Source organism: Hippopotamus amphibius, chromosome 3, assembly GCF_030028045.1.
Source record: "Hippopotamus amphibius kiboko isolate mHipAmp2 chromosome 3, mHipAmp2.hap2, whole genome shotgun sequence".
In the NCBI taxonomy this organism is placed as follows: domain Eukaryota; kingdom Metazoa; phylum Chordata; class Mammalia; order Artiodactyla; family Hippopotamidae; genus Hippopotamus; species Hippopotamus amphibius.
The window spans coordinates 7111997-7183610 of NC_080188.1; the positions used below are offsets into that span (position 1 = coordinate 7111997).

The 71614-nt window shown below is 45.0% G+C and overlaps 1 protein-coding gene across 3 annotated transcripts; it reads left to right on the forward strand.

Annotated features, from left to right (window-relative positions):
- Window positions 1-17603: 17603 nt before the first annotated feature.
- On the forward strand, window positions 17604-54154 carry SLC34A2 (solute carrier family 34 member 2). Of its 3 annotated transcripts, none has more exons than XM_057729478.1 (13): window positions 17604-17644; window positions 35444-35552; window positions 35656-35784; window positions 36812-36940; window positions 38377-38520; window positions 39647-39758; window positions 43906-44101; window positions 44887-44982; window positions 45393-45513; window positions 46654-46821; window positions 48346-48462; window positions 48572-48696; window positions 50206-54154. In XM_057729478.1, exons 1-13 carry the CDS (start codon window positions 17618-17620, stop codon window positions 50818-50820), a joined length of 2088 nt encoding a protein of 695 aa, XP_057585461.1. In that variant the 5' UTR covers window positions 17604-17617; the 3' UTR covers window positions 50821-54154. The 3 variants fall into 3 exon arrangements, with proteins under 3 accessions (XP_057585461.1, XP_057585463.1, XP_057585462.1); XM_057729480.1 differs by lacking the exon at window positions 17604-17644 and adding an exon at window positions 24752-24776; XM_057729479.1 differs by lacking the exon at window positions 17604-17644 and adding an exon at window positions 31663-31718.
- Window positions 54155-71614: the final 17460 nt, after the last annotated feature.

Below are 71614 nucleotides of genomic sequence, written 5' to 3' on the forward strand. Positions count from 1 at the left end.
AGGAAGAGAGTCGTAAACTGCTGGGGTCAAGGACCCCTGTGGGTATGAAAAAGGATTGGACCCACTCCCTAGGAAAATGCACAGGTCCGCATACTCAGGAAAAACTTGCATTCAACTTCAATCCAGTTGTCAAATGAGTGTTTTCTGTTTGTTTGTTTATCTTTTGTGTGCCCTGGAGATTGGCTTTTGTGTGTGGAAAGGATTATTCTGAAACGATTTCAGTGTTTAAAATCTCATTTTAAATTTGTTCGAGTTTCAATTTTAAAAACTCTCCTTTTTGCTTCATCTTAAATTCAGTTTATAAATATCCTTTTACTATTTACAAATCTACCAAAGTTGAAACACCTAATTTTAAAATCACTTTATTTACATTTTAAACTTCATTTATGCTTTCAATATATGTGGTTTCTTTAAGTTATTGCAATCGTCGAATATAACAAACATTCCAAGATACTTACCTCAGTTTTAAAAATCTAACAAATTAAACCTTAAAATGATGGATTTTAAGTACTCAAGTGTTCCAATATGATTTACAAACTGAATAAAATTTCAACTTGAATTCACAGCTCTAAATCAATTATGAAATTACCTATTTTAAATTAAAATCTCTGGGTTAACCTATTATAAATACTAATACTCTAAAATTGTCCATAACACTTCAAGAAATTAAAATAACAGATAGGTACAGATTATATCTAAATATATCCCCAAAATGTTGCTATTCTAGATTTGATTTACTTTGCAGCTCTTCTTAATTCTAATTCTCCCCTGGGGTTAATTTTGTTTACCCATCAAGGGAAAAAAATCCACCTCACTCCAGTCTTGAGCTGTTTTTCTTAGTGATTATCTTAAGGGCGCTAACAATCTAGAAGGAGTAATCCCAGGAATCTGCACCTCCTCCCAGGCTGCTACATTTTAAGATTAGATTTTTAAAAAATCAGATTTGATTGCAGTGGACTTTAGTTTTTTTTTTTTTTTTTGTCTTAGGATACTTAAATGTCTTTTCTCTTTAACTGGGAAGAAGACCTTGAACTTGATGGAATTCTTTCTGCTTTTATGTGGTCCACTCTCGTGGCACCCCACAGGTCACAGGTAGTGCCAGAATGTTGGATGGGGTCCCTCAAGGCTCTGCTGAGTCCACATCAATCTTAGGCCATGCCTATGACGGCAGCAAGGCTGTAAGAGGCCCACAGACCCCAAGTTATGACCCCAAGTGGGGTTAACATTGAATTTAGAGAAAGAAGAGCTTGTTTAAAGGGGGTGAGAGAGTCATGGGTGGGGGGGAGCAGGGGTCAACCATCAAAGGCAGCCTGAACAGCCAGAACAATGCAATGTCACAGACGCCACAGGAGGAAAGAGTGTCAAGAAAGAAGCATTTATCAGAAACGTCAAAGCAACGAGAAAGGTTGAGATGGACAAGGATTTAAGACCAGAAATCGCTTGGATTATCCTGATAGCTGATAGCTGAAGCTTCCCTGGTCCCAGGCACGAAGGTCAGCAGCCTTGGAGGAGGATGTTAGGACGTACTAGAATGCCTAGGTCCCCTACACTGTATTACAGTCCAAGAGGTAGCTGCAGGTTTCCACATCCACTCCATATTGTTTTACCAGGCATTTCAAAGTTCTGTCAAACTGCCTTAGTCTGCTATCCTGGGTTCTGGAAGAAGAAGCTGATCATTTGACTTTTCTTCAGGTCACTTTCCTGTGTCTCTTGAAGAGAGGAATTAATTACTCTTTACACTGTGAGCCTCCTAAACAGGAGTAGACACCAGTGCCACATAGTAGATGGGAACAGAGAATTAGGGCATGAGTTGCAGAGTGGCAGTCTCTATTCCTTTTGAAGAAAACAAAAACACTCCAGCTTGGGATTTCTCAACCTTGGCGCTACTGACATTTGTGGCTGGATTGTTCTTCGTCCGGGGCTGTTCTGTGCCGTGCATGCTCTTTAGCAGCAGACCTAGACTCTACCCGCTCGATGCCAGTAGCATCCCCTCTTCCAGCTGTGTTTAGGGAGGGACTGGCATGGGTGAGGCTGTGACGGTATGGGCGGGGCTCGTCTACACCTTGGCTTACCCTGTGTAAAGCCTAGTATCTTCCTCTTTCCCAGGCGACAGCAGTTTCCAGCTCTTTCCAATTGCATCCTTCTCCTGTATGAAGACTGCTGTGGGGTCCCAGGGACCTAGAACCACAGTGTACTTGGCTTCCTCAAGTCCTGGGTGAACAGAGCTGGTCTCTGGGACAGTGGAGGGGAGTGGGGTGTCAGGTGACCCTATGCTTGACAGAAAGTGATGAAGGAAGTCAGAGCAATCCGTCAAGGAGGAGGTAGAGCGAGGGGGAGAGTCCCTGTGCCCAGAGTTACAGGGGTGTTCTCATCTGTCACTGCACTCCCCACGGGGGGACACCTGTTCAAGAACTTGTGTCCCACTGGAGCCGTAGTTAATCTGTATTTGAATTCTTTGGACTGGAAACTAACTTTGTAACTTTGGGCAAAATATGGAAGCCTCTCTGAGCCCGAGCTCTTCATCTGTAAGATGGAGATGACTAGATTGCTTAGGCTCGTTATGACAATTCAATGATGAGTCATGGTTTGTCACAAAGGTTAGGGATGAAAAGCAATGGGTTCTGGTATCCTGGGTTCCTGTGCTTTGCCACTTACTAGCTGTGTGATTTTAGGTACGCTGCAAAATGTGGATGGGATCAAGTTTATAAGGCGGTTATGAAGATTAAATGAGATAAATCCAAACCCATAAAGGTTTAACCCTGGGCTGTCATGTTAATCCACTTTGGAAATATGGTGATTTCCAAAGCCCTGGGGATATTCTATTTACTCAGGAGCTGCTCCTGCTCCACTTCCCCCAGGCAAAGTGTGGGAGTGGGGGAGGAGCGGGGGTCTTGGGGATGCCCCTGGCTTTGCCTCCAGAATTGCATGACCTCCTTCCCTCCTACCTCCACCCTGCTCGTTTTTTTTGGAGATTTAGGCATAGGAAGGGAGGACAGTCCCCCTTAGGGTGGTTGGGGCCACCTCCTCTTTAGGGAAGCACCCACAAGACCCTATTACCCAGGAGAGAATCACCTAGTTCCCCATACATGACTCTCTTTGCAAGATGCAGGGCAGTCTGGAGAGGGAGGAGGAGCTCTTAGCAAGATTGGGAGGAAGCATTGGCCAGCTGTGGTGTCAATAACTTCAAAGAAAATTTAGTGACAAAGAAAAACGCTCACAATGTAATAAAGGGAAAAATAAGAAAATCAAAGCTTCTGTAGAGGTGATAACTGTTCTACTAACATCTCTGTAGGCCATCTGATTTCCATGCCCATGGTGCCCAAGTAACCTTTGTTTACAAGGTCCCCTAATCCAGTGCCATGTTTAAGTTATATATCGGCTGATATTCTCCCAGAGCACAGAGGGCAGCTTGAGAATAGGAAACCTCATTGAATCTAGAGTTATGAAATTGACTTGCCTTCAAGCACATAAATCTTAGCAAAAGCCAGCTTTGGTTCAAAGTAGAGGATTTATACTAATATACGGTCTGGTGGGAGATGGAGTGGGTAAGCCAAGTGCCACAACCTTGCCTCTCCTTCCTGATTGAAGTTTCCTCCCGATCTGTTCTTCTCCACTGTTACCAGACTGGGCAGGTACTCCTCCAGAGGATGGATTGCCAAACACTTTCCTGTGTTTCAACAATTCAGTTAATCCACGTAGCCCCTACGAGGCCACATAAAGAATTCCCATTTCAGGGAGAAAGATGGCCCTTGTACTAGGTTCAGAAAATCCTTGGCCTTTCCTGGCTTTGCCCAAAATTGCAGCTATCTTGGACAAATCAGGTTGCCAATTTGTTTAATGAGGAAGGTCTCAAAGGTGTTAAAGACCCCAACTCTAATGTTCTCTGAGTTATAAAATTTAGCCCCTGTCCCCCCGCTTGGTAGCCTGTTGAAAGATTCTCGTTTGGTCATCACAGTGGTATTTTTTTGTTAGATTAGCTTTGTTTGCACATAAGCTTGAATATTTTAGGGCTGGGCAAGCTCTAGCCATGGCGCCTGAAGCCCCACTGCTCCTTATCATCCTCCAAAGGCACGCCACATTGACCTTCTTGGAATGGAACCATGTAAGTATCATTTGTTTCAATAAAATTCGTCAAATACCTATTGGATATCAGGAATTTACTAGGCTCAGTGAACAAGATAAACCTGCCCTCATGGAACTTACGGTCTATAGACAATGGAAAAAGTAAAAAATATACAACGTTATGCGGTGATGAGTGTGAAGAAAAGGAAAACAAGATAAAATAATGGGTTAAATAGCCCCCAAGTGGCCAGGGAAGATTTCTTAGAGGAGATAATATTTGAGCAGAGATTTGCGTGAAGCAAGGAAGCAAGTTGTACAATACCTGTGCCCTGTGGGAAGAGGGATCAGCAAGGCCAGTGGCCCTGGGATAGGAACATAGGCCAAGTTTACAGAACAGCAGGAGGGCTGTTGTGGCTGGAGTGAAGGAAACGAGGTTAGACCAGCCACATGTGGAGGGCCTGGGAAGACTTCAGATTGTGTTGTAAGTGGGATGGGGAGATACAGGAAGGCTTGAGTAGGAAGACATGATCTAGTTCATGTTGAAGATTCATTTTTCTGCTGTATTGGAGAGTAGACTAGAGGGATTGGAACAGACCCAGAAAGCCCATTAAGACACCAAAAATAATCCAGGTGAGAGAAGAAGATGGCCAGGCTAACATGGTAACAGAAACTGTGAGAGGTGATTGCCTTGCTGCTGCTGCTGCTCCTTCTTCTCCTTCTCCTTCTTCTTCTCCTTCTCCTTCTTTCTCCTTCTCCTTCTCCTTCTTCTCCTTCTTCTCTTTCTCCTTCTCCTTTTCCTCCTTCTCCTTCTCCTTCTCCTCCTTCTCTTCCCCCTCCTCCCCCTCCTCCTCCTCCTCCTTCTTCTTTAATATTGAGCTACATGACTTCTTTATATATTTTGGATATTATTCCCTTATTGGACATGTTATTTGCAAATATCTTCTCCCATTCAGTGGACTGCCTTTTCAATTTGTTGATAGTTTCCTTGCTGTGCAAAAATCTTTTTAGTTTGATGTAGTCCAATTTGTTTATTTTTGCTTTTGTTCCCCTTGCCTGAGGAGACAGATCCAAAAAGATAGAGCCAAGAACAATGTCAAAGAGCTTACTGCCTATGTTGTCTTCTAAAGGTTTTATGGTTTCAGGTCTTACATTTAAGTCTTTAATCCATTTTGAGTTTTTTTTTTGTATGGGGTAGGAAGCTGGTCTAATTTCATTCTTTACATGTGGCTGTCTAATTTTCCCAGCATCATTTGTTGAAGAGACTGTTTTTTCCCCATTGTATATTCTTGGCTCCTTTGTCATAGATTAATTGATCATATAAGTGTAGGTTTATTTCTGGGCTCTCTATTCTGTTCCATTGACCTTTGTGTCTGTTTTTGTGCCAGTACTATGCTGTTTTGATTTCAGTAGCTTTGTAGTATAGTTTGGAATCAGGGGAGTGTAAAGGTTCCCAGTTTGTTATTCTTTTTTAAGATTGCTTTGGCTATTTGGGGTCTTTTGTGATTCCATACAAATTTTAGAATTATTTAATCTAGTTCTCTGGAAAATGCCATGGGTATTGTTTATAGGGATTACTTTGAATCTGTAGATTATGTTGGGTAGTATAAACATTTAACATGAGTATGGAATGCCTTTTCATTTATTTGTGTTGTCTTTAATTTCTTTCATCAATGTCTTACACTTTTCAGAGTACAGGTCTTTTACCTCCGTGGTTAAATTTATTCCTAGATATTTTATTCATTTTGATGCAGTTGTAAATGCTACTGTTTTCTTAATTTCTCTTTCTGATAGTTTATTATCTGTATATAGAAATGCAACATATTTCTCTATATTAATTTTTATTTTATCTTATTTTTATTTTATATTGGAGTATAGTTAATTAACAATGTGTTAGTTTCAGGTATACAGCAAGGTGTGTAAATTAATTTTGTATCCTGCAACTTTACTCAATTCACTTATTAGGTCTAATAGTTTTTTGGTGGAGTCTTTAGGGTTTTCTATATATAGCATCGCATCATCTGCCAATAGTGATAGTTTTACTTCTTCCCTTCCAATTCAAATGTCTTTTATTTATTTTTCTTGTTCAATTGCTGTAGCTAGGACTTCCAGTACTATGTTGCATAGAAGTGGTGAGCTGGACATCCTTGTATTGTTCCTAATCTTAGAGGAAAAGCTTCCAGCTTTTCACCATTGAGTGTGATGTTACCTGTGGGTTTGTCATAAATAGCCTTTATTATGTTGAGGTGTGTTCCCTCTATATTCACTTTACTGAGAATTTTTATCATCAGCGGATGTTGAACTTTGTCAAATGCTTTTTCTGCATATATTGAGATGATCATATGATTTTTATCCTTCATTTTGTTGATGTGATGTATTATGTTAATTTGTGAATATGAAGCCATCCTTACACCCCTGGAATAAATCCCATGTGATCATGGTGCATAATCCTTTTAATGTGTTGTTGGATTCAGTTTGCTAACATTTTGTTGCGGATTTTTGCATCTATTTTTATCAGGGATATTGGCATGCAATTTTCTTTTTTTCATGGTGTCTTTGTCTGATTTTGGTATCAGGGTAATGCTGGCCTCATAGAATGAGTTTGGAAACATTCCTTCCTCTTCAATTTTTAAAAATAACTTGGGAAGGATAGGTATTATCTCTTTTTAAATGTTATGCTCTAAAGTTTTTGATCTGAGCAATTGAGTGATTCATTACTGAGATGAGGATGGCTAGGGGAGTCAGGAGTGAAATTTAGGTCATGTCAAGTTTGAAAGGCTGACAAGATATGCCTATAATGGGAACTGTTGAGAGGCAGTTGGAAATTCACGTCTGAAGCTCAGGTAGGTCCAGGCTGGAGATAATATATTTGGGAGTTAGCATGGAGATGATATTTAAAGGCATTTAATAACAAGGGTATAAGCCGTGATCCAATGGTGGTCCTGACCAACAGTTAGGAAAAAAAAAAAAAAAAAAAGAAGAAAGGGACTTCCCTGGTGGCGCAGTGGTTAAAAATCCACCTGCCAATGCAGGAGATCCAGGTTCGATCCCTGGTCCAGGAAGATCCCACATGCTGCGGAGCAGCTAAGCCCATGCGCCACAACTACTGAAGCCTGCGCGCCTAGAGCCTGTGCTCCGCAGCAAGAGAAGTCACCTCAATAAGAAGCCCGAGCACTGCAATGAAGAGTAGCTCCCGCTCTCCGCAACTACAGAAAGCCTGTGTGCAGCAATGAAGACCCAATGTAGCCAATAAAATTAAATAAATAAATAAATAAATAAATAAATACTAGCTATTCTAAAAACAATATGTTTTTTACTGTGAGTCGTGGTCAAAAGTTTGAAGGTCATTGATCTAAGGGCTGAGTGGAAGAAAACAGGACTGATTCCTGGGACGCTGTGACATGTAAAGGTCAGGAAAGGACTACAACAAGCAACTCATGAGAAGGAATGACTGGTCATGATGTAGGAAGAACATTAAGAAAGAAGCCGAGTGATAAAAGCGTTCGAGTCAGAGACAAGGATCATGTGCCTTAAAAATGCTATCACAGGGTTGAGTAAGATGACCAAGCACTGAACATGGGATTGTCGACAGGCAAGGTGATGGTGACCTTGATAAGGCTCTTTTAGTGGCATACTGGGGGCCAAAGCCTGGTTAGAATAGGTTCAAGAGAGAATGGGATGGAGGAAAGAAGTAAAGACAGAATATGGATGACTCAAGGAATTCTGCTAAAAGAGGAAAAAGAGAAATGGGACAGTAGCTAAGGGCGGGATGTGAGGTCAAGGAGGAGGGTGATTTCTAAAGTTGGCAGAAAACCCATCAAGTTGTACGCCAATGGGAAAGATTCCCACATGTGTGCCAGTGGGAAAACTCCCCACTGAGGAAAGAACTAAATGCTGCAGGTGGGGATGGGGGGGCACGTTCAGGAAAGTTGCCCTGGAGCAGGTGACAGCGGAAAGGATCTAGTAAAGCATTGTCTGGGATAGGAGCCCGGCCTGAACAAAGAGGGAGTGCAGAGCATTTGGGTACAAATTCAGGAAGATGAGTGACGTTGGTGGAGGCATGGGAAAGTCTCCTCCGAGCGCTTCCATTTTCTCAGCAAGAGTAAGAACAGTATCATCAGCTGAGGGTAAAGTAGGGGATTAGGGATGCCTGCTCACTCGCTCAACAAAAAATGATACAGCCCTCCAGTGGTCTGCAGCCAGCCACTGGAGCCTGCCTGCCTGCCTGCCTGCCTCCCCGCACCTGTGGCCGAATGCTTGGACGTCCACATGGTGGCTTCAGCTCTAGGGTCACTTGGGGCTAAGTGTAGTATCTGCTTTCCTATCAAATCTGTCCCAAGGGCCCCCAGTCTGCTGCTTATGCTCTCCCGTGGTAAATAGGGAGGTCACCAAAAAGGTGATTGTGGTTCCACACAGCATGAGGTCAGACCTGTGGAATGAGGCTGACATGCCGGAGGTTTGCGCAACTCCAACACGGGCCCCAGTCCTGCCTCACTTTTTCGTATGAATTGGGAGAATGTGCCCTCACTCTGGTGGCACACAGCCCCGGGCAAAAAACAAAAACAAACAAACAAAAAAACCTCCGTGTGTAGGAAAATAAAAAAACTGGAAGGAAATGCACCCAAACTGTCATAGAGACTATTCATCGACAGTAACTTCCTTCCTTTTCCGGAAATTTCACAATTTCCACAACTATAGATTCCCTTTATAATAGAAATCTTCAATAAATGTTTTTTTTTTTTTTTTTTTTTTTCTGAATATGAGGACTGATTCAGGTTTTCAAACTGCAACTCAGAAATCCCAGGGGTTTCACAGGGCTCCCTCCCAATCTGCACGGCCGGCGCTCTGCCCTCCCCCTCCCCCCACACGCCCAGGTTATTAGGGCTGGAAGGGAGACTGGAAGGAGGAAAGAGCATGGGAGGCTGGGGGATTAGATCACGCAATTCTGCTTTTATCTGTTTTATCTGTTTGCACAGAAGAAAAAAACCACTGGAATGGATGATTTCTAAGGTTTATTCCAACTTAAACATTCTGTGCTTCTGTGTTCCCTGTAAATTGCTGAGATGGTTGCAGCACTGCGATTTTATCTGAACAAAGGTTTCCACAGCGTCATACATAGGATGGTGCCTTAAATTCCTGGGATGGTGGAAAGTGCTTTGACAGATTCCCTGTGAGAGGGCTCCGTAGGTACCACCGTGTCTGCATCAGAAGGGGTTACTTTGGACGTTTCTGGAAAGAATTAAAATTTGGCCAGATTGCCGTGAAGGGCAGGAACTGTGTGACTTGTGCTGTGACCCCAAGTTGGAAGAGGCTCACCTCCTGAAATGAGATGAGACGAGGTTGTGTGTGCTCCACTGCGGCTACCCACGGCTTTTTTCTGAGCACGTTCAGGGCTCCCACCTCCTGCAGATCAGAAAGAGTGAAATAACAGCTAATGGTAGCAGTTAAAAATGGTAAACCTCCTTGCCCTTTCTCAGGGGTTATAAAGCCTCTAGCAAGGGAGGGAAAAGACCTCAATTTTATTGAGTTCCTGTAAGGACAAAGAGGCTTTATTATTCCTGGTAACTAGCAGCTGTTCCCAGGATAAAAATCCTCTGGGGAGCTGCCCAGTGCAAATATGGTCACATCACAGGGGCAAGGAGCCCATCCTCACCTTCCGCATTCTGTGATGGGAGAGAGCCAGGAGGGCACCCACATTGCCATTAGCAGTGGGAAGGCACTGATGTTCCGGAGACTCGGGACGGGACTGTGATGCCTGCAATCAGGTGGGCTCTTGGGGGCCTTCCTTCCTGAGACGAGCCAGGTTCTGACAAAGGGGGAACTGGCACAGAGGCAGGCCGTGACGTGTCATTCGTTCATTCCACAAGTGTCAGTTGAGTTCTACTCTGAGCCAGGCACCCCTCCAGATTTGGGGGACACAGCAATGAGTAAAAGTCCCTGCTTTCATGCAGTGTATATTGTCTTGTCATTAAGAACTTAAATTCTAGAAAGAACTAAAACAGTAATGCCAGGCAGAGGTAGTGAGCTAGCCAGCAGCTAGTATGCTGCATTTGGCCTGAGTTGTATTTTGTTCGGCTCCTCCAGTTGGGTTTTTGGAGGTTTGTATTTTTTTTTTTGTTTTTTTTTTTTTTAATTCGAGCCAGCCCCAAAAATTCTGAAATTTTATCTAAAGGTCTTAATTTCTGGTTTCTAAGATGTCAGAGACATAGCAACACTGGTCCTCACTCCCAATAGCAACAATTAGCTGAAACTGAGTAGTGGAGGAAATAAATGGGTCTGTTCATTATTCTGAGACTTTCTGTTACACCTGGGCTTTTTCACTAAAACCTCACCTGGCTGTGGCATTGGCCATTGGTCAGAGTTCTGGCTCAGGGAGGTGTTGCACTTCTATGGAGACTATACCCTGATCCCTACTTTCTCATGTCTGCTTTATTTATTTATTTATTTATTTATTTATTTATTTATTTATTTATTTATTTAATTGGCTGTGTTGGGTCTTTTTTTGCTGTGCGCAGGCTTTCTTTAGTTGCGGTGGGTGGGGGCTACTCTTCATTGTGGTGCACGGACTCCTTGTTGTCGTGGCTTCTCCCGTTGCAGAGCTCGGGCTCTAGGCGTGTGGGCTTCAGCAGTTGCAGCACATGGGCTCAATAGTTGTGGCTCATAGGCTCTAAAGCACAGGCTCAATAGTGTGGCATACGGGCCCAGCTGCTCCGCAGCACGTGGGATCCTCCCGGAGCAGGGATCGAACCTGTGTCCCCTGCACTAGCAGGCGGACTCCCAACCACTGCGCCACCTAAGAAGCCCTCTCATGTCTGCTTTGATTTTATTACTGTTCGACTGAGAACCAGATCCTATTCTAGACACCAGAGACACAAAGACTAATAAGACACAGTGTTTGCCCTTCCTTCGGGGAGCTTCCTGGAAGAGGTGAGACAGGGAGAAAAGAGATGAGGCTGGAGGTGTAAGCAGAGCCGTGGAGGTTCTGCTACAGCAGACTTAGGGTTCTGTCTCACAAGCTAGCGGTTCTCCAAATTAGATACACACCAGAATCACCTGTATGACGGCTGAGCCACGTTTCCAGATGTTCCTATCAGAAGATCTGGGGTGGGGCTGAGAAGCTGCTTTGCCAAAAAGGTCCCAGTGCTTCAGAGGCTGCTAGTCTGCAAACCACACTTTAGGAACTACCGTTTAGATGATGAGGAGCTGTTGTGAGTTCTCTGGCTTCTCCTGCCAGCTGGCCTGACTCTTGCTTTAATGCCTTGGAAAGTATAAAACATCCTTGGCTGTTGGAGCTGTGTCTGGTCTTGCTGTTAGACTGCTGCCCTGTGATTTAGATTCCAGTTAGCTCAGCGCACAGAGCAACCTTTCTTCTTTAGACACCACTGACCCAGAGATTCGTGCTGCCAGAAAACCTAGGACAGATAGGCCTCCTTGCTATGGTTTTGGAGCAGGACAGAGGCCAACTCTGAGCTGGGTTTGGGCAAAGGAAAAAAAAAAGAAAAGAAGAGAAAAGGGAGAAGAGGGAGAAGAAGGAGAAGAAGAAGACGAAGAGGAAGAAGACGAAGAAGAAGAGAGGAAGGAAAGAAGGAAGGAAGGAAAAGAAGGAAGGAAGGAAGTCTAGGGGTAGAGAAAGAACATGTTAATTTCACAGAGAACCTCCAAGCTAGAATATTACCAGGTGGGAGGTGATGCAGTTATCAGTAAACATTTGGAGTCCTGGAGGGACTGGAAATGTCTGCACTTGAACATGAGCATGAGTCCTCCTTGAGTTTTATACTTTAAGTGCTTTTTGCCTCTCCCTGTGCCAGGCCCTGGACAGGAGCATAAGCTTTGGAGTTGGGCAAACTTGAGTGACTCCCAAAAGGTTGGGAAAGTAATGAACCTCTGTGGTTTGGATTTCTCATCCCTAGTGTATAAACAATTAATAATTGAGTCACTGTGAGTATGGAATGAGCTAATGTATGAGGAGCTGATTTGGGGCTTGGAACAAAGAGACTCTCCCCCCAGAACTAAAGATAAGAACCACGACACGACAGAGTCCTACTGTGTGCCAAGCCTTATATTTGACACTGTGCCTGCATCAGTTAAATTAGTCTTCATGACAGTCCACTGCTGTAAGCTCTATGAGGGCAGGGACTAGGCCTTCATATAGAGTCTGACACCTAGTAGGTGCTCCATTAAGGCTTCTTGACTGACTGCTGTGGGAGGGTCCCAGTCTCTCTGCTGGTCAGAGAGAAGGGTCAGGAGAGACCTCAAATTCCAAAGGAAAATAAAATGCAAAAATAATTTGTCCCCCTAGGAGAGGTGGGAGGAGAAATTGGTTATGATAAATTAAGTAGCAGTGAAACAAAAGAGGGTGCAGGGGATTTTAAGGGAATAACTTAAAAAAAAAAAAAAACAGATTCAAGGTTAAAACAAAAAAAGCTCAAAGGCACTGAGGCCTACCTCATTAAATTGATAATTATATATTGTACCTACTACGTGTTCAGAATGTGTGTATAGTGTGGTAAGAAGGGTTTGAGAGCCAGAGAGGGAAGGGTTTGAGATCTGGACTTTGCTTCTAATTGTAACAGAACTTTAACAAGAAATAAATGGAATAATAGCTTTTTCCTGAGTCCCTACTATGTACTAGGCACTAGGATAATGCTTGATATTCATTAATTTACTAAACAACTTATAGAATATGCAAAGCTCTACAAACTTTATTATTAGGACCTGTTAGTAATGACTCAGGCAGAGCATTCACATCTCTTAGAAGTGTTAATACTAACAGTCATCACTGTGGTGTCAGACATCATGTAAGGTACTTTACATTCACCAGTTTCTTAAGCTGTGAGTCTGCTACATCGGTGACTATAACTCTCTAGGGCTTATTTGTTACTAGGCACCAGCACAGTATCTGACAATTGCAAGCACTTAATAAGTGATGCCATTATCAATTCTGTAAGACTTCTTGATTAATTTCACATCTTATTTGAATCTTATTGAGCATCATTTTATTTGAATACTCAAAACCACCTTTGGAGCGGGTTGAGTAGACATTATTTTTCTTGTTGAGAGACGAAATGACATTGCCCCAAATCTGAGAACTCAGGGATGGAGGCCTCAGGTCCAGGACCAATCTCTTTAAAAAGCATTTACCTTAAAAAAAAATCTCTGGTTACAAAAGGAAAATACAGTCTTGAAAAAATATAGAAGGAAAGTCTTCAGCACCTAGTTTGTTTTTCTCTGATGGACACCATAGGTTTTTAACTAGTGTTCTTTTCCCCTTCTAGTTGATGATTAGAGAACTAAGAGCCAAAGTTGCCTTAGCTCCATCAAGCGTAGATCTGCATTTTGTATTAAGTTGAACCCCATGAGATTGGGGAAGATTTTTGATCTACCAAAATGGCAGTTTCATATGGTTCCACTTAATACATAGCACCTGCATCTCTCTGGCCTCAATCTTACTTCCCCACATTTCTCTTTGCCTCTTCTTTCTCATTTTTGAATCGTTTCCTTTGTCTATTTGTAGGTTTCCTTAAATCCCTTTTGGAGCAGCATACAAATAGATACAACATAAAATCACTCATTCCCACTACCAGAGATAGCCACTCTGAACATTTTTATGCATTGCTTTCCAGAATTTTTCTCTGCATATTTATACACATATTTAAGCAAAGTTGAAAACATAGTTTTGTCATAGTTTTGTCAGTCTGTCTTCTGTTCCTTTAACCCTTCCCCATTTAAACCTGATTCTTTGAAGTCTGGTGCTTTTTCACAACTGTAACACATTCTTTGCCATTTCCTGAATTCTGGCTGCATCAGAGGGGATAGATAGATACCCTGTCAGTGCACCTGGCTGAACAGTTCTAAAAGTATCAACACTGTCCCAGGCGCTAATGTGAAGCTCCTAATGGATGCAAAATTCTAAGTGGTTTCGTTCAGGTGTTATTTTTGGAGCCACTTTCTCAGGTTTTTACGGTACAATCCACTTTATACCTTTTTCTTGCAGAGGCTGCAGCCAGGCAGCACCAAGCTGCTTGCCCACTGCCCTTCGGGGTGGGTGCCCAAGCAGACAGGCTCAGAATGCAGCTGCCATCTCTCCAGGCCCCGTTCTGACAGCTGAGACTCAAACAGGCCCATTTGCTATCCCCTTCTTTTCCTGTTTCCTGCTGCTGGGGAATTTGGGATGAACAGGGCAAGGCCAGGGGCCGGTTCTCCTATCCATCTGAGTGCCTTGGTTTTCCCAGACCTGATGACTGAGAGGGCCAGGCGCTGAGCCGAGGAAGAGAATCTGGCTCCTGGGTGCCCATCTCTCTTGGCACAGCCGTCTGCTGGAGAAGCGTGCCCTAGTCTCCTCTCAGGAGCCTCTCTCTGCCACTTCCAAGAACACCGGCCCCACTGTGTGGATTAGGAGACCGGCAGGAAGAGGCACCCGGGCCCAGAAGACAAGCCGTATGCATGACTGGTGGAAAGGGCACTGGGCCACGGTCTGAACACCTGGGAACACATTCTGGCATCAGGATGAAAACCAAATTGGCGGTCCATAGTCCTGCTTTATTTTATTTTTTTTTAAATGCAATCAATTTTTTATAGTTCAATTTTTACCACTTTTTAAAAAAAATTTTTAATGCTTTATATATATATGTGTGTGTTTATTTATTTAGGCTGCGTTGAGTCTTCATTGCTGTGTGTGGGCTTTCTCTAGCTGCAGTGAGCTGGGGCTGCTCTTCGTTGTGGTGTGTGGGCTTTTCTTGTTGAGGAGCACGAGCTGTAGGCTCGTGGGCTTCAGTAGTTGCAGCATGTTGACTCAGTAGTTGTGGCTTGCAGGCTCTAGAGCACAGGCTCAATAGTTGTGTCACACGAGCTTAGTTGCTTCATGGCATGTGGGATCTTCCCAGACCAGGATCAAACCCGTGTCCCCTGCATTGGTAGGAGGATTCTTAACCACTGCACCACCAGGGAAGTCCCCATAATCCTGCCTTGTTTGGCCTGCCCAATTTTATTATTATTATTATTATTGGTGGTAAATTTCACATAAAACACTGGGTCCTCCAGGAAAGTCCAAAGATCTGGCAGTGTCAGTCCCTGTCTCTCAAGCAACATCTGGAGCTGAGCCCTGGCCTGGTGTTCTCCGTAGAGACTAGCACAGAACGCACCTGTCTTCTGCCTGCCTGGCTTCCCTGCCGCCCCTGAGGGAGTGACTCCTGCCCCATTCTGTGCTCAGCCACTTTATCTGTGTCCTTAACAGCTAAGCTGGACTGATGATGAGCTCTAAAGACAGCAGCACTGTTTAAAGATAAGATGTCTTACCCCTGGTGTCTTCCTCTTCCAAAGGCAGGGACATTGGGGTGGGGTGGGACATTCAGGTTTGCTGGGAAGCAGGGACATTTGGGGAGGCTGCTGGATTTCTAGGAAATAAATCTTTCAAGAAGGAAACAGTGCATAAAAGGGAAAGAAATTGGGTCATTTGTAGAGACGTGGATGGACCTAGAGACTGAAGTCAGAAAGAGAAAAACAAATATTTTATATTAACGCATATATATGGAATCTAGAAAAATGGTACTGATGAACCTGTTTGCAAGGCAGAAATAGAGACACAGATGTAGAGAACAAACATATGGACACCAAGGGGGGAAAGCGGGGGTTGCGGGGTGGGGGGGGGCATGAATTGGGAGATTGGGATTGACATATGGACACTCGTATGTATAAGATAGATAACTAATAAGAAAAAAAGAAAAAAGTATAATTGATATAAAATAAAAACTGCATATTTTAAAAAAATTGTTTTGAGACACTGAAAAAAAAAAAAGAAGGAAACAGTGGGAGAGGACACTATCTATGGGCAAAAAAGTCTGAAGGCCTTCCTCTGTTCGCTGGTAAAGCGTGAGGTGGATAGCAGGGTGGGTGGAAGCAGGATGCATTTCAGGAGGAGGAAATGGGACAGCATCATTCAGGCACAGGCCAGGCTTCCCCTTAACCTAACCTCTTGTTGGGCTGTTATATGCATGAGAGCAGGTGCGCAAAGAGTTAGCGTTTGTGTTATTATAATTTATTAGGCATTTCAGCAGCTTTCAGGTAAAGCCAAGGACACACAACTGGCAAACATGTTCTAAATGCACTTCCAACCCTCCTTGATACACAAGTACACATTTGGTAGAGGTTATTGGGGATGTGGAGGGACTACCCTGTTTTCTAGCCATTGAACGTAACAGTATTTTCGTATGTGTATATAGGATGTTGAAACAGTCCAACTATCATACATTTGTGTAACTCTTTACAGTTATATAGCCCTTTCCTTATGTTTGCTTACCAAATTTTCATCATCTATGAGTTAGATAAAGCAGGTCTAAATGTTGCCCCCATTTAACAGATAAGAAAACTGAGGTTCAGATGAGGTGACTTGTCCATGTCAATGAGTGACAGAATAAAAAGATGGATGATGGATAAAATCAAGTTTTTATTTCTAATTTCAAAATTAGTATGTATGGATATATATATCCATAAGAATAAGTTATTAAATCCTCCGATTATCCCTGTTAAGGCTGGTGTATATCTTCCTATCTTTTCCTCTCTGTAGCTATTCTCTGCTTTTTCAGTGGTACCCCACTGGCTTACAGTTGGCTGGATATAAAAATTTCCTTATGTATGTAAATATAGTGTCTAGGCTACATTATAGCATTACAATAAATTTGATTTGAAAAAGGTTAAGTTTGAAGTCTATTTTTTTAAATAAATTATTTATTTATTGGCTGTGTTGGGTCTTCATTGCTATGTGGCGAGCGAGGGCTACTCTTTGTTGAGGTGCGTGGGCTTCTTATTGCGGTGGCTTCTCTTGTTGTGGAGCATGGGCTCTAGGTGAGCAGGCTCAGTAGTTGTGGCACACGGGCTTAGTTTGCTCCACAGCATGTGGGATCTTCTCCAACCAGGGCTCGAACCTGTGTCCTTAGTGTCCCCTGCATTGGCAGACGGGTTCTTAACCACTGCGCCATCAGGGAAGCCCAAGTCTGAAGTCATTATACATTCATTTAAATGGCTTCCAATTGTTCTTCACCATAAGCATTACTTTTAGGAACATCTAAATACATAATACTTCGGGGAAAGTGTCCTGAGGCAGTCAAAGAGCTAGAGCAGAGCAGACCATTCTTTAAAAATTAATTAATTAATTTATTTTTGGCCTTGCCTCGTGTCTTGTGGGATCGTAGTTACCTGACCAGGGATCAAACCCACGTCCCCTGCAGTGGAAGCTCAGAGTCCTAACCACTGGACCACCAGGGAATTCCCTAAAAGACCATTTCTAAGCACTGCTATTACACTATCAGTATTGTCCCCTGAGATAATACACACACTCTCTTTTCTTCCATAGTTACACCCACACTGGGTTCCATACCTTTCATTTTTTGGGGGGTGTAGTTGCACATGATGGGAATATGAGGTGCCCTAAAGGGCTGTTAGGAGATCATCCTGTGTGGGTGGTGTGCTTGGGAATCACTCACATCTCTTCCTTTGGCGTCTCCAACCAGGCATCTTGGTCCCAGAGTCAACGGAGAATAGAAGGGAGATGCAACCCTCCTGGATGGCGTTCAGGCTGAAGTTCAGAGCTGTGAGTTCCTCCTTAACTTTGTTATTTTTTTATCTTTTGACTTTAAATAATTAAGAATTAATTTAAGTAATGTGATCAAAAATTATATATTCTAGATTTTTTTTTTTCTGGCCACACCACACGGCTTGTGGGATCTCAGTTCCCCAACCAGGGATTGAACTCAGGCACTGGCATTGAAAGCATTGAGTCCTAACCACTCGAGTACCAGGGAATTCCCTATTCTAAACTTTAAATCCTCTTGGTTAAAAAATGTTTAAGTAAAAAGTGAAATATTTAGGGAGCAATTTGGACCCCAATTCCAATCCCTCAGCCCAGGAAGAAGCCATCTCTTTGGAGGTCTATCGTTGAGAAAAGAAGCCATACGACAATCTGTGAGGGAAATAAAAATAGGGTGACGATGGTTGTGGGCCAAGGAAATGCACAGAGAAGGTCTCTGAGGCCTGAATGATAAGGAGGAGTGTCCTTGTGAAAATCTGGGAGAATGTTCCCAGCAGAGAGGATGGCAGGAGCAAAGACCCTGGGGTGGGAATGAGTGATGGAAGCACTGGATTTTATAAACTGATCGTAAGTCCATAAGCCATCAGGAGGTTGTTATATTCAGTTTGCTCCTGGCAGGAAGGTCTGTGTGTTCTATTTTAAAAGTTTATCACATAACTGGTGTTGGAGGAGGTAACAGAGAGGACGTGACCGCTGTTTGACCCCTGAGCTGGACCCAGGCAATTGGAGGCTCCTCACCCCCTCCCCTGTCCTTGGAATGTACATTCTGCCAGTCGTTCCCATAGTCGGAACTGTTCCAAGGACACAGCCTTGGGAGAGTAAGGTGCTGTTGAGACCATCTGGGTGGTATATGGGACGGAGCCCAGTTAAGGCTTCCATATGGATTTTTAAGATTCTGGCGGGTGGCTGCAGAAATCTGCTTGTCCTGCAGCTGCTCAAGACAAGCCTCGTTTGTGAGTCCCCTGGCTTGTTAAACCTGCCACCTACCAATCGGGAGCGGCTGCCTCTTTCTTCGCTCTCTCCCTGCCCTCCGTGTGTGGGGCCAATTGACGAGCCAACAATCGGTTAAACTCCGGGACAGAGCAAGCCACAAAGAAGTACTTACGCTGCTGCTGATTAAACATTTATGTGACGCAGCCAGTAAGTGGCTCAAACTTACTGGCTTTAAAAGGATTCCATTGTATATATGTGCCACATCTTCTTTATCCATTCTTCTGTGGACCTAGAGTCTGTCATAGAGAGTGAAGTAAATCAGAAAGAGAAAAACAAATACCGTATATATTAATCTAGAAAAATGGTACTGATGAAAGGAATAGTAGAGAACGGACTTGAGGACGGGGCGGGGGGGGGGGGGGGCGGGGGGTTGGCCAGGGGGCGGGAAGCTGGGACGTAGTGTGAGAGTAGCACTGACATATACACAGTACCAAATGTAAAACAGCTAGTGGGAAGCTGCTACTGAACACAGGGAGATCAGCTTGATGCTTTGTGAAGACCTAAAGGGGTGGGAGAGGGAGGGTGGGAGGGAGGCTCCAGAGGAAGGGGATATGGGGATATATGTTACTTATAGCTGACTCACTTTGTTGTACAGCAGAAACTAACACAATACTGTAAAGCAATTATACTCCAATAAAGATTTTTTAAAAATTAAAAAAAGAAAAGATTCCAACTCAGTGACAACCCAGAACATACCCTCTTCCCTGCATTTCTCCCTAATACCACTGAAATTTAAAAAAAAATCTTTTGTGAGATAGTTATAGAAAAAAAATATAGGCTTAGTAAAACTCAAGAATTTATCACAAAACAAACAGCTACGGACAAGAAGGAGATTGTCAACACCTCAGAAATCCTCCCATGTTCCTTCAATCTTACTCTCTCCTTCCCACCAAAGTGACCTTTACCTGACTCTTCCTTTTTTTCGCCACGCCATGCATCTTGTGGGATCTTAGTTCCCCCACCAGTAGTTGAACCCATGGCCCCTGAAGTGGCAGCACAGAGTCCTAACCACTGGACTGCCAGGAAATTCTCAGTCTTTGCTTCTTTTCTTCAGAGCTGTACCACTTAAGCATGCATTCTTGAACACTAAGATGTAGTCTTGGCTGGTTTGGAACTTTTCTACAAATGGAATCAAACAGTATGAACCTTAAGGTCTGGCTTCTTTAACTTAACATAATGTTGGTGGGATGAGACATCCATTTGGTCCGCGGAACAATAAATAAATCGTTCATTTTCACTGATGCACACTGACAACTTTTGACTACAAATAATGGCAATTTCATAACAGTATTTCATTGTAGGAGTGTTTCACAGTTAATATTCCATTCTATGAATGGAAATGGACATCCAAGCCGTTTTGTGGGCAAATTTGTGTATGCCTTTTGGTGAACATACGTGCACATTTCTCTTGGGCAGAGGCCTGGGAGTGGACATGTATACACTGGGTTTAAATCTCACTGTGGTTTAATTTGTATTCCCTTCAGCTGTGATAAATAAACCTTTTAATATGTTTATTAACTATCTTCATTTGTGAAGTCCCTGTTCTAGTCTTAACCTTTTTCTTTTCTTTTCTTCTTTTTTTTTTTTTTTTTTTTTTTTTTTTTTTTTTGTGCTGCGCTGCGCAGCTTGCGGGATCTTAGTTCCCTGACCAGGGATGGAACCTGCATCCCCTGCAGTGGAAGCGTGGAGTCCTAACCACTGGACCGTCAGGAAGTTCCCCATCATTTTTCAATTGGATTCTTTTTTCTTGATATATAAGCATTCTTTACAGATTTTGGAATAAGCTTTTGGTCAATTATATGTGTTCCAGATCTTTCCCTTGACTCTGGTTGGCCTTTTCAGTCTCTCAAAAGTATCTTTTTCTACGGTGATATGTGTATAAAAACAGATGATTGAACTTGGTGTACCCCCCCCAAAGAAAAAGTCATAAAAAAAAATAAAAAAATAAAAACAAGGAAAAAAAAAGTATCTTTTTCTTTATGGTTACTGCATCTTGTATCCTATTGAGGAAGTCTTTTCCTACCTTGAGTTCATGAAGATTTGTCTATTTTGTCTCCTAGAAGTCCTATTGTTTGCCTTTTATCTCTAGGTAAATTCTTGTGGGGGGGGGGGCAGAGTAGGGGGAAAAGGTGGAGAGTGAAGTCTCATTTGTTCCCATTTGGACATCCATTTATTGCACATTTTCTTTTACCCTAGCTCTGCAGTGATACTATTTTAAAGCAAGTATCCATAAGTGTTTCTGGGTTTTCTGTTTTATTTCATCCCTCTCATTACACAAGTCCTCTGGACAACCAAATATCCCTATAAAGAAAAGGAGATAAGAAAGTAGCAAAAACCTTTGTTGATTACCTGGTTGAAATTGGTTACTGGGTTAAGATCTTAATTCTGCCACCTACTAGTCCCGTAACATTGGGGTAAATTGTTTGATTTATCTGGGACCCTGTTTCCTGGCCTTTATATCTAGCTCCTAGTATTATGAGGATTAATGACTGTATATGTAAAATGTTTACAACAGTACTTGCACAGTAAGCACTCAATAAAGGACCTTAAAACTCCTCATTACAAGAAAAAAATTTTCTGTAACTATGTATGGGGCTGGATGTTAACTAGGCTTATTGTAGTGATCATTTCACTGTGTACACAGATAGTGAATCATTATGTTGTACACCTGAAACTAATATGTCAATTATACCTCAATTTAAAAAGTAAAAAAGCGGCTAATACACACATTAGGCTGAATGCACCAAGGCTTTCACAAGAGAGCACATACTATATGATTCCTTTTTTATGGAGTTTGAGAACAGGAAAAACTAATCTCTGGTGGAAAACAATTGTACGAGTCATGCCTTTTGGGGAGGGCACATTTAGATTTATTGGGAAGAGGTATGAGGGGATTCCTTAGGGTGATAGAAATACTCTACATCTGGATAAGAGTTTGAGTTTCACAAGTGTACGTATTTGTCAAAATGTACAATTCACATTCATTTATGTAAATTTTACCTAGAAAATAAACCAGAAAGAAGTACTGAACTCTGGTTCATAATATGCATGCTGAAGAATTTATAGCTGAAGTGAACTGATGCAAAAATTAAGCAAAATTAGTGCATTAATAGAAGAATCGATAGATGGATAGACATCATAAAACCAAGTAATAAAATGTTTACTACGAAATCTAGGTGGTATGTGTATAGATGTTCTATTTCCACTTTTCTGCATGTTTAAAAATGTGTATAGGGACTTCCCTGGCAGTCCAGTGGTTTGGAGTCTGTGTTTCCTCTGCAGGGGGCATGGATTTGATCCCTGGTCAGGCAACTAAGATCCTGCAAGCCGCACAGTGTGACTAAAAAAATTAAAAACAAATAAATAATTTAAATGTTTGTAATAAAAGTAAAGCTAAATGGAATACATGTATATATAATGTAAATTACCCTACATATGTAAACTATTATAAATAAATGTAAAATACTTGGCTGTGGCAGGAAAAAAAATAAAGCAGTCACAATCTCTAATCTGCAATTTAAAAACTCATTTAGTGCCCTAGCCTGATGTATAAAATCTAATTTATTCCACTGGGTACCAATATTTATACATTTTTACAGTAAATATCAACAAGTTTGATTACAGCGTGCTGCCCAGGTCCCTTTGGAGTATCTGCACCGTACTTTCTAAAAATGTAAATTTCTAAATTCTGAAATACATCCGGCCTCAGGAACTCAGTAAGGGATGTGGACATATATCAGCTCAGAGTTTTGTAGCTTTGGGCAAGACACTATTTGGCCTCTAGGTGGGCCTCAGATCCACCTAAATAACACCATCTAATTCAGTCAATTCTACCTTGTGAGACAGCAATAGGCAAACCAAGTATGCTGAAGGAAAGCAGGTTAGAAGTTTATGGGTAAACATAGGCTGTACTTTAAAATGCTAAATGGTGATAGCATTCTGCTTTAGATTTGGAATGAAGATAGGAAAATATGTTCCCCTAAAGGGACAGATTCTAGAGTTATACACACACACACCTTCCACCCTTTCTCCTCACTGTACAAAGTAATACAAAAACCCTACAATCCCAAACTGGAATCAAACAGGTATCATCCCTGATCTATAAATGAAATCTATTCCCATTAAAAAGAAAAAAAAAGCTTCCTGATTGAAACAGCATTCTGCCTTGTCAATTGGAACAGAAAAGGGGGACCTGAGACCTTCTCCAGGTTTTTGAAATTTCCATCTGTCAGCTGTTTGTTGGGAGTGATATGAAGGCAGTGTGAGCACAGTTAGATCCACACCCCATATAAAGCCCATAGTTCCCGGGGGAGGCTCAGCAGGATAGATGTCCAGGGAAGGCCTGCCCTGGGAACCCCCAAGATGAATCTGCAGCCTGCCCAGGGCTGGAGGCGGAGCTGAGCTCAGGGAGCAGGTGCCAGTGGACGCCTGTCACTGGTGGACTCTGCTTGAGAAGTCACTTGCTGGAAAGCGGCTGCTTGCTCACCGTCTCCAAGGGCTGGCTTTTAAGACCAGCGCCCACTGGCAAAATCGTTAGCCCTCTAATAAAAACAGGCTGAGTTGACTTGATTTCTAGCGCCCACTCTCCAAGCAATAAGAGTCGGCCCTTGGACTGATGTGACCAGCATTTGAGGCTGCGGAGTAATGACCTCAGAGTCCCAGGCTTCCAGATGAGTCTAACCTAAGCTTCCCACTCATCTCCCAACATGAGAGGTTCCCAGTGAAACTTGAATAGTTAACATGTACTGAGGACTCTTCATGTGCCAGGTGCTGTTCGATGTGCTGTAAATACCTTAGCTCGTTTTCACAGAGAGGGATCATTATTCCCATTTCACACACAGGCAGGTGAAGGCAGGGAAAAAGCAAGGGGCGGAACAGGCAGTTTGGCCCCAGAGTTAGTGTGTGTAACCGCTGACTTCTCAGCCCCAGGGAGAGCCTGGCTCTGTGGATTCCTGGAAGCAGCACTCCTGACATCTTACCCCTTATGGTGGGGACAGCTCTTGGTTTTGGAATGAAACCAACCTAGTTCCAATGGGGCACTTCCACTATTAGTTGTGGGCAACTGGGTAACTACTAAACTTGCTAAGCCTCCCTTTCCTCCACTGTAAAACCAGGACCATTTAGCAGAGGGAAAGTGCCTGGGTATTTGGGATAAAACCCAGGTCTGACCCCGCTCAGCAAATTCTGAGTAGTCCTATGTCATGCCCGCTAACCGCTCTAATCTCAGCTGGAAAGGGAGCTTCCTTACCCCAAGGAAGGCGTAGTGTGGGCACTGGAGGAAGTTTGCCCCGCACATGTTTGGGCTGCTGCTTTGATAGGTGTCAATGATGGGCTCTCCCTGGGACAGGTCTTCTCAAAGCCAGGATGGAGAAACATATGTGGCCACCCGGAGAATACAGGCCAGAGCAGAAGATGAAATACGGGCCACAGCTTGCCAAAGCCGGGACAGGCAGGCGGGACGTTCTGGGGGTGAGAGCAGCCCTCCTCGCCTTTCTCAGCGTGGCTAATCCAGCACCGACCTGTCGCAGACCCAGGGCTCCAGCTGGTCAAGTGTCTGGCTACGGACTCCAAGCTACTAGGGCAGAAAGCATCCCCGAGCCTGATAAGGCCGAACAATCCTGCCTTTGTTTTGGAAAGATTTGCCCCTGAAGTTTCCAGTTGGCGCCTATCTATGTCTCAGCGTCTCTGACTTCTTCAGCCTCGGAGGAGCTAAACTAGAAGATTCACGTTCTTGGGGAGGAGAAAGCCGGGGACGGGGAGCGCCGCTGGCCCGCCCTGGCAGGGTTCCTGGGCGGCCAGCGCCGGGGCGGGGCGGGCGCGCAGCAGCCGGGGCTCCGGGCGCGCGGGGCGCCGGCCGCCGGGGCGCGGGGGCATTCGCTGCCGTTCGGGGGGCCGTCTGAGGTTTCTGCCCGCAGCCCGACCGCCTCTTTCCTCGGCCCAGCGGGGGAAGTCACGATGGGCTCGTTAAGCCGGCAGGTAGGCAGTGCCCCGGAGGCGGCGGCGGGCGGTCCCGGAATGTGCGAGGGGCGTGATGACTGCAGCCGCCGCCGGCCTTTTTGCGCAACACCTTCCCTATATAAACCAGCGCGCTGCGCTCCACCTGGGTGCCTGCTCCGGTCCATTACCTGCGCGGAGAGCCCTGGTGAGTACCGCCGCTGGGGTCAGGGCGCTTCTCGCTGCGTTTTGGCCCTTGAAAGAAACTTACTTCACTTTTAATTCACTTGATTCTTTTAGGTCTCCCTCGATCCTGACCTCAAGGAACTCGGCTGGCTTCGGGCTTGGAAGAGAAAAAAAATTACCTTCCCCAAGTTTTCAGATTTTTCTTTTTCTTCTTTTTTTTTTCTTTCTTTTTTCCTTTTCTTCTTGATGTTACTGCTGTTGCTATTATTTCAACTCCTATGACTACACTATTAGTAGCGGCATACTTGGGGATTCTAAAAATTACAGGTGTTTGGGAATTCCTACCACTTAGGAATCAGGACTACTGGGCTGTCTTTCTAGTCACTAACTAGCAATGTGATCTGAGGCAGGTCCCTGTGTGCCCCTGGGCCTCAGTTTCCCCCTCTTTACAAAAACGGGAACAGAATGGCCTGTCTTTTCTGCTGTCTTTCCTCCGCTGAAAATTCCAGGTTTGGGTGGCTGTCCTGTGATGCAGTGCTTCCTCTAGTGTGACTTCCACATGTTACTGTTCTAGTTTGCAAGATTATTGATCTAAAGTGACTGCAACATACAGTCCTGGTTTGCTGGTCCCATCAGGGCAGGCAGCATCCGCAAAGGGCCTGCCCTTCCCTTGTCTTTGGACAACAGAGCTCACCATTTTTCAGTGTTTTCGGAGTCAGGGTACCAGACTGGCAGGCTAGGGAGATATGTGCAAGCTGTGGTTGTGTGACGGAGCGCAAGCACCTCCACGTCAGAAAGTAGAGTTAATTCAGTCTTCAGATTCCCTGGGTAGCTGGCATTGAGGTGAGGAGAGTCCCTTCTTTCACCTTAGTGAGAAGGCAACTTTCTCAAACTTGGTTTCACAGAGGCAGCTTGTGGATTTCATCGCTGCTTCCTCCCTGTTTAGATTCACCACGAGATTTGTGTTGGTTCTGCTTGCTCCAGCTGTTTGACTTTTTCCTTTACCCCCTTCTGTGCTGGAATTCTTTAACCTGTTCAGTGTTGGGTATTCTTGAAAAAGTTGTGTCACGTGGTGGTGACCATTGTTTCAGATTGTTAAAGCGTGTTTGAATCTCTTGCGCTTCCAGCCAACTCGTCTCTATTTTTGTAACTTTGCGAACTGGTCGCAAGAAGGGCATGCTTTGTAAAGGTTTGGGTGTTAAACCGCCTCCCCCAAAATCCACCCTAGGTCACTCCACGGTTTCATTAAAACAAGTACCTAGTGGTCGGCGCATGGGCGTCTGGCTTACTGCTGTTAGATACGAAGTGGACGTAAATATAGCCTGAATTCACTTTAGTGAAGAAAACATCTCAGGACCAGTGATTTGGAATACACTTTTAATTTTTAGCCACCTTCCACCCCGCCTTCCTCCCATCTTCCCCCCAACTGCACCCTGGGGACAGAAAGGCAGTATCAGCAAGGAGCAGATCAGGACATCCCGGTGAATTAATTCATCCCGGTAAATTTAAAATGCCGAAGAGTGGAGAGAAGGCTGCAGAAAGATTGCAAGATGTTTACAGATGTTTACCTTTTATAAATTAGCCCTTTTAATCCCCTCCAAAAAAGTTGTAGAATAATTGGAAGCATTATAAGTTAGTTGCAGAATTTATCTTAAAATATAAATACTAACTGGACGTGCACTATGAGGGCGGGTGTGGTTTGGTAAGAGGGACTTAGTTTAAAGCAATAGAGTAAACCCGTCTTTTTAAAATCCTATTAGTGCATATCTTCAAAAGTCTAAAGCCATTCATCAAGGTAAAACTGAGCTAGTTGCTTCTCTCTCACACACCTCCCTTCTCCACCAGTGTCCTCTGGGGATTATTTTGCTTTGTGATGGCTAGAGGAAGCTGAAAGAAAGTAACCACCGCCCTCTTGGGAATTTTTGAAGTCTTGGTCATTCTTTCAAAGTATAAGAAAATATTTCCTGAGCATGGTGAAAACATTGGAGTCAGAATACCTGAGTTTGAATGGTCTCTGAAGGCTTAGTGTGATTTGAAAAAATTAATTTATTTGTGCCTCAGTTTCTTTTTCTGTAGAATGGGAATAACACTGGTATTAAGGTATAAATACTTCAAGCAAATTGACAGAAATATGTATCAAGTGCTTGTGAGATTAAATGGGTTAATTTGGTTAATACTGCAGTGCGCGGCACAAAACATTCAGTAAGTATTTGGCTAGCAGACGCTGTTCTGTATGCTGGGGCTCGAGGTCATCCTCCCTGTGCTTGTGGAGGCCACCGCCTGGTGGGAAAATGCCTGCGTGTCAGAGGTCTCTCAGCAGGACGGTGCCCCGGGCCTCATTCTCTCCCCACTTCTTCAGATGGCCTTGAGCTGCTGCCATTCTGAGTACAAATGGCCCTAGAACAGTCCTGGTTGAAGAGGCTCAAACAATGCAGAGTGTAGGGGTTGGGTGACTTCCAGATGCCCTACATTTCTCCGCTGCCCAGGTCTGAGAAAGACTGAGCAGTTTTTTTTCCTTGGCCTGCAAAGAGTTCCTCTTGGCATTGGGTACACACGTGGATGCAGGAAGTTGAGCCAAAGAGTTACCAATACAGCCAACTCAAGTGGAGGGAGGAGACTGGGGCGGGGACCAGGGAGCAGATGTGCGGTCAGTCACTAATCTTGTGCCCGGGGCAATGAAAAACTTTTCTGGATATTAGTACGAAACTGCCAAAAGGGATGACTTTACCCTTCTGCTTCTGGCCGGTAGCAAGAGAGTGCTAGAGTACAGCCCTGGGGGAAGGCAGGGACAGGGAACAGCTGAGTCAGAGGAGTGGGGATGGGAGAAAACCTTTGGAGGGGACCACAGGCTCCAAGGACCCCTGTGGCCCCCAGAGCCCCTCCCAAGGAAATCAGGTTCCAGACAGGCCAGTGTCTGCCACACCCCTGGGAGTAGTGGCCTCAGATTCAGGCTACATTCTGGCCAGGGCCTACTAAAAGTTTTGGCATATGCTGCCTCGAGGTCTCTGGAATGCCTGAGCCTTTGTAGGGAATCAGCAGCCTGCTGTTAGAGCATCCTGGCTGGCGTTTCCAGCTGTCTGAATGACTAGGCAAGAGGTGAGAGCCCAGCCAACTCTCCCAGACACCTTCAGAGTCCCCACTGAGCCTGGACCTGAGGCACTTTGCTGCTTTGATGGGGCCTGGAGGATAACTGACACCTTCCTGTCTTGGCACCTGGCTAAGAGTTCTACTGAAAGGCTCTCCGGCTTTGGAACTAGCAGTGCTGGGTTCAAATCCACACTATACCTAAGTAGCTGTGGGACCTTTTTTTTTTTTGCCACACCATGCAGCACGTGGCATCTTAGTTCCCCCACCAGGGATTGAACCCGCGCCATCTGCATTGGAAACGCAGAGTCTTAACCACTGGACTGTCAGGGAAGTCCTGCTGTGAGACTTTTAAAATTGCTCTGTGCCTCGGTTTCTTTGTAAACTGGAAAGACTTCCTTATTATAAGACTTAATGAGGTCACGGATCACATAAGACACTCCCCCACCACAAAACAAACGTTAGATCCTTTTTTCTTATATGCTTTGGATTCGCACAGATGTTTACTGAGGTCCACTCAGCTGTGCACTGAGTTGAAGAGCTTATGGTCTGGGGCAACGTGGAGTTGAGGCTGTCCATTGTTCGTGATGCAATTCATTTCACAAAGTTCTGAGTGTTTACTCTTCCAGTCACTCTGCTCAGGGACTCACCTACACTCGTTAATCAGTTAGTCTTACAGCAGCTCAGTGAGTATTGTCTCTTTTTTTAAAATTAATTAATTAATTGACTGCATTGGATCTTCATTGCTGTGCACGGGCTTCTTTTAGTTGCCGCTGGCAGGGGCTGCTCGTTGCAGTGCGAGAGGGCTTCTCATTGCAGTAGCTTCTCTTGTTGTGGAGCATGGGCCCTAGGTGCTCGGGCTTCAGTAGGTGTGGCTCTCAGGCTCTAGAGCGAAGGCTCAGCAGTTGTGGTGCACGGGCTTCGTTGCGCTGCAGCATGTGGGAATCTTCCAGGCCCAGGGATGGAACCCGTGTCCCCTGCATTGGCAGGCAGATTCTTAACCACTGTGCCCCGAGGAAAATCCCTTGTCCCCATTTTTGAGATGATGAAACGGAAGCTAAAGGTCACACACAGTGAGTGGCAGGGCTCTGCAGGGCCCTCACCGGCAGCATGGTTCTCTCTCTCGGTGCTGTGTGCTCGTCTGCTATGGTATCAGCAGACTGAACAGCTGCCTGGCCACAGGGCTCATCGCGGGCCGTTTGCTGCACATCCCCCTTTACTCCGGATCTGCAGGGTCAGCCTGCTCAGAGCGCGGGGCTTTGCAGGCTGCGGAGGCTGCAGGAATGGGGCTCTGCAGCCACACTGCCTAGTGCAGTGGTTGGATGCCAGGTGGCCTGCGTATCCCCACCTTCCAGGTCCTGAGAAGAGCGGCTCGAGCTGTGGAGGTGGGGAGGGGCGTGGCTGGCCAGCTGCCGCCAATGCTCTGGGCTGGGTCCCATGACTCTTGGCCGCCTGCCCCGGGGGGGTGGGGGTGGAGCGTGTGGACCTTCACCTCCTCTCCTTACCTGCAGGCGACTAGCACAGCGAACACCCAACGCGTGATGCTGGAGTAGATGAATGTACCAGAAAATGAAGGACAGTGGTCCCTCATGGCTCTGGGGATTGATTCCAGCACTTTCAGAGTCCTGTGTATAAAGGGGTGTAATATTTGCATATAACCAATGCGATCCTCCCATGTACCTTAACTCATCTCTGGATAGTTGATTTGTCACACCTAATACAGTGTAAATGCTATACAAATAGTTGTGAGGACAAAGTAAACTCTATGGACATAGTTGCCTCTGTGCTGTGAATTCAGCTCTTGCTTTTTGGAACTTCCTGGACTATTTTTTTCCTGAATGTTTTCCATCTTTTGTTGGTTGAATCCATGGTTGAAGGAGCCAAGGATAAGGGAGGCCTCCCGTACTGGATGAGGGGAAATGATTGCTTCATCAGGGAAGATCTGTAAAGGGGATTTGGGCTTGTGACAGATGGCTAAACTTGAAGTAGGGGAAGCAAGATTTCCAAGAAGGAAGAGTAGAGACTTTCTAATGAATGCTTCTTGGTGATGCTGATTAGTAGTAAGTGAGGACATAGGACCGGGAAGGAAAGGAAGCCAGCACAGGCCTCACACAGAGGAAGTATTCAAGGCACCCTAGCTTGCTGGGTCCCTACAGCCATGTCCTACTCTTTTCTGTCCAGTTCAGTGGAACTGGGTGTCTGGCCATTCCGTTGCTTGTATTATCTTGAATTACTTGGATGTCAGACCATAGAAGTATCTGTTTCTGAATTCGCTAGATGCCTTGTTCACTTTTTGAAAAAAAAATGATTCTGGTCAGTCAGAAACCCAGGCACCAGAAACAATTTAAATAATAACACCTTACTGCTGATGAGAATTTCCCAAGTGGCACTGCTGTGACATCCAGGTTGCAGCTTCTTGGTACAGTTGCTCCATCCACCAGATCTTGGCCAACCTAGCTTGCATATGGTGATGAGGAACAAGCAGTCATCAGTGCGGTTCAGGCTTGATTTTGTTTCCTGGTCATGATCAATGTGGATCCAGGACATTCCTTCAGCAAACCCTGTATGTTGACTCCTCCGTTCACAGATGTATAGTGCCTACTATGTGTGGTCTACTGAGCATTGGGAGAAGAATCCTAACAGGGTTCCTGCCCTCTAAAACTCACATTCGAGTTGCAAAGGCAGTATAAGTGTGCATCAAAGATAGGAGAACAACTCTAGGGTGAATGAAGATTAAAAGAGAAAGAGAGGTGGTAGAAGGTCATGATTTCCACATTTTTCCTTCAAAACGCCTCCAAGAGCAGAGAGCCAGACATTTGAATCCTCGGAGGTCTGTGAGACAACCCAGAACAGCCAGTTGCAGGCTCAAAGCACGTTTTTGTGTCCTGTGTTTCTTTTTTTTCATTTTTAATTATACATCTCGCATTCTGTACTATAACATGCCCGTGTTGTTTTAGTGTGATCCTCGATAATCACACAAGGTGTGTAATATGTCCAGCGCTGTTCTGAGAGCTTTTAAAATATAACACCCTCGATCATCACAGTAACCCTGCCTAGGATCCGTCAAATGTAGATTATCCACCAGTCACAGTGTTTACCATTCCCTGGCTCTCGTTGTGGAGGTTACAGCAATACCCCAGGAAGATGTGTCTGTCACAGCCGAGGATACTGGGGGTAAGGGCCCCAGCCTCACGGACAGGTGGAGCTATGTTTAAAAACTGACTCTGTCACTCATCTCCTGGTCGGCTTTGCGCTCTTGCTTAAATGTCTTGCAGCCCCAGGTTTTTCCCATTTGCAAACAGCGACGCGTACCACCCCTTTCTTGCCCGAAGAACGAGTGACATATGCGTCGCGCAACAGCACAGCACCCGGCACCTCTTTGGCACTTATTAAAATGATAATTGTTATCAGAAGTCAATTAAAAGGTATCACAGTAGTGTGTGGTGGCGTGCCCGATGAGTCACAGGGTAGGACACGTGTGCTCGGAGAAGGGCAAGGCCAGAGAGGCCTGGGGAACTCAGGCAGGGGAGCGGGAGGGAGGCCTGGGCTGAGCCTAAGGGGGTGGAGAGAAAGATGGCGGGAGGGTCTTCTACTTGGCTGAGGGGGATGGGCGACTGCCTGGGCAAGAGCAGAGGAGAGGGTTCAGCCTCCCAATTTTAGGCTGACGTGACCGAGGAGAGGGATCACTGGGGGAGCACGGGACAGTAAAGAGATGAGTCCACATGACCACAGCTGTGTGTTGGGAAAGTTAACCTGTAGAGAGAGGCTGGCGCCCGAGCCAGTTAAACAGGCTGCTGTGTTGGTCTAGGCAGGAGATGCCGAGGCTCAGCCCGTGGAGGTGGCCGCAGGAACCAGATGCTAGGATCCAAGATGCTGCCAGGTAGAGTCAGTGAGTCCTGTGGTGGCTGGATTTGGGGGCTGTCAGAGATGACTTGGAGATTCTGGGATGATGATAGCAGAATTCACATAAACAGCAAAGTTCCACCAAGGGGAATATCTGGGGTGATGGGGAAATGAGTTGGATTTAAGGTAAGGTGACGCTGAAGTGTGATGGCTGTAAACGCCCCTTGAACAGTGCAGGTAGGAGGTTTGGATGCAGGTTGAGTGCTTTTGTACAAATATCTGGGGTGGGAGATGCTTTGAGACCATGGGAGCATCACTTCCTCTCTGGATTCTGTGGGCAGTAAGTGAGACTCTGATTTCTTCCAGAGTGTTGAAGCATCTTTTCCATTTGCCTAAAATTGGGTCTTTAATCAGATATCTCACTCTTTAAAAAATAAATGTATGTATGTATGTATGTATTGGCTGCGTTGGATCTTTGTTGCTGCACGTGGGCTTTTCTAGTTGCAGTGAGTGGGGGCTAGTCTTCATGGCGGTGCACGGGCTTCTCATTGCGGTGGCTTCTCTTGTTGCGGAGCACAGGCTCTCGGCACTCGGGCTTCAGTAGTTGTGGCTCACATGCTCTAGAGTCCAAGCTCAGTAGTTGGGATGCACGGGCTTAGTAGTTGTGGCACACGGGCTTAGTTGCTCCACAGCATGTGGGATCTTCCTGGACCAGGAATTGAACCTGTGTCACCTGCATGGCAGGCAGATTCTTAACCACTGCGCCACCAGGGAAGTCCCTATCTCACTTTTGATGCTATTAATGTGTGACTCACTCCTTCCAGAAGGGTTCCAGATCATGTAGTAATTGAAAGGCAAGCATGGACTCTGGAGTCAGAGAAACTCTCATGCCTGTGGCCTTGGGCCAAGTGACTTCATCCCTCTGGGTGCTTTGGTTTTCTCATCTATGAAATGGGAGCAACACTAACCCTCACAGGGTTGGTAAGAGGCGCTAAGAGAACCAATTTATTGAACAGATTACTGTACAGAAATCAACTCACTGAAGCTACTCAGTGGGTTATAAACTTATAAACCACATTCTTACATATGGGGAAACGGAGGCATAGAGCAGGCAAGTGACTTGTCTAAAGTCACAGTGAGTCTGGGGCAGAACCGGAGTTTGGTTCTGAACCACCGTGTTACGTAACACCCAGCCTGTGCTAGCCCTGTATTTTCTTCCTAACCTCGTTGCAGTCTCAAACCCCACGTGAGATGTGGCAGCCTTGGGCTGAGGTTGGCGTTCTCCCAGGTCAGCCTTGGTCTCTGCTCCCCAGCTATCCGACTTTACCACCCCCCACCACCAGCCCTGGCACAGCCTCGTGGCATCCCCTCGGCACAGCCCTGAAGGAACCCCCTCCAGCAGGCCTGGAGGGCAGCGAGCTTGGCCCCACGTGGGATGGTCAGCTATAAGAAGGCTTTTCAGTGAGCCCGAGGGACAGGCTCAGCAAGTCCAGGAGGCTGGTCGTTAGAAGCAGCCCGGGCCCTAGAAACCAGGCATGCAGAGAACCCTGGATTCAAACTGACCTGTGTCCAAGGCTCTACCACGTGGGACCTTGTGCTTGAGCTTCTTCATCTGTATAATGGGAGAATAAAAACACCTCCCCGTATGGGTGGCCGTGCGGTTGAGCACAGCCTGGCTTTTGCTGGCCAGGCAGGTCCCAGCATCCTGCTCAGAAAGTGCGTGAGGCCTGTTGTGTACCAGGCAGTGTGCTGGGCACTTATTAAGCTGAAAGGGAAGACCTGGCCTGTGCCTTCCTGGAAGCCCGTGAGGGTGCGATGTTCCCCGTGGTCACAGAAGTATGCCATGCTCCGCAGTTGCGTGGGGAAAGTCGAAACGTTCCTCTCGTGATGGGGACTCAGAATCAGCTTCTTTTAACTCCTAGCTTTATCAGTATGAGTGACGGTAACAACACAGGTGTCCTGAACCATCTTACCTTTGTGGGTTTGGGGCCTGGGCTGCATCTCTTCAAAGAATATGGAAAATTCAGGTAGAAGAAAATAATCTGAACCGCATGGAACATTTCTGGATCCTTATCGAGGTCATGCCGTGAACGGGACATAAATGGGCTTTTTATTCACAATTCATCTAACGCATTTTCCCGGGGTTTTGTTTGTTTGGTTGGTTGGTGTTTTTTGTTTGTTTGTTTGCTTGCTTGTTTTTTTTTTAACTGGTTCTTTATAATCTTTCTGATGGCATGCTATTACGCTGCATGGTTAATACAATGGTTTCTTGTTTTTATTTTTCACGCGAATGATAGTGCATTTTGGCTTGCATCACATTCAGTCATCAACCAGTATTTACTGGACATTGCCGATGTCCCAGGCAGAGCTGGAGACCCAGAGGATGCAGTGATGAGCAAGACAAAGCCCCCTTTTTTGGTAGCGCTTACATTCTGGTAGGCAGGAAATAGATGTATTGAAGAAAAATAGGAAAGGAAATGGGTAGAGGTTCTGGGGAACGCTCTCCAAAGAGGTGATCAGAGCAAGGCGGGTGTTTTTGATTTTCTGAGAAAAAAAAAAAAAGTTCCTAGATGCTTCATTTCTAGAAGTGAAATAACTGGGTCAGAGATGTATGGAAGATGTAGGGCATTTGAGGCATTTTGCCAACTGCTTTCCAGAGCTTCATCAGTGCTTGTTTCACTGCATCGTCTCCAGAGTGGCATATTATACTTACATTTTTATTTATTTTTTGCTGATTTGACAGTTGAAAGTTATCTCACTGTTCTGATTTGCATACTTTGCCTTGCTAATGAGGCTGAACTCTTATTTTGTAAGAAGTATTTTAGCCACGTGTTCTTCCTCTTCTGTGAATTGTTTGTTCCAGTCTCTTGGGCTGCACTGTCCGGCGTGTGTCGGGACAAGGACGTCGAGTAGGGGACGTCCTGGCGTGTTGGGAGCCAGGCTTCCTCTCCACGGAGCCAAGGAGGGCTTTGTTGAGAAAACGGGTTACGAGGAAATCTCCTCTATCAAAGGCCGGGGAGAATGTTTTTCTGACAAAGGGTCGTTAATACAGGCAACATGGCATAGGAACCATCGCTACTATTTACCAGGCACTTTCTAGGCATCACCGTTAATCTCAAAAGCCTGCAAAGCATGAAGAATTGTCCCCATTTTATAGATGGCTCAGGGCGTAAAGGGACTTGCCTAAACACACACCCACTGATCAGTGGCACCTGTGGGGTCTGAACCAGCTCTAATGTGTTGCGCTTCTCATAGAAGACGCAGTGGCAGTAAAGCAGGGAGAATGTATGTGCATGTATACATAAATGTTAAGTCTGCTGGATGAGGTTTGGCGCAGAGCTGCAGTTACCCCTTAATGAGCAGCGGGCGGGGAGCCCATTGGAGGGTCGTGAGGACTTGGCGGTACCACGAGTTGATGAGGATGAAGGGGTTTGTGTTCCCTTTCCGACTAAAGAAGAGTCAAGACAGAGGCCGAGACAGACGTTAGAGCGATCAAAGGAGGCTCGACTGATGTACAGATTTGAGGCTAGGATGGAAAAACTGGAAACAGTGGTTTGATTTAGTGACAGCTTGGGTGAGTGACTGAGGGAGGCCTACAAATGCGTGAAATACCTTAAGGTGCTTAAGGGCGCATATTAGAAGGTATAAGGACTGGCATCCTTTAACTCCCCAAATCTTTGCAATCCCTGGCTCTTCTTGTCACAGAAAATGAGGGCGCCTCCTTTCAGGGGCTGCTTCTTTAAGCTGTTTTCCCCTCCACAGACCATGGCTCCTTGGCCTGAGTTGGAAAATGCCCAGCCTAACTCAGATAAGTACATCGAAGGCACCACCGGTCAGCAGTCCACCACAAAAGGCAAAGAGACTGACAGAAGTAAGTGCCACCCCTCCAGCCCTGGGCTGACCCCTGGGAGGACCCCGGGAGACCCAGGCCTGGTTCCTCATTCCTCATGGTCTTCCGCTTCTTGTTTGGGCAGATGCCACCAGCTCCCCTGACGCGAAGATTGAACTTGTGCCATCTTATTCCACCACGGCACTGATAGAGGAGCCCAAAGTGGACCCCTGGGACCTGCCGGAGCTTAAGGACACAGGGATCAAGTGGTCAGGTAAACGAGGCCAGCCGGCGCAGGCGGGAGGGGCCTGCTTGCTGGCAAGGGATTGACGCCACTATCTTCAGTGTCCCCTCCTTCGTGTCATCCTCTCCCTTTCATTGTTTGAGCAAAGGTCCTGGCTCGGGGATGCCACCCGGCTTAAGAGTCAAGCATCCTGTGGTGACCGGGCATCTTTTGCTCCTCTATTCATTCATTCAACAAATGTGCCGACACAGGGGTTATAACCAGGCCAGAGCCTGTGCTGCTCCTTATAATCCATTTTGTGCTGGACCGGGTCCCAGGCACTGTCCAGTGCTGCAGATGCAGCAGTGAGTAGATGAGGCCTCATCTCGGAGAGCCCGGGGGCTGGGGACGGGGGGCATCGGGAAAGGCTTGCAGAAGACAGACCGGACAGACAGAACAGCTGGGGTGCAAGCAAATGCTGCACTTCTTTTCCAGGCAGGGTGTGAGGTCTGTGCCGATCAGACAGCTGGGCGGGTGAAGGAGCTGGGAGGAAGGAAGTGAAAAGCACTTTAAAAGTCAGTGGAGAAAACAGCAGCCAAGGAGGTAGCCTTCCTTGATGTCTGAGCGCCCGCGGCCTCCCGGGTGGAGGCTGTGATTGCTACCTTGCGGCCACTTTGTGGAAAATACTCTGTTTGGTTCTGAAGATGCTTAGGAGACCCATTATCTCCGACCCCACACTTAGCAGGGGGCAAGGGCTCGTAGCAGCTCATCGGTGACCCTGGTCCAGCCTGCTTGGCTTGACCTGTGCGTGCCCCAGAGCCCCACGACCCCTCCTCCCAGAGCCACATCCTTTAGACGTTTCACCGCAGGTTTCAACTAAATGGACGACAGTGGTAATTGCTTTGAAAATCCACAGGCATGGATGCGTCCCATCTCTAGGTCTTGCTATCCCGTCACATTACAGCTGCCTGGCCGGGGCCGGGGGTGGGGGGGGGGGGGGGGAGGGTTGCTGAGCTCATTGTCAAACTTCTCAGTGTTTTGGACACTAAAAGCCTCCATGCCTTTCCCCCTCCCCCAGAAAGAGACACCAAAGGGAAGATTCTCTGTGTCTTCCAAGGGATTGGGAAATTTATTTTCCTTCTGGTATTTCTCTACTTCTTCGTGTGCTCCTTGGATGTCCTCAGCAGTGCCTTCCAGCTGGTTGGAGGTATGGATGGAAGAGGGCTGGGGTGGGGCTAGGGTTCTCATTGAATCTGGTTCGGAAAGTCACAGCTCAGCAAGACCTCTCCAGCTGCAGCCTCCTGGAGTATTTTAGGACTGGAAGCTACCTCGGACCATCTTGTGAAGTCATGCCCCCACTTTACAGAAGAGAAAACCGAGGCCCATGAGCGGGCTATGAGTGGCTGGCTGCAGTGGCTTAGGCCAGGGCCAGGGCTAGAGCCAAGGCCAAGCTATCAGCTCCCTGTGTTTGTCCATGAATGCTGGACAGGAAGCTGTTTGACCTAAAGGCTTATCCGAGGAATCCCGGCTATCTTTGGGCTTCCCCAGCCGAGGGGATTATTGTATGAGAGTGTCAGGCTAGAGCAACTAAAACTCAAAGCTGGCCCTTTGCTGGAGAAGGACAGGGTCCTGTGCTGGGAGATCTGCATTCACAGCAGTTGCCTAAACACCTCCCAGGACTGAGTGTGGGTGGGCAGCCGGGTGAGGGATACGCTTGGTCACCGGTGTATCCCTGATGGGCAGCAACAGTAGGAGCCTGCACTTTGAATACCTACTGTAGGCATTTCCAGAGGCATCGTCTTAAATAACTCCTTCCCAGAGTCCTTCCCACTTACAAAGGAGTAGGCCCAGGCTCAGAGGTCACTGCCCAGCACTGAGTTTCACAGCCGCAATTGGCATAGTGGGATTTAAACTGAGATCTGGTGACATGGGAAGACCGTAGGTTTCTGCACCCCTTGACACCTTTCTCAAGAACTCGTCTTTGTGACCTGGGAGAACTCGGGAAGTGTGAGGAGCAGACCAACTTGCTGGATGCCACTCTGGTTCCCCTGGTCCAAGGCAGCATCCGCAAGGGGCCTTGCTCTCTATCTCAGACAAGTCATTCCACTCTCCATTCTCTGGGCCTCAGTCTTCTTTAAAAAAAAGAGGGTGGATTGATGGTCTCAGAGGCACAGTCTCAAAAATGACGCTCCTAACATTCAATTATAGGCTGGGGCTAGGGGCTGGGGTCTAGGGGGGTAGATAGAGAAGAATGAGATCCACTCGGATAAATCTTCTGAATTGGGAATACTTCCCAGATACAAGAATGAGGGCATCAGGAGATGCACTGGCACGCATTGGGCCAAGTACAGAGTTGAGGCCAGGTTCATGATCAGAGAAGACTAGAGGGGGACTTGCTGATGAAATTGGTTAAAGGATGGAAGGGTGTAGGGTGAAGGGACAAGACGAACAGGGGTGGGTGGGGAACTAGGTCACAGAGGCAGGGCATCCGGGAAGCACTGGGGAGAAGCCTGAGGAAAAAAGATGCCCTGGATACCAGCAAGCCTGGAGGCTGGTGCCTACAGCCAGCTGGCCTTGACCGGAGATTTTTGTTACTCAGCACCCACCTAACCCCCATCACGTGGCTGTGGATTTGTTTTCCAGGAAAGGTGGCTGGGCAGTTCTTCAGCAACAACTCTGTCATGTCCAACCCTGTAGCGGGGCTGGTGATTGGGGTGCTAGTGACCGTCCTGGTGCAGAGTTCCAGTACCTCCACGTCCATCGTCGTCAGCATGGTGGCCTCCTCACGTGAGTCCAGCCACCCCTGAGCCCAGACACATTTCAGGCATTTCCCTGTTCAGCTGGGGAGGCCGGGATTTATTCTGAATATGTCCCGGCTTATCACCATTACCTTCCTAGCTTGTCCAACTATGATGTGTTCTGCTTAGATCAAGGGCCATTTCCTGTTTCCCTTCCCATGTCTGAGTCTGAAAATTGACCCCAAAGCTTGAAGACTCAGTTCTGAATTCTCTAGAACTGTGTTATCCAGTCCAGCAGCCACTAGCTACCCGTGGCTATTTCATTTTATTTAACCTTAAATTCAGCTGCTCAGCTTCAAGAGCTATCTTTCAAGGGATCAGGTAGTCTTATGTGGCTAGTGGCTGCCATGTTGGAACCACATAGATATAGAACATTTCCATCACTGCTCTTAGGGCTAAGAATAAAGCTGCATAATCACATCGTGCATTGGCTTTGGGGCAACTGAGCTTGGGGAACTGACGTTAAACTTGAACCTGTTCAACGTTTGCCCTGGCTAAGTTGAGACAAACCTTCTGGGGTGGACCAGTTTGAACTGGTTAATTTTCTGCCCAAACCAGCATTTTAGCTAAAATTAACTAGAACTTTTTTGGGCCAGATTAGAAAAAGGTGTTCATTTACTTCTCCAATATATTTTCATATGTTAGAACACCTGGCAATATACTAATTTTGTTAGAAAAAGAAATTATACTGCCATAAATTTGCCATAATAAATAACACAGGTTCTTACATGTTGTTTCCTGGTCTCCTTTAAGCTACCCTTGCATCTGTGATAGGAAGGACAGAGGAATTTAGAAAGTTTTAAACTGTGGTCCACAAAAAAGGCTTTATGCATTTTATTTTTAATCCATAGGAATTGGAACAGTATTTTACAGAAAGTTAACAATGAGAAATTTTTTATCTTTATTTTTTTGGTACACATGCCAATGTCTATAGTGAGCTGCCCAAGCTTTTGTCAGATTCACAGCGAGGTACAGACCCTAAAGAGGTTAAGAACTGATGCTTTGGGGATTACCAGCCTGAATGAGGTCAGCTCACCTTGGGCCACGCCAGGAACATGGCCAAGCTCTCTTCCTCACCTTACTAACTTACTAACTTACTGTTTTCCACCCTCCAGTGCTGACTGTGCGGGCTGCCATCCCCATTATCATGGGGGCCAACATTGGGACCTCCATCACCAACACCATCGTGGCGCTCATGCAGGCAGGAGACCGGAATGACTTTAGAAGGTAGGAGGTTCAGCACCAGCCTTTGCCACCACCAGGCCCGTCTGGGTTGACCAGGTTGTCCTAACTACTGTTAACAGGAGAATATGCTTGTTATCCATAGACCCCTTAGAAGCAGCCACAGTGGTGTACGGTTGGGGTTGGGATCACATACTTATCAGTAGGTTAAACTCAGCTCCCTGATATGCAGAGCTGGGATAAAAGTATCTCTCACTGCCATGCTGTCTAAAGGAGTCAACACAATCATACAGATAAATGCTTAGCAAGGTGCCTGGAACACAGTCAGGACTGCCTAAATACAAGTCCTAGCTAGAAGCTTGACCTGTGGTGTAGTTAAAACAAGGCCAGTTAGAATAGGATTTACTGTCTCACTTAGAAATAATTATTACCTCCTAAGGCTTCCATTTTTGGCCAGCTCAACCCATGCCACTTTTTCTTTGTTCTTCACTCATGTGCCAGTATAAGGCAACATGGAGCCTTTGTGGATATGTAAGATCTAAAAATGGGGCAGGTTGGATACAGGCAAAGGAAACCCTTTGCTTCCGAAAATTTCATGGAAGCATGAAAATTAAGCACATTTCCCAGCCTCTCTGGGCTTTTTCCAGACCTTATTAAAATAGAGAAGCAGTCTCCATCCAAAAAAACCAAAAACACTAATACGAACAGATACATGGTCATAGCATCATTATTTACAATTGCCAAGATATGAAAGCAACCTAAGTGTCCATCAGCAGATGAATGGGAGATGTCATACACACACACACACACACACACACACACACACACACACACACACAATGAAATACTACTCAGCCACCAAAAAGAGATTTTGTCAATTGCAGCAACATAGTTGGGCTTGGAGGGCATTTTGCTAAGTGAAATAAGTCAGACAAAAAGACAAATACTATATGATATCATGTATATGGGAAATCTAAAAAATACAACAAACTAGTGAATAGAACAAAAAAGCAGCCGACTCACAGATATGAGAACAAACTAGTGGTTAGGGGAAGGGGCAAGATAGGAGTAGGGGAGTAAGAGGTACAGACTATTAGGTATAAAATAAGCTACGAGGAGGTATTCTACAACACGGGGAATATAGCCAGTATTTTTATAATAGCTCTAAATGGAGTATAACCTTTAAAAATTGTGAATTGAACAGCAACTATACTTCAACTTTGGCATCAGACAGATGACTGTCTGGCTGGGGGGTCAGCATCCCTCACCCATGGGTGAATTGTCAGGCAGCAGATGTCCTTAGACACATTCATTTTCCCTCAACCATGGCTAAACTCTGGGCCTTGATGAAATGTTCTGAGGTCTAAATAATAATACACATTATTTTTGTGTGTTGGCTAATGTGACCTTCTCGAGAAGCTAAGTAGAGTTTTCTTTGCCCCATTTTATTAATATAGGAACACAAAAGAGGTTAAGTAACTTCACGGAGGGCCTTAGATGGGACTCAATCCAGGTTTTCTTATTGGAAATTTTGGGTTCTTTTCACTGTTACACTAATTTTTACCTCTGGATGTATAAACATACGATCTATGAAAGTACCTGCACATGGGAATGTAATTGACCTAGCTTACCCCCTGTTTGGGATATTTAAATAGATTGCTTTCAGATTCTTTGGAGATGTGTATCATTCTTCCCTGGTAATTTTTTCCTGGATAGATTTCTAGAACAATAATTACTGTATCAAACACCTATAAGGCTCTTTAAATGTTTGCCAAACTACAAAGAATATTTGTATCACTTTGCATCAGCAGTGTATGAATATGGGCTTAAATCACTCTCTTCGGGAGGAATATGTTAACTTTGTAAAATATTGTAAAATATTAGTTAATACAGTAGGTGATAATTTGTACTTGCAAATAAATAAATTGCAAATTTGTTAAGCTTCTGTCCGTTCAAGTCCCATGTTCTATTTGATTTTGGGTATTTTTGATGTGCAGGGTTTTTTTTTGTTTTGATTTGTTTTGTCAGAATGTCTTTATTGCAGTACAATAGTGCTGTTTGACCTGGTAAATTTAGCTTAAGTTCATAAAGAAACAACATCAATTCTTCAGCAAAAGCTAATTTCCAAGACCATTCAGTATTTAATAATAGCGGTTGAGGGTAATTCTCATTCAGAAAAATTTTAATCTTGGCCCTGAGCCAAAAAATAAAATCACAATAACACTTTCTCACTGCTAAACCATCAAACTACTGTGTGACAAGCAAGTCAGAACATTCAGCTTCTATTTCTGAAAAAAAAGCTTACGGAACTGATGCTGGTTAACCCACAAAAGTAAATGAAGTTTGCTGTCAACACTACTGGTTCAAAACCACACAGTAGATTAATGCATTTTCTGCAAAGCCCTGCCAATGAAAATCATGGGCTTAAAAACACTTTGCATTGTCACAAACTTTAAAAGTTTTTCCAACTAAGCCTTTTTCTGCTTCATTCATATTTTCACTACTATTAGTTTTAACACATCTTAGCAGATTCCACTTCAGGTTGTACAGAATTAGTAATTTGTCAACATCTTTGAGAACATTCTTGCCTATAATTTTTAAATGCAGACTATTCATAGTGGCTAATTCTTCAGTCACTTCAAATTCAGCATTGCCTGCTCAAATAAACGGCAACTGAGCATCCTCTTTAACATCTGTCAATTCATCGAGCCAGAGAAAACTATTCAAAATCATTTGCCTTGTATTTTAATTGGCTATTGATGCTCCTCTCAATGTCCTCAATTATTATTACCCAAGAATTCTCACCAATAGGCTACTAGTCTTAAGAGAATTTACTTTCTCTGGACATGTTTCTTTGGTTAGTGTGTCAAATATGATTTAATTACATTACCATCAGTAAACAGATTTCCTTGAATGGCTAACAACTGTAACTTTTTTGGTTGCAGCTCATTTTATTTCTGTATTTTGGTGGAGAAATTGTGCTAAGATGAGATGTTTTGTTTTAACTTTTCTAATTGTCCCAATCTCTGCTCTCCTGCCAGTTGGAAATATTGGGATGTGTGCTTGGTCTGGTAGTTTTGAGTACATTGTATTCTCTTAGCACAGCCATGTTGTCTTTGCATAACAAACACAATGCTTTGCCATCCAATTTCATAACAAAATAATCCACATTTAATTGTGCCTTGAAAGTGTGACATTCAAAATTCCACTTTTTAATTTGCTTGTTATGATATGATGTTACGATGGTAATAAAAGTAAAATAAAATGTAGTACAGTGACATGCATGATACTTGAAATGCTATGGAGTTATAACTGTGTCACTGTTTTAACTATGCTTAGCAGCATTGTGAAAACAATGAGTGCACCACATATAGACTCTGTTGCAACTATTCAACTTGCAAGAAAGCAGCCAGACAATATGAAAATTAATGAGTAGCTATGTGCCAATAAAACAGCGTTTATATATCTATATATTTATATTTTCACGTCTCATGTTCTATTTAGTTTTGGGTATTTTTGACGTGCAGGTTTTTTTTTAAAGGAACATTTTTTCATTGAGGAAAAATGGTTTTCTTTAATCTGATAAATAAGATGGAATTCAGGGGGAATCTGCGAACCTCTCTGATAGATGCAAGTTGTGGTATATATTAGCTTTGTTTCCTGTGGAGACTGTTCAAATATTTGATCAAAGTCTCAAGATCTCAAAGTTAAGAATTCAGGTGTGTAGAAGGCTCTGATGGTGACCTTCATACTGGCCTCCCTCCTTTCCAAAAAGAAGATTGTCTTCCATATGCATGATTCGAAAGTGGTCTTGGTGAAGATTTCTCAAACAGCACTCGCTGAGCTAATAATTGCAGCCAAAACACATTTAACTCCCTTTTCCCCAAGCAGAGCGAACTGTCTGATCTGATGGGAAAGATTCTGCCAGGCAGTGGGAGACAAGGGTCTTGGACTCAGCACTCCTGCAGTGGTCTTTAGTTCCTCTATGCTTGCTGGCCCTCAAGTTTCCTCATCCATTGAATGGGGGTATTAATACCACTCACTTTGGGGATTGCTGTGAGAACAAAAGTGAGATTGTACACCTATATGCACACAGGTGACATCTGGCAGGTGATACAATTGATGACCTGCCTAGATGGTGCCCAGTCGCTCGTTGACTAATCTGGCTTGGGGTGGGGTTCCCCTCCTGCAGGGCCTTTGCGGGGGCCACCGTCCATGACTTCTTCAACTGGCTCTCTGTGTTGGTGCTCTTGCCCCTGGAGGCTGCCACCCATTACCTGGAGCTCCTGACCAACCTGGTAGTGGAGTCCTTCCGCATAAAGAACGGAGAGGATGCCCCAGAACTTCTGAAAGTTATCACAGATCCCTTCACAAAGCTCATTATCCAGGTAACCTACCTTCCTGCAGAGAGGGAAAGGCAGTAACACCCTCCCGTCCACCTCCTCACCCGGCTGGGATGGAAGGGGTGGATGAGGGTCTGTAAACACTGCCCCTTGGCTGTCTCTGAAAAAAGCCAAGGGAGGCAGAACTTCACGGACACCCGATGGGATGGAGTAATGGGCCTTTATTATCTCCTTGATTTCAACACATGTATCATCTTTATTGGGGGTGGGGGTGGAGGGTGGAGAGGCGAGTGCTTCTCTAGACTCAAGGACTCTCCATTGGATTCTTGGGCACTTTGTTTCCACTAGTGGCCTCAGCACCCGTGGGCTCACTGATTAAAGGAGCACCCTACTCCTAGCCAAAGAGGAAGAGTTTACTGCCTTTCCTTTTTTCTCACCCCTCTGCTCACTAGGGTCTGTCCATATTATTGAAATAAAGGAAAGAAGGCTTTGTGGACCTTGCCTTGGGGAGAAGGGGCCAGCTTGGACCTTGCCCTTTCACTCTTACCTTCTGTTTTTTTCTGTCATTCAGTCATCTGATAAATACCTACTGCATGCTTCCTAGATATGGGTCCATTGTTCATATAGTCACTCATTTATAGAGCACCCGCTGACATCCAGGTGCTGTGCTCCACCCTGAGAGTGCAGATAGAGTGAGTCCCAGCTCACCCCTGCAATCTGGTTCACATCCTCACAGTCCACTTCGCATCCTCAGAGTCCCTCTTAACAGCTTAACATCTGTCCCACATCAATTCTGAGAACATCTCACTTCTGTCCGTTGCCTTCCTCAGCTGGATAAAGGCATTCTCAACCAAATTGCAATGAATGACGAAACAGCCCAAAACAAGAGTCTGATCAAGATTTGGTGCAAAACTTTTAGCAACACGGTAAGTTTCTAAGAATATTCCTAGGTGGGTGAACTCTTGTGTCTATATTTGATAAAGCAAGATCTTGCATTCAGATTGGGCATATAAAAGCTAAGAGGAAAGAAAAATAGGATTCCTGAAAAATTGAAACTAGCCAGTGAGAATCCTTAAGTCCTTGAATGCTAGATGGACAGACACTGCAGTAGGACAGACAGAACCAGCCATCATGGACACATCCCTGGCTTGTTATTTTCACATCTCCTGGCTTATCTCTGGCTTCCATTTATGGGGGGACCCATGGAAGCAGTGTGTCATGCTTACGGTGCAGGAATTGATACGGGTCTCCCCTGATGCCCCCGCCTTCCCCGCCATTCCCCACCAGAAGTGAGTGTTGTGGACTGTGCATAGCATTTCTCATGTTTGCCACGCAGACTGAGAGGAATGTTACCGTCCCCTCGCCTGAGAACTGCACCTCCCCTTCCCTCTGTTGGACGGATGGTTTGTACACCTGGACCATCAAGAACGTGACCCACAAGGAGAACATTGCCAAGTGTGAGTGGAACTCACAGAGCATCAGCCTCCAGGACAGGCTGTCTGGGGTGATGATGGGTGTTTCCTATCTGTGTGGAGCCCCAGTAAGTGAAGATTCACTGAACACCAATCCTACACCAGCTAATGAGCTGTGAGCTTTCACAGCAGAGGAAACTAAGGCTTAGGGATAGGGGACAGGTGCAAAGTCCCCCTATAAGGGGCAGAACTAGGACTTGAGAAATTCAGTTCCTCTGGCAGTTCCAGACCGATTCAGAACTCAACAGATTCCAGAGTGCTCCCTCTATGTGCTTCAGTATCTCTTTGGCAGTAACTCTAGAGAGATGACAGCCTGATTTGAAGGAGATGTAGGGCACATATAGAACAGATACATTCACCCTCAAATCATGAGTCCCTATGGTACAGCAGGCCCCGTTCGAGGCAGTGGGGCTATAGCACTGAACAAAGCAGTGAGCCTACATGATGCGCCAATTCTTTAAGAAGCTATAGTGTTGTCTCTGGAATCTTTTATGGCCCTGATGTTAGTTCTTCTAATTTATTTATTCCTTATGTACCCATTTGTATGTCTCTGCTTTTCCTCTCCACACATCCCATATTAATTGTGAGCCATATACCTTAATACTCCAGTTGTGGTTTGCCTCACAGAATCAACTGAAAGTATCACCTCCTATGTTCTAGGTGCTATACATCCATTGATATAACCATTTTTCTCCTGGAATCATCATGGGGACACAGGGATTTTTAAAAAAACACAAGGAGTTTTATAATTAACAGTAGCTCCCACTCTGACTTGCCCATCCTACCCTGCCTTACTCCTCAAATACTTTGTTGTAGGTATGCTTATTATCATGAGTAAAACACAGCATGGGATTTAGAGTCAGAAGAATGGGGCTGGAGGCCTGAGTCTGTCCCTGGATTTCACTACATCTTCACCCTCATGAGATCCCATTGGCCAGAAGATAGCCTCAGGGCTACAGTTAGCTGCAAGGGAGGCTGGAAACTGTGGTCTTTATTCTGGGCTGCCATGTCAAGCTGACAACCAAGATTCTGTTACTGAGACAGAAGGATGCTGGGGAATAAGTAACAATCTGTGGCTGTCAGGGGTCCCATGCACTCCTAACAGGGGCTTTCTACGGTCTCCAGGCCAGCACATCTTTGTGAATTCCAACCTCCCAGATGTTGTTGTGGGCGCCATTCTGCTGGTACTCTCCCTGCTGGTCCTCTGTACCTGCCTGATCTTAATTGTCAAGCTCCTGGGCTCTGTGCTCAAGGGGCAGGTAGCTCTTGTCATTAAGAAAACCATCAACACCGGTAAGTACACTGCCCCTCATGCCCTCTTCTAGGGCATGGTGTCACTGTGGTCCCTCCAGGTGAGCTCCTCTGGCAGTTCCAGACTGATTCAGAACTCATCAACAGGTTCCAGAGCACTCCCTCCATGTGCTTCAGTATCTCTTTGGCAGTAACTCTAGGGAGGTGACAGCCAGATTTAAAGGAGATGGGGGCACATACATTCTCTTCTAGCAATGGCCTCTGCATGGAGTTTCTCTCTTGGCTGTGATAAGTTGCGGAAGTTAAGATGCCCCTTGCCCCTGAAATCTTTCTTAGTGTCTTGGATGGAGCCTGGGGAGCAGGTGGAAGCTTCCGTCACATGTTTGCAAGGTCCTGAGAAAGGCAGCTCAAATCCAGAGAGCTGTTCAATAGGCCTTCCTTCCTGGCAGGTTCCCTGTTTGCCCAGGACTTTACTGGGTCTGTCGGGATGCCTTAAGAAAAGGGTAACAGAAGTCCACCATGGACCCTACTTCCCTTTGACTTTGGGAAGAAAATGTGGTTCTGGATAAATACATCAGCATTTTGAGGCAGCCAAGCCAGTAAGACTCCATTGCTGAGAATGGCATCCTGGCCGATGAAAACATACCCCGTGAACTCTCCCTGTGAAATGGAGCCGAGGGTATCTACACTCTCAGTGTCACCATGAGGGTGAGCTGACTGCTGAGTGCTTGCTGGCTGTGCAGGGCCTGATCCTGTGCTGGTGGTGCAGAGGGCGGGATCTGTAGGGCTTCCAAGCTGCTTCATGTCCTCACTGCTCTTCTAGGTGGAAACAAAGGTGGAGGGTTTGCAGCACTGGGAGACCAGAACAGGAGGAAAGATAGAGCTCCAAATGCTCCGAGTGCTTTGTCATTATTCGGGTGATGCCTCAGTCAGTTCAGCTGCTGTAACAAATTCTCATGGGCTGGGTGGCTTAAACAACAGACGTTTGTTTCTCATAGTCCTCGGGACCAGGAGGTCCACGGTCAGGGTGCCAGCACAGTTGGGTTCTGGTGAGGACCCACTTCCTGGTTTAAAGGTGGCTACCTTCTCACTGTGTCCTCACATGGAAGAGAGTGGGAAGGAAGCAAGCAAGCTCTTTCTTTTATAAGGACGCTAACCCTCATTAGGACTCCAACCTCATGACCTAATCACCTCCCAAAGGCCTCACTTCCTAATACAAATCACCGTGGGGGTCAGGGTTTCAGCATATGAATTGGGGCAGGGAGATGGTGGAACAATGCAAACATCCTGTCTCTACCGGCTGGTTTCAGCATTCAGAACTCCAGCGAAATGTCTTCACAGCACGTGCTCACATCCTTGCTTCCACCATCTCAATGTGCAAGGTGAAAGGATGTTGGAAATCCAGTCTGCAGTTTCAGACCTCAGTGTGGGGTGGGGAGGAGTTTACACAACCTAAACCTCTGGCCCACCCGTGCCCCCGGGGTCCTGTGGGAGAGGCCAGCTGGACCTCCAACCCATGCCTTCCCCAGAAGGATTGTGCTGCATCTCTTATCCTCTGTCTTCCAGATTTCCCCTTCCCCTTTGCCTGGGTGACTGGCTACCTGGCCATCCTCGTGGGGGCAGGCATGACCTTCATCGTTCAGAGCAGCTCTGTGTTTACGTCTGCTATGACCCCGCTGATCGGTAAGTTTCTCCCTGGGTCTCCCTCTGGCGGACATTTGTCATCTTCCGTCATCCTCTGGGGCTGATGCTGTGGGCTTTGTATTTTCACACAACCCCCCCTCCCCCCCAGGTATCGGTGTGATATCCATCGACAGGGCGTATCCACTCACGCTGGGCGCCAACATTGGTACCACCACCACCGCCATCTTGGCTGCCTTAGCCAGCCCAGGCAATACTTTGAAGAGTGCACTCCAGGTCAGGAAATGCTGCGTGGGGCAGGGGCTCTGTGGGTGAGATCCAACCCCATCCATGGTCTTGGAAGCAGATGGTTTCTAGTCAAGAAACAAGCCAAGCTTTCCTCTATTATGTCCAAAACTGTGATGTAGAGAAGCCACAGGGAGACAGATCTGAGAACAGGTAAAGGCATCCTTCCAAGAGTGGTGGTCAGACTGCCATCCCCAGTGGTTGATTAGATGAAGGTGGGGTGGCCGTTTGGCTAGAGGTGGAAAGGGTATTCAGGAAGCATAGATACTTCTTGCCCTCCTCTTGGTGAACTCTGCCTGGACACTGAGAGGTCACCTGTGTCTTGAACCTGGCATTGGGAAGAATCAAAGGGACGTGTGATACCTGAATCAACTAGGTGACCTTGGGCAAGATGACCTTAGGTATCTGAATCACTGTGCCGCTGATGACACGTGAAGTGCCCTTAGACAGGTGACCGAAGCTTTGAGCGTCAGTTCCCTCATCTGAAAAATGGGAACCATCGTCCCTATCTCCTTAGGATTGTTATAAGAGTCCGAGGCACTGTCTAAAGCCATGCTGTTGATAGAAATAGGGAGTGAGTACAGGATATGTGAACTACCCATGAAATCTGAAATTGTTTCGTAGCTGCAGTTTTAAATAAAAGAGGAACAGGGAGATTTCACCATGTAATTGATCTGAAAAAATGGTGATAGTTTACATGCCTTTCTGGACGAAGGCTTTGAAGTCCAGTGTGCATTTCACACTAATGCCACCTCTCAGTGGATAGTGGCTCACATGTTGGACAGGGCTGGTCCCAAGCCCTTAGCATCATGCTTGGCACCTGGTGGGCACACATACCAAAGTGCCTGGCCTCTGGAGCCAGGCTATCTGGGTTTCAATCCCATCTCCCACCTGTGTGACTCAAGGAAAATCACTTAACCCCCGTAATGCCTCAGTTTCCTCCTACATGAGATGGAGATAATGTTGCCAACTCAGAGGATATTTTTTGAGGATTGAAGTAATCCATAGAAAGTGCTTGGAACCGTTGCCGTGCAGGTAGTAAGGTAGTAAGCACGCTATAAACGTCAGCTGCTGCTATTATTTTTATTAACTGTAACCATTCTTCCTTGTCTTTCCCCTCCCTAAAATAGGGCCGTTGAGCCAAGAAAGCCAGCTATCTTGCAGGCCTTTTCTTCTGCCCCACCAGCTCTTAGCTGCTAAGCTAGAAGCATCAGGGTCAAGGCACTGGGTGGCAGGGGACACATTCATGGAGTTCACTGTTAGATCTGGCCTAAAGCCTTCAGGCCCTGAAAACAGAGCTGCGATTCAGCAGGTCACCTCCCTTGCCCTCCCTCCCGTACCCCCCAGACACACGGCAGGCCCTCAGGTAACGCAGGTCCCGCTCGGCGCTGAGCTGTGACGATGAAGAAGACCCAGGACTCCGCTGCTCCATGACGGCCTTTCCTCCTTGACCCGACCGTGCAGCACACCCACTCACCTGTCCAACCTCTTGCATTTCAGATTGCCCTGTGCCACTTTTTCTTCAACATCTCAGGCATCTTGCTGTGGTACCCAATCCCATTTGCCCGCCTGCCCGTCCGCCTGGCCAAGGCGCTGGGCAACATCTCAGCCGAGTATCGCTGGTTTGCCGTCTTCTACCTGGTCGTCTTCTTCTTCCTGATCCCCCTGGCGGTGTTTGGCCTCTCGCTGCTAGGCTGGCCGGTGCTGGTGGGGGTAGGGACGCCTGTCATCTTTGTGATCATCCTGGTGCTGTTCCTCAAGCTCCTGCAGTCCCGCTGCCCACGCGTCCTGCCCCAGAAGCTCCAGAACTGGAACTTCCTGCCGTTGTGGATGCGCTCGCTGAAGCCCTGGGACAAGCTCATCACCACGCTCACCAGCTGCTGCCAGAGGCGCTGCTGCTGCTGTTGCCGTGCCTGCTGCCTGCTGTGTGGCTGTGCCAAGTGCTGCCGCTGCAGCAAGTGCTGTGAAGACCTGGACGAGGCGCAGGACGTCCCTGTCAAGTCCCCCAAGGCTTTTGATAATGTGGCCATGGACAGAGAGGCCCAGGATGGGGTCCGCAAGTCTGAGGCGGATGCCTCGGGCGCAAAAACCACTGTCAGCATCACAGCCTTGTAGGTAGGGGCAGCCTGGAGGCGGGAGGAAGGCCCAACTGCCCGCACGGGAGGAGCTGTTCCCCACTGAGAGTTGACATCCATCCCGAATCGCATTGCCTTGGCCCAGTGTATCCGCCCGCACAGCAGTTTCATCTCAGCCTCGTGCTTCCTGGGTCTTTCAGGCCCGGGAACAGCACTGAAAGAGAATTAGCTAGTGAGAGGTGACCACACCTGCCTCCACACACAGCTGGGTTGGTCAATAGGACTTTTTTCCACATCATCCTCTTCCAAAGGAAAAGCCCCAAGGGAGGAATTTATGGAAGGTTCTCAAAGGTGCATATTCACATACGCTTTTCTTTATTGTGATCCAGCTCAGACATCTCTCTTTTACCAAAGGCCAGCTTCAACCAAGAGCAGCTGCTCCTCCACACATCCCAGAGCAGCCCATTTCAGGGGGAAATGGTATAATTGGAGAAGACCATAGGTGTGGGCCTTTCCCCCTTCTCAGTGCTCCCCACATCTCCTGTCAGGGTTTTCTCACCTGGGCAGGGATGGCTAGTCCCAAGAGTTCACCTGCTGTACCCTCAAGTTTCCAGAATGGTAGCCACATCTGAGCTACAGAGAGGGATTCAGAGAGCTTTGGCTCACCCGGCACTCCGGTCCTGTCCCTGAGCTAGCAGATAAAAGTATGAGAGCTGGGAAATGGGGACCATCTGGGGGAGATGGTACATCTGCCGCAAAGGCCCTGGCTAATTTAGAAGCCAAATTGGCAGGCATTCTGGCTAAAGCGTAGTACTGATAAAAAAATCATTCCTACTGAGTCTTTTGGAATAAGATATGCAGGTTCTGAGTCCCCTCCGCTGTGCCACCTTGAGTCATAGGAAGCACCTGAGCATGTGTCTAAGCTCTGTCTCTTTCTGGTGTGTGCAAATGGCTAGCTCGGTCAGCTTTCGGTGGTCAGCTTCTGTCCACACATCTGCCCGTCCATTTAACCAGAACCTCTTTCCCAGCATTCTCCCATATTCCCACAGATAGATGAACTTTGATTTTTCTGCCCTCTCTCCATGCCTGCAAAGCACAAAACTGAGGGCAGAAACCAGGGCATGGCTAGACTGCCCACAGGACCAGGGTCATCAAATGGCAGTGGGGTCCAGGTGTGTCTGTGGGTCGAAGGGTGTTCCTTCTCATCCCAGATGCCTTCTTTGTGCCTTCAAGAGCCCCCTGTTGTATATACACATCCTCTTTTGTTCTCTGCAGAGAGTGAGTGAGCTTCAGCTGAGTCTGGGAAAGGTGGTCAGTGCAGCCAAGCTCCCAGACCCTGCCCTCCCCCATCCTAGCTTCTCCATCACTTTCACAGGTTGTGGTACCAAACTGAGCCTTTCCCTGACCTTCCCTGTATAGATACTGATTCCTAAACAGCCATTTATAGTCTATATTTATACTCGTGCAACTGTACAGCATTTTTCATAAGTTACGTAGTAAATAGTTCTGTGATTTGTGTTATGTAGCGTTCTCAGAAACAAGGCCAGGTTCTACTAAGAAAGACCACCTTTGTATATTTTGTAATACTGCCCTTTCAACATGATTCTGCAGCCACACCCATGCCACACACTCTGTAAATAAGTGAAACCTGGGCAGGGCTGTGGCTCTTTTTTTAAAAATTGGATCCCTGTATCTGCATTGATTGCATTTTTTTCTTTTTTACTGGTGTGAGAAGTGAGAAAAAACCCAAAAGGGCCTCCTGGATCTAGTTCCTAAAAATTTGAGGTCTTTCCCTCATTTAATGTCACTACTCTCCAAGAGCACCAGCCACATAATTTGTGGAGCCCCTTGTTCAAAGAGTGAGGAAAGTGCCGTCGTAGGTACTAAAAATATCAAGCTTTCCTTTCTTTCATGGTCTCTCTTGACTTGTCTTTTTAAAAAATTGCTATTTAGTGCTATTCTAAGTTGAAATTTTTTAAGTTATTAGCATGAATTTTATGGCTCCTCTTTATATTGTGTGGTGCCAGCTTTAAATGCAAATGAGGACTTTTTAACTCAGAGGCAGTATTGCTGGAAGTACACAACTCATACTTTGTAGCTCGTACACGTATTTTGCTCTCACCAGAACAGCAAAGACATGGCACAAAACTCCATTGTTATAATCTCTTTTCTTCACTGTGCACGTTCTGCTGACATTCCCTACCTTACTGATGAGTAAGAAAGCGATGGAAGGGAAGGAACTCCAGGCTGCCCTTTCCTTCTGTGTCAGTATTTTCAGCCTTGAGTGGATTGCTCATGGAGGGAAGTAACACCAGTGAGGAAGGATGTGATAAGTCTTCTTAGTTATTTCTTTCCCTGTATTTGAATAGAAAGCGTGGCCTCTTGGGGGTGATCAGTGCCCCTGCCTGATGTGCAGGGGCACCGACATAACACACCTGGATTTGAGTCTTTTGCTGTACTTGCACTCAAGTTCTGCACTCATGGGGCATTGCGGATGCTCTATGCAGATGACTGGCGTGGCAAAGAACGGCGGGCACACAGTGCCCGTTTGGCCCTGCTCACACACATGCTCCACTGCGTGTTAGACTTAGCTTACAAAACTAAGTTGAAAGATAAAATTGTTAAGAATCTCAGGATCCTGGGCTTCCCCCGGTAGCACAGTGGTTAAGAATCCACCTGCCAGTGCAGGGGACATGGGTTCAAGCCCTGGTCTGGGAAGATCCCATATGCCGCGGAGCAACTAAGCGCATGCACTGCAACTACTGAAGCCCGTGCACCAAAAGCCGGGGCTCTGCAACAAGAGAAGCCACCCCAATAAGAAGCCTGCACACAGCAATGAAGAGTAGTCCATGCTCGCCGCAACTGCAGAAAGCCTGCGCACAGCAATGAAGACCCAATGCAGCCAATAAAATAATTTTGCTGCATTTAAGTAAATTGTGATTGGGTACCACAGGAAGACGCCTGAGATGCTGAAGAAAAATGTGGCACAGGGCAATCTGAAACTCATTTAAATAAAAAGAATTTCAGGATCCTGACAGCAGAGCATTTCAGCCAAGAATGAGGCCCTTCTGTGTGACTGCAAGCCCACGAAGCTGGCCCTGCCCACCACGCCATGTCACTCTAAGCGTTAAGGGAGGGTTGATTTAAATGAAAGAATGTGAGCAGCTCTCTAGGAGCTGAAGCGTTGTGCAGAGGGTTGGCTCAGCACTGTAGAGCGAAGCTAAATTGGAGTTTGGGATCATTTAAAGAATTGCGTTCCACCCCTGGTTGTGTCCTTTACTAGCAAACCTACTAGACCTTTTCAATGTCAATTTCCTCATCTGGAATGTGGAACAGAAACCCTTGGCTTCCTATGGTTATTAAAATGAGATAATGAATGCAAACGTTTGGCGCTGAGGTTGGTTTATTCCAAGTGCTCGGCATATAGGTATACCTCAAACGTGTACGGGACTAACACACATGGCAGTTGTACAAGATACGCTTCCCACGCTAGTTTGCATTTTTCTTTCCTTGACTCTTTCCAAAGTGTAATGCCAAGTCAAGAAAGCTACTATCAAACCCAAGCCACAGAGGTCAGAACTGGCCTTGGATTCATTATTAGGATGAGCTAGACTATTGTCATGTGACGCGTTTCCAAATGGACCTGTGGCCAGTTGAGGGACAGGGCTAGAAGCAGGTGGGGGGGGGGGGTTGGACAGGATGCAAAGAACCCTTAGTATTTAGGAAGCAAACTATTGTGTTGTCCTCTAAGGAGTGACTCACTTTCTTGTCCCAGTCAAGGAAGGATGTGGTAGTGGACTTTGTTTTACAAGGATTTTTACATTATTTTTGTCAAGGTTAAAAATCCAATAGTTGGGGACTTCCCTGATGGCGCGGTGGTTAAGAATCCACCTGCAGGAGCAAAGGGAACCCTCCTGCACTGTTGGAGGGAATGTAAATTGGTACACCCACTATAGAAAACAGTATGGGGATTCCTTAAAAAACTAAATAGAACTACCATATGATCCAGTAATCCCACTACTGGGCATATACCCTGAGAAAACCATAATTCAAAAAGAAACATGTACCACAATGTTCATTGCAGCACTATTTACAATAGCCAGGACATGGAAGCAACCTAAATGCCCATCAACAGATGAATGGATAAAGAAGATGTGGCACATACATACAGTGGAATATTACTCAGCCATAAAAAGGAATGAAATTTAGTTATTTGTAGTGAGGTGGATAGACCTAGAGTCTGTCATACAGAGCAAAGTAAGCCAGAAAGAAAAAACCAAACACTATGCTAACTCACATATATGGAAGTTAAAAAAATGGTACTGATGGAACCCAGTGACAGGGCAAGAATAAAGATGCAGATGTAGAGAATGGACTTGACATGGGGTGAGGGGCGAAGGGGAAGCTGGGACGAAGTGAAAGAGTAGCATTGACATATATACACTACCAAATGTAAAAGAGATAGCTAGTGGGAAGCTGCTGCATAACAGGGAGATCAACTGGATAATAGGTGATGACTTAGAGGGCTGGGATAGCGATGGTGGGAAGGAGTCGCGGGAGGGAGGGGATATGGGGATGTATGTACAAATACAGCTGATTCACTTTGTTGTACAGCAAAAACTGGCACAACAGTGTAAAGCAATTATATTCCAATAAAGAGCTTAAAAAAAAATCCGCCTGCCAATGCAGGGGACACAGGTTCGATCCCTGGTCCAGGAATATCCCACATGCCCCAGAGCAACTAAGCCTGGTGCACCACAACTGCTGAGCCTGGGCCCTAGAGCCCGTGAGCCACAACTGTTGAGCCCACGTGCTGCAACTACTGAAGCCTGCGCGCCTAGAGCCCATGCTCCACAACGAAGAGTAGCCCCTGCTGCCACAACTAGAGAAAGCCTGCACACAGCAATGAAGACCCAACACAGCCAATAAATAAATAAATTTATAAAAAACAAACAAACAAAAAACCTAGCTGCATAGACCAAATAACTTAAAAAAAAAAAAACCCAATAGTTGGAGAGTTTACAACTGTCGACCTTGTCATTTGCCCCATCTCTCCACGTATTCCTCTCTGGTCCCCCAGAAGCAATCTTTTCCAATTCTTACTGTGCTTTTTTCTGGAATATTGCCATAACCATCATATTATAATGGCTTTTTCTTAATGCAATGTGCCTGTTTTTTGGTAGATGAGGTTTAGCTTTCACACCACCCCTCCACTGCTGCCCATTTTCCAAACCAATAATCAATATTTATATTATTGTGATTACATGATTATGATAAACTGCAGAACTAAATATCGAACCCACATTATTTTCTTCCTTTTTAAAACATATTTATTTATTTTGGCTGCGCTAGGTCTTAGTTGCGGCATGTGGGATCTTTAGTTGTGGCATGTGGACTCAGTTGCGACATGCACGCGGGATCTAGTTCCCCTACCAGGGATCAAAGCGGGCCCTCTGCATTGGGAGCTTGGAGGCTTACCCACTACATCACCAGGGAAGTCCCCATGATTTTCTTTTTTTCATCAGTGCTGTCGTATCTATAAATATTTTTTCTTTATTGCTTCAAAGTTTCTGATTACATTTTGGTTTCTTTTTTTTTCTTTTTTAAAAATGCTCATCCACTTGACTCGGTCTGGAATAGTAGTTTCTGTCTGCCTTTCAAGCAACTGTCATCTTGGGCTCTGCCACTCTCCTAGGATGGCTATGCTGTTTTCTCGAGCTCATATTTGATTTCTTTACTCTCTAGTTTGCTTGGATTACCCAAGACGGTGCAAAAGAAAGAAAAATTTTGAGTCCATGGTTATGTGAAAATTTATTTTGTCTTCACAGCCCAAAAAGCCCTTCTCAAATTGCTGACCTATAGTGTGGGCAGATAAAATGGTGGTTGTTTTTTAGGCACTAAGTTTTTTTGTTTGATTGTTTTTTTTGTTTGTTTGTTTTGTTTTTTTAGGCACTAAGTTTTGGAGTTGTTACACAGCATTAGATAACTGATACAGAACCCAGCTGTCCAAAGTATAGACTTTTCCTTAAGTCCAGTGTTTTTCCTGCACCTCATTTTCAACCACCTCTTCTTACTCCTTTGGTTTAATTCTTTCAGAGAATAAATGTCCTATCTCCTGCTTGGAGTGGTAAAGCAGACCTATGGGTCCACCAAAGATGCATTACTTAATTATTAGCTTCAGTTTAATGTTATTGGTGTGTCATGTTAGAATAAATCATCCTCCTCAGGTACAGGCTAACATTATAGCTTGTGAGTAGAGGATAAATTATGCTGCCATGGTACAAAATTATGCCTCCCCAGGAAATTCCCTGGCAGTCTTAGAGCTCTCACTGCTGGGGCCCAGTTTCAATCCCTGGTTGGGGAACTAAAATCCCACAAGTTGCATGGTGCAACCAAAATAAATAAAATAATAAAATAAAATAAAATAAAATAAAATACTTCCTCATTTGGCCCAAGTTCATTACATAGGCTCCAAAGGAGTTGTGAGATCTGCCTGTTAGTGATGAGGTTTTAGTTTTACATTCTTCACTGGAGTCTTAAGAGTCAGTAAATAATGTCATTTTCTTCCCTTATGGAATTTGAAATCAATTGAAAAATAAGAATGAAGATAGACTTATGGAGATGAAAGTATCCATTTTATTACTAAGAAAGCTGATTTTAAGATGTGACTTTTAGCTCTGCAAAGGGGGAAAAGATTGCTAACATTCCACCCTGGAATTAAACCAATTTAATAACCCAGTTATAGGCAGATGTGATGCCACCGGTGTTCCCCTTGGGACATTATCAGATCCCCAAAGCCAGCTCCCCAGTCCTCACAGGTGCCCTGGTCCTTGAGTGAAGTGTATGTGGGACACATCACCAGTCAAGGCAGCAAGTCACGCCCCAAACACCCACAGCTGAGGCGGAAAAGGGAAGCGTTTTTCTTCCCCCTGGAGTTTTAATCCCAAGTAGCCTAGAGGGAAGCTTTGCTTAGGGAATGTGTACATCCCTTGGCCTGGTCCTACCCCGGCTTTCCTCATTCTGTCTGAAAGCAGTAAAGGAATCTTATTCCTTCGTTGTTCTTCTTACCACTCTCATTTTTGCTCCTCAAGAAAACTCCCTCGAGGAAGGAAGCTATTAAGAATCTAGACGTGGTGGAGGGAAGATATTATCAGGAGACTTTCTTTACATAGAGCAGGAAGTCAGGGTAGAAGCAAGTCTAGTGGTTGGTGGCCCAGGCGGAAGCTGAGGCGTGTTGGCTGTGACCATTAACTCCTGCTCCCCGTCCCCCCATGTTTCTGTCTGAACGCCAGTCCAGACGGGCTTGCCTCCTCTCTCACTCGGGTCCGGTGAGATCGCTTCAAAGGAACATTCAGAGAGCGGGGCAGGAGTGTCCCGCGATTGGGGATACATCTCGTGTCCGAGAAAGTGGCCGGTGGCAGCAGAGAGAAAGGCTGTGCCTGAGAGAGAACTGCCGTCCGCTCTGACAGCCAGTTCAATGACGTCCAGGATGGTTCATTCACACTCATAGCTGCTGGTGGGGAGCCTGGCTGGGCTGGTGACCAGAGTGCCGTAGTTCTCTTTCACATGACCTCTCCATGTGGCTGGGGCTTCGCAAAGCATGGTGACGGGTTCAAAATGGGAATGTACCAAGTCTGGGGAAGAAGCAGCTCTGGCTCTCTTACCTACGGCCTTGCTTCAGAAGCTATATAGCATCGCTTCTGCCACCTTCTATTGCTCAGAACAATGCTGGTCCCAGTTCAAGCGGGGAGGAATAGAATCCACCTTTCCTTAGGAAGAAAGGCAAAGAATTTGCAGCCATCTTTCATCCACGACTTAAGTGATCCTGAGACTTTTTCTTTCTTTATTTTAATTTTATTTTATATTTTATTTCTAGTTATGCAAACATTTTCATTGTAGCGTTTTTCCAGATCTGACAGCCTTTATTCATTTGTCCATTCTTGAATGTCTGCAGCACTGAAAGTGGGCACTGCGCAGAGAGATTTTGTTTGTCTCATTACATGCTCTAATTTTTATGTGCATTTAGATTTTCTCTTCATCTCCATGATAAACCCTTAGAGACCAGGACAATATTCGGCGCGCTGCTTTGGGCTCCTTCTGGGACTCAGAGGAATGCTTACTAAGAAGTTAGCTTACTAGTGGGTCAGTTACATGATAAAATTGCTCTAACAGGGGGTCTTTTGATTGGACATGGCTAACTTCAATATGGAGAACACTTCAAGCAATTTTTTCAATATAATTTAGACAGCAGTGAAGTTCACTTTTGTTTGAAAGTCCCTCCTTCTTAATGCAGGTTAATGATTTCAACATCACAGGGAAGAACGTTCAGTACCTGAGGACAAAGCAAGTGTGCTCAAGAATTTCACAAGTTCTTGTTTGTTTCACAGTTGACAAGTCACCAGGGCTCACTTAAAGGGAAGAAAAAGACCAATAGTTTTTTCTAACAAATTTTGGAACACTTTGAGGCCTTCCTCTTTTGAATGCTTTTGGTAAGGAGTATCTTATTGAATCTTCCATTTATCTACAAAAGGAATATAGAGTCAGTGCCCCCAAGCCAACAACACAGAGACATTAAAGGAAAAACCAAAGAAAAGAACTCATTCCTGCCCCTCCTTAGCTGTGGCATGCAAACTTCTTAGCTGTGGCATGCAAACTTCTTAGCTGTGGTATGTGGACTCTTAATTGGGGCATGCATGCGGGATCTAGTTCCCCAACCAGGGATTTTTTTTCTTAAATAAATTTATTTATTTATGTATTATTTATTGGCTGCATTGGGTATTCTTTGCTGCACACAGACTTTCTCTAGTTGCCGGGAGCAGGGGCTACTCTTCATTGCGGTGGGCAGCCTTCTCATAGCGGTGGCTTCTCTTGTTGCAGAGCACAGACTCTAGGCACATGGGCTTTGGTAGTTGTAGCACATGGGCTCAATAGTTGTGGCTCCAGACTCTAGAGCTCAGGCTCAGTAGTGGAGAACAGGCTTAGTTGCTCCACAGCATGTGGGATCTTCCTGGACCAGGGCTCAAACCCATGTCCCCTGCATTGGCAGGTGGATTCTTAACCACTGTGCCACCTGGGAAGTCCCCAACCAGGGATTGAACCTGGGCCCCCTGCATTGGGATCACGGAGTCTTACCCACTGGACTACCAGGAAAGTCCCGTGGTTATCTATTTTAAATATAGCAGTGTGTACATGTCAACCCCAAACTCCCAATCTATCCCTCCCCCCCGACCCTTCCCTTCTGGTAACCATAAGTTCATTCTCTAAACTAAGACTTTTTTTAAAAAACTTGAAGTTGATTTACAATGTGTTAGTTTCTGGTGTACAGCAAAGTGCCTCTTTTTTTATATTCTTTTCCATTATGGTTTATCACAGGATATTGAATATACTTCCCAGTGCTCTACAGTAGGACCTTGTTGTTTATCCATTCTATATATAGCAGTTTGTATCTGCTAATCCCAAACTCTCAATCCATCCCTCCCCCACCCTCCTCTGCTTGGCAACTACAAGTCTGTTGTCTATGTCTGTAAGTCTGTTTCTGTTTTGTAGATAAGTTCATTTGTGTCATATTTTAGATTCCATGTATAAGTGATATCATATGGTATTTGTCTTTCTGGCTTACTTCACTTAGTATGATCATCTCTAGGTCCATCCATGTTGCTGCAAATGGCATTATTTCATTCTTTTATATGGCTGAGTAATATTCCATCATATATATATATATATATATATATATACACACCACAACTTCTTTCTCCATGCATCTGTTAATGGGCATTTAGGTTGTTTCCATGTTAAGACTTTTTTCCTTAACAGGGACTAGAAAAATTGTGGGGTTTTATGAGGAAGCAAAGAAAGAACATTCCATCAAACAAATTTTAAAGATCAGTGGGAGAAAAAAAGTAAAGTTACATTCTGATTGTATAATACTCATCATATTTATTTAATTTTTCAATTATGATCATAAAAAGTAATAACAGAAAATAATATAGCACTGAAATACATAAAGCAAAATATAGGAAACATTTCATAGAAAAAAATTCATGGAGGGAAAATGTTTAGCCCAAAATGTTTTTAAAAATTTCTTGTATAATAAAAATTTTCAATCACATACAAAAGTAAACAGAAAAGTATAAAGAATTCCTACATGCCTTTCACTAAGCTTTAACAATTATCAACTCAGAGCCAATATTTTTTCACCTATACCCCAAACCACTTTCTCCTTTGCCACATTGTTTTGAAACCAAGCTCAAAGATCATATAATTTTATTCATAAGCATTTCAACATGAATTTCTAAAAGATAAGAATGCTTAGAAAAATCCGCAATGATGGATGTTAACGACATTGTGGTGATTGCTTTGTAATATATACATACAATGAGTCATTATGTTGTACACTTGAAACTAATAGAATGTTATATGTCAATTGTATCCCCATAAAAATTTTTAAAAGTATAATACCTTTAGCACATCTAAAAAAATTAACAATTTCTTAAAACTAGTTGAACATTTGACTGCTACAATTTAATAGTTGTAGCAGTCAAAAATAAATAAAATAAAAGATATAGTTCTGTACTGTCTAATACAGCACATAGTAGCCACAAGTATTGGGCACTTATGTTTATTGTAACTGGGAAATTTTAAAATTTTATTTAATTTTAATTTAGATATAATTTTTAAAATGATACTTGATTCGGTATCAACAATTTTTAAAGAATGTTTAGATCAACTTGGATATGTGAATCTACTTTTTCAACTGTAAGTTTTATGGAATCTAAATACAGAGCAATAACTGATGACAACTTAGCATCTGAATTGAGATGCGCTACATAAAACACACCTTGGATCTGAAAGACCTAGTATGAAAAAAAAATGTAAACTATCTCAATATATTTTATATTGACTACATGGTAAAATATTTTGGATACAATAGGCTAAATAAAATATGCTAATTAAAATTAATTTCCCCCCCCTTTTTTTTAACTTTTTTAACATGGCTGCTAGAGAATTTTAAATTACATATGTTGCTCACAGTGCATTTCTATTGGACAGTGTTGATATAAAAAGTCTGAATGGTATGATCAATGAGATCAATTTAACAGATAAATATTGGACTCCCTTTTTCTGCAAACATAAGCTCTTCTAGTACTCACAGATATTTTTGAAATTCGTTATATATGTTCAACAAAAAAAAATTTAAATTATTTCCCCAAAGCACAAATTATTAAGAGCACTCTCTAAATATTAATAACATATGTAGAATCAACAGAAAGATCCCACCTTACAAAAATACACGAATTCTCTCCTAAGTAATTCTTTTGTCAGATAAATGAAAAAACTCACTGTAAGATATTTAGAAACCAGCAGGAATGAGCGTAGTACACAGCAACACTATAGGACCTGACAAAGCTGTAATTAGAAGCAAATTCAAAGTAACAAATGCTTTCATTATTAAACAGGCAAGAATGACAGAACAGAATGAAGCAGTAAATTCAGAAAGTTAGAAAGCAAAGTAGCTTGAAGGAAACCCAGAGAAAGGAAATACAAAGATAAAACAGAAATTGAATTAGAAAAAAGAAAGGATAAGTAAATAGTCTTAGATTTTAAAAAACAACAATAAAATAGATAACATTTCATTCGAGGCTTATTCAAAAGACCTTATAATAAAAAAGAAAGTGAAAAACTCACATACCCAGTATTAGATGCATAAAATAGCCCACATTTACCAACTATTTCCCATGTCCCAGGCTCTAGCTAAGCATTACCTGCTCCAGTTCACCTCCCAGCATCCTTATGAAAGACAGAATGCTAATGGCTCTCTTTTTCATTTTCTACATTTCAAGAGCCAGGATCAGAGATGTCAAAGTAACTTATCTAACTACACTCATCATAGGAATAAGAAATAAAATGGACACTTAAACCCAAGACCTCCAAACCTTAGGTCCTGCCATTTTAAATCTCTACACAGTACTGAGTAATGGATAAAATTTCAGATACAGAAAATTTTAAATGCTGGATGCAACTCAGTGCTAATACATTTGAAAATCCTTACAAAGGGTATGATTCCTGAGTAAAATGTAAATTACCAAACTTGACTCAAGAAATAGATAACCGAAACAAAGCAATAACCATGAAAGAAAAGTTGATTGCCTCCACAAAAAAATGCTGGGCTAAGTAATTATAAGAGAACGTTATTTTTAAAAAGACCTTTGAGGAATAAATAATTCCCATGATAAAGAAATTATTTGAGGACAAGGAACAGAGGAAACTATGGGTTATGTCACAACTCGGTTTTAAAGCTAATTCAGACACAAAGTAAATAATAGATAATGTTTTCTTGTATAGAGACAAAAGTTTTAAGCAAAACTCCAGTAAATAAGCCAAGCAGTATATAAAATACCAAGTGATGTTATGTCAGAAATATGAGGAAGGTTTAACATAAAACTTCTACTGGTAAAATTCACATCAATATCTGTCCTCTTGACAGACAGTTTTGAAAATAAGAAACTCCAATATGCATTTCTGATTTATTTAAAAAGTAAACTTTGATTTAAAAAACATACTTTCTCTTCATGATATAAAACGTCTATCTCAACATCCAATATCTAACAGATATAAATAAGAATTAATATCATGCTTAAAAGTTAAACACCAAAGGCATTCCCATTAAAATCAGAAATAAGACAGAGATTCAGGTTACCACCACAATTATTTACTATGATTCCAAAAGTTTTAACCATTTTTAAATAAAGTGCAAAGAAATATCGTTCACAATGGCAGCAATGCCATTAGCTACCCAGAAATAAGCCTAGAAAGATAAGTGGAAAAGGCGGAATCAAAATTATATATGCAATGTAATCTTTATTAAAGAAAAAAGTGCACAGATAACAGGCAACTTTTTTATTATACGTTCCTAAACTTTCCATTTAGCATAAGCATAAATTGTATGATCATAAAAAGATAAACAGCAACAACAAAATAAAAAAATCCCGAGACAGAGAGAGTTGGAGTTGAAAATGTGATGAGTTTGCAGTGTCAGGAGAGAGAGGCAAGTTGGGAAATGGACTGAGTGGGAACCAAGGTACATACCCTCCTCTCCCTAAGACTCCTTAGGAAATACTACTTCCTGGAGTATGTCTCCTTTCATCCAGCGCTGAGTGTGGCGTTCAGAGCTGAACGACTGGGGTTCAAATTCCTCAGTGAGTCAAGCTGAAACCTACTAGCAATTGATGGCTGTAAAAGACACCAGAGGGCAAGCAGGCCGTGTGATAAAGGTGTTCCACTTGGTTAAAGTCCTCTAATCCCAGATAGTGTGCAGATTGGGCTTCTGGGGCCCTAGGCCTTCTCCATGTGAGCATGGCCCCAGCCGAGGGCAGGAATGAGTCTTTGCTGACCAACTTTACTTTTCACCTGCCTTTCCTAGGGCCCACCTGGAGGGAGGGAGAAGTAAGGTGTTCATGTGTGGGGGTGTGTGTGGATACACAGGTGTCACTAAATTCTCCGGACATTTCCTTTAAAAGTCACCCTGAGTCTAGGATAACAGGAATTCTGGCTCATTCCTGTTAACTTCTGCCATCGCCAAGAGCACTCCCACCTTTGGTTGTGACTGGTCACCTTTCTTTCCAAATTGCACCTTCTGTCTCCTGCCAGTAGCTCCGGCCATGCGTTACTACTTCCTCACTTGGTGTTACTTTACCGTTTCCTTCACGCTCTCAAAGCACCAAGACTACGTTAAAGTCACAGGCTTTCCTAAAACCTTGAAAATGTCACAGGGCAGACAGTGCAAAAAGGCAAACTTTCATCTCCACTCAGTCTTTTAGCCTCATTCGGCCGCCTGTCCGGCTTGTTCCCTGGCCTACCTCCCTGGTGCTCGGCAAGCTCCTACATCTCAGGTCACAGCCTCCTTTCAATTTCCCCTCCTCCGTCCAGGCCCAGGGACCTCCAAACTCCCTGCACCCCAGGTAGCCACAGAGGGAGCCCCAAATCAGTGAGCATCCTGGCAAGCCACGGTGGGCACACCCACCCTGGGCTCTGCAGTGTGGTGGGGCTCTTCCTTCAAAACTGCAGATGTGCAGGCCAGGCCCTGGAGTGGACACTGGAGAGGTTTTCCTCCACCTAAAGCAGCCCCTCCGTCACCCAGGATGACTTCTGTGGGCCAGTTGTTCCTGGACTGTTCAGAACTTCACAGAACCTGCTAAAATGCAGAACTCCAGGCCCCGTCCCAGACACTGCCACTCGGTAGGTGGAGGGCCAGGAATCTGCATTTTGAGAAAGTATCCCAAGTGATTCTGATGTTGGTAGTTCTTAAATCATACTTGGAGGGACTCTGCCCTCAGCAAAGGGCAAAAATTAAGACCACTTTTCTCTTTTGGCTTCGCTGGGTACATGGCTTGCGGAATCTTAATTCCCAGACCAGGGATTGAACTCATGTGCCCTGCAGTGGAAGCATGGAGTCCTAACCACTGGACCTCCAGGGAATCCCCAAAACCCTTTTTCGTATAGTTTGTCAGGCCTTCTCTTTTTCTCTCTCTGCCTCCTTTCCTTTCCTTTCCCTTCCCTCCCTTCCTTCCTTCCTCCTTCTCCTTTTTCCTACACTCACAGAAATGTTAACAGTCATTTCTTGGTTGTAAGAAACATTTATAAAGAAAATTATATATGTTATCTATTTATTTATAATTATATATATTCATTGTATATGGATATATAAGAAAATAAAAATGCTTGTATTTATATTTTTCGGCACTTTCCCCAGTTTTTTGAACTTATTTTGTCACTAGGAAAAAAATATAATAAAAGAAAAACTTGAACGACTCTTAGAAAGTGTGTCAACTGGGAAATCGGATTTGACCCTGGAGTCTCTCCTAGCACAAGAACAAGTCTTCATCTCCTAATAGCTTATCTAAGTAACCAGGGGGTTTTTCCTGGGATTCCCAAGAAACCTCCCCAGTGACTGTGTGTGCTGCCAGGGCAGGAAGTTCCTGGGGCTTGGGTCTGCTGACTTTCCAGCCTGGAGAGGGAAAATGTGCTGGAGGGTAAAGGTCACCTGTCTCAGGTCTGCAGGTCCACCTCCCACCCTTCTGCCTCACGAGACTGTCCCCTGAGGCTCTGCGGCACCCTGGTGAGTTTGATCCCGCTCTGCCCTTCTCTTAGCATGAAGGCAAGACTCTGATCATCAGCGCTCTCACCTGTGAAGCCGGCAAAGGGACCAATCATCTTTTCTTCACAAGAGAGTTGGGAGAATTAAATGCAAATGCTTTGCAGACGGTGCCCAGCAGCCAGTGCTGCAGCCCTCGGTCTTTCCGCAGGATCTTAGTAAGCTCTACTGTGCATGGGGATGTCCTCGGCTTGGGCTGAACACGCAATGAAGGTGCATTCCTGCTTCAAGTCCCTTCAGCTGTCCAGGGAGAGAGCCTGACACTTAGACAAAGCCAGCATGTGACTTTTGCTAGGACAGGAGGAATCAAGCCAGCCTCAGAGCAAATTCTAGCTCTTCCTTAAGACCTGTGACCTGAGGCAAGGTATTCAGCCACTGTGGGCTGCTCTCTCAGAAATGTGAAGATATCTGTTTCACAGGGTAGTTGTAAGGATTTAAATGAGATTGCCCCTAACCTCAGGAATTAGCATCTCTCCTTTAGAATGTTTGCTGCGTTTCCCTGTAACCTCTACAATTATTTCGCTAACATCACCACCCATTGTGCCTTCTAAGCAGCGATATTTGTGAAATCACGGTTTTGATGTGTGAGTCCTATTTTTTCTTCTACTGAACATTAAAACAAATGCATAGCTGTAAAAATTCAAATCCACCTAGAGATATTTCACATGCCCCCTGGGGCATAAATACCACACGTAGGTAGGGAAACACGGATATTCTTAATCACATGGCTTCTCCTGAGGCTCAAAAACACACAGTTTTGTGGATTCTGAGAAGTAAACACAGAGCAGGGGAGAGGACCCGATGCCTTAGGGCTGGGGCAGGGGTGGGGTAGGGGAGGCTCCGCAGAGGAGGTGACCCCTGAACACAGCACTGAAGCCGAGCTCTCTGTCATCAGGTGAGTGAAAGGGCTCGAGGAAGGAAGAGGGGCTAAGGGAGGTGCTTTCCAAGAAAAGGGGCACAAAAGTGGAACAGGACGTAGAACATTTTCGAGGAATTGCCCGCAGGGTAGCACGTTGGGCTGGAAGTGGAAGTGTGTGAGAGAGGAGTTTGGAAGGGTCTATAAGCTGGCTCAGATAAAGAAGGGCACGCACGCTCTCTGAGGAATTTGGACTTCATCCTGGCGGATAGGGTGAAACCCTGAGGAGTCACACATTTCCATTTATAGCCTAAGAAGGTCTCAGACTTATTCACAGTAGCTCAAGATGGAAGGTCCACAAGGCTGCCTGATAAACTCTGTAAAAACACCTCTTACACGTCTTGGTTCTCATCCCTTCATTCGCTAACGGGGGCTTCCACATAAATTATATGGAACTGTTTATTTCAGCAGAAAGGAGCCCTTTGTTTCTGACTTCAGCTTCTACTGTCCCAAAGAGCCGTGGCTGTTAGGATGGTCACGTACCCACTTGGTAGCGAAAGCCGGAAACCTGGGAGCCGTCTTCAGCTTGCGCCTCTGCTCTGCCCTCTACAACCAGGCTCAGCAGCCCATCAATTTCCCCACTGCAATACTGATCAAATCCCGTGCCGCCTCTGCCTCCCCCTGCCCCTTGCAATTCATACCCTCTTCATCTCTCACTTTGTTGCTGTGTAATGGTCTCCAAACCATCTCACTGCTGGTTGCATCTGGATTTCTCCACGTAGGGAGCAACAATATCCTAAGCAAATCTCTTTTCTTACTAGGTCTCAGTTTCTTCATCTGTCATGTAGGGATGATGTCATCATATATCCATCTGTCTCATAGGGTTGCTGTGGGGATTATGTAAGCTACTGAGTGTCAAGCACTTCCTGTGCTGCATGGTACATAGTTGAAGTTCAACAAGGATTTGGCACGATTATTATAGCCGCCTCCCATTCTGTTATTTATAGCTGCCTTAAAAACCCAAACTCTATATGTGAATAAATAGGCCTTCTGGTGTTAGTCTCCTGAACAGGGCCTGTGGAGTCCCTGAGGCTCGTATCTGCTCTCTGTGTGCAGATGACTGAGCCCTGCAGAGATCAACAGGGGCAAGGCTGCAATGAGGGGAAAGAGGCCCCTGGGGCACAACATTGAAGGAGGCACTAACCCTCAGGGTCGTGCAAGTGCTCCCTTCAATTCTGTGCCCTAGTTCCTAAGGCGGGTTTACAGCCTGCCTTGTTTTCCTCTAGCTGAGGGATGCTCTATACAGAGAACCAGACCTTCCAGCTGTGGGTAAAATGCAAATAAGCTCCAATGCAGCCTTCCAAGTACTCTGAAACCCACAGGGGTAGAAGGAAGAGGGAGAGCCCAGGGGAGGCGTAGGGTTACATCGGTGAGGACAGTGCCAGGGAGGAGAGGCGTGTCAGTGTCTCAGGCACCCAGACTGCCCAGGGATAGGGATTTGCCGTCCACCCTGAGTAGTCACAGGCTACCTAGTAGACTGGTACGTTTCAGTATTAAAGTGTGGATCTGTAGTTTCTCCCACCCCCGGCTCCGGCTTCTAGCAAAGGAACGATGCCCCTGCCTCCCCCTCGGTTGGCCTGGTGCCAAGCAACTAAAGCGTGTGCTGATGAGCTGAGGTCAGCTTTATCTTGCTGATTATCCAGGCAACTCTGCATCCACTGGGGTGTCGTGGGGATGAGGGCTGAGGGCAGGGACAAGGCATCATCCTCTGAGGAGGTGATCCAGGCAGACACGTCTGTCTTCACCCGTCACACCCACCATGAGCAGAGGCTGCCAGCTGACGTGGTGGGAGTGGGACAGAGGGGAGGTGGAAGCAGAGGCCAGGGAGAGAGCTCAGATTTCCAAGGCATCTGTCCCGCCCAATATTTTAGAACTCCTTTCAAATCAGCAAGTTAATGCAGCGAGGGGAGGCCATATCAGGCTGGTCCCAGTCTGGTGCTTGCGGTTAATGTATCATGAAAGGAACCGAGGGTGTTGCCGAGGCCAATGGTAAAGTCAGCAATGCTGGGAGTATCAGTCAGCCGGATGTGCATCTCCTTGTCCCTCCCCACCCTCACCCCAAAGGGCTTTCCCTTTGTCCTGTGGTTCTTTTTTTTTCCTAATAAATTTATTTATGTATTTATGTATTTATTTGTTGGCTGCACTGGGTCTTTGTTGCTCTGCACAGGCTTTCTCTAGTTGCAGAGTGGGGTCTACTCTTCCTTGCGGTGCACCGGCTTCTTATTGCAGTGGCTTCTCTTGTTGGAGAACGTGGGCTCTCTTGTTGCTCTCGGGCTTCAGTAGTTGTGGCACATGGGCTCAATAATTGTGGCTTGTGGGCTCTAGAGCACAGGCTCAGTAGCTGTGGTGCACGGGCTTCGTTGCTCCGCAGCATGTGGGATCTGCCTGGACCAGGGCTTGAATCCGTGTCCCCTGCATTGGCAGGCGGATTCTTAACCACTGCGCCACCAGAGAAGCCCTGTCCTGTGGTTCTTTCTTCCTCTTCCTCCTTCACCTCTCACCCGGGTCCCTCCTCCGACGGGCTTGACCCAGAAGGAAGCTTGTACGTTTGGGTAAATGCCAGACTGGGTTTGAATTCTGGATCTACCACTGACCATTGGTGAGATATTGGTCAATTTATTTAACCTCTTTGAGCTCAGTTTCCCCGGCTGCTGTATACCCACCCAGAAGATGGAAGGATGAATGTGGTAGTGTTTGCAAAGTATCTGACAATAGTTTCCACTGATGCTAGTTACACTTAGGTTAGTCCTGTCCCACCTTTCTTTCAAATGCAGAGTTGTTGATTTTTTATAATTTTAACAGGAACGGAGGAGGAAATGGTTGTGTTAGGACTTTTGAGGAAGCCTTCTCGTGGGTCCCTTAAGCAAGAATTATTAATAATGATGACAGAAAACATGTATGGAGTATTTCCCATGCGCACAGCTCTGTTCTCAGTACTTTACAAGGACTAACTCATTAATTCCCCTGCCAGCTCTGTGAAGCAGGAACTACTGACATCCTCATTTTACAGACCCAGAGAAATACCCTCGTCCCCTAGAGAGTGGGCTCACCTATCTACTCCTGCTGGATTGTTTGTTTGTTAAAGAATGGCTTTGGACCTCTCATGATTTAAAAAAATAATTTATTGAGATGAAATTCCTATAACACAGAATTAACCATTTTAAAATGAATACATCAGCGGTATTTAGTACATTCGGAATGCTGTGCAGCCACCACCTCTATCTCGTTCCAAAACACTTCCATCACTCCAAAGTAAAATGCCTTGTCCTTCCCCCAGCCCCTGGCTACCACCTATCTGTGCTCTGTCTCTACGGATTTATCTATTCTGGATTCTTGCATATAAATGGATCATGTAATATGTGACTTTGTTGTTTCTGGCTTTTTTCACAAAGCATAGTGTTTTCGTAGTTCATTCACGTCGTAGCATGTATCAGTACCTTTTTATGGCTGAATGATGCTCCATTTTATACACCGTAATTTATATGCCACATTTTATATACCACAATTTGCTTATCCACTCATTCCTTGAAGGACATTTGGACTGGTTCCACCTATTGATTATTGTAAGTCCTATTGCTGTGAACATGCTTGTACATTTACTCGTTTGAGGCCCTGCTTTTAATTCCTCAGGATGTATACTAACGGGTGGAATTGTGGGATCATACGCTGATTCTGTGTTTCAGTTTTGAGGAGCTAGCAGACAGTTCTCCACAGCAGCTGAGCTATTTTATATTCCCACCAACAATTATGAGGGTTCCAATTCTTGCACATCCTCATCTACGTTCGTTATTTTCCATTTTTTAAAAATTCTAGTGGGTATAAAGTGGTAACTCACTGTGGCTTCGATTTGCATTTCCTTAATGACTAAGGATGTTGACATCTTTTCATGTGCTGTGTGGGCTTCTTGTATATCTTCTTTGGAAATTATCTGTTCAAGTCCTTTGCCCATTTTTTAAACTGAGTTGTTTGTCTTTCTATTGAGTTGGGAGGGTTCTTTATGTAACCGGGATATAAAACCCTTATGAGATGCATGATTGGCAGATATTTTCTCCCATTCAGAGATTGTCTTTTCACTTTCCTGATGATGGCCTTGGATGCACAAAAGTTTTTAATTTTAATAAAGTCCAGTTTATCTGTTTTCATTGCTGTTGTTGCTCTTGGCTTGGCATCACATCTAAAAATCTATTGCTAAATCTAAATTTATGAAGATTTACTCCAGTTTTCTACTCAGAGTTTTACAGTTTTAGCTGTTACATTCAGGTCATGTACCCATTTTGAGTGAGTTTTTCCATATAATGTGAGGTAGGAAAGGCACTTTATTCTTTTGCGTGTGGAAATTCAGTTGCCCCAGTACCAATTGTTGAAGAGACTATTCCTTCCCCATTGAATGGTTTTCCCCTTGTGATTTTAATCTCTATGGAATAGGCATGAAGGCAGTTAAAGAACAGCAGACATCCCAAGTCCTGGTCTGGGAACAAGGGGAGCTATCAGGACAGGTTTGCTAAGCATATCAAACAAAGGCCTGGGGAGGACATATTTAGAGCTACAGCCCTGCGTATAAGTGGGGGGACTGCTTGCTGTTTATGACTTCGTCAAACATGAGTTGACTTTTCAAATTGATTGAATTTATCCAATGCAATGGGAAGAAAGAACGATGCAAACATTGTGGTTACATCCAAATCCCCAATTCAGAAGCCAGTGCAGCTGACCTATCAACAGGCCAAGCTAACCTTTGTACAAGGGAGGCCATAAGATTTCCATGACTTA

Bases quoted from the DNA above. Each gene is read 5' to 3' on its own strand.
- SLC34A2 (XM_057729478.1), top strand. From the start codon at position 17,618: ATGGCGTTCAGGCTGAAGTTCAGAGCT. The intron at 48,463-48,571 runs GTAAGTTTCTCC...CCTCCCCCCCAG, and splicing joins TGCTATGACCCCGCTGATCG to GTATCGGTGTGATATCCATC. The intron at 48,697-50,205 runs GTCAGGAAATGC...CTTGCATTTCAG, and splicing joins CTTTGAAGAGTGCACTCCAG to ATTGCCCTGTGCCACTTTTT.